The sequence below is a fragment of the Phoenix dactylifera genome, chromosome 7 (assembly GCF_051530095.1).
Source record: "Phoenix dactylifera cultivar Ajwa chromosome 7, Ajwa_hap1_PhDact_Kaust_v1.1, whole genome shotgun sequence".
In the NCBI taxonomy this organism is placed as follows: domain Eukaryota; kingdom Viridiplantae; phylum Streptophyta; class Magnoliopsida; order Arecales; family Arecaceae; genus Phoenix; species Phoenix dactylifera.
The window spans coordinates 9,033,804-9,095,411 of NC_143196.1; the positions used below are offsets into that span (position 1 = coordinate 9,033,804).

Below are 61,608 nucleotides of genomic sequence, written 5' to 3' on the forward strand. Positions count from 1 at the left end.
TGGGTAATGTAAAAACATTAAATAAATGGGTACCTTGTACCGTATGCGTCCTTGCGCCGAGGCGACTGAAGACGCTTCTCTGCTCGGACTCCGTTCTTCGAGGACGTCGGCAGAGAAATCCAATAATGGGTAATGTAAAAAGCGTCGGCAGAGAGGCGTTGGAAGCCCCTTTGCTTCTTAGCTTCATGGTAGCGAACTCGGTCCCTTCCTCTAGCGCCAACTGTTGCTGGAAATTGGACCCGGGGGCCGCCGCGAAGCCGGAGAAGGAGGAGCTCCGCTGCTGCAGGGGGCGGACGGCGGTGCGCCGGCCGGCTGCGTCCTCCACCGCGGGGGGTGTGCGAGCGCCCGAAGAGGGGTGGTGCGTCCAGTCCTGTCCTGTCCTGCAAAAAAGCCGGTGGCCGGGCTCCCCGGCGCCGGCCCTCCGATGCCTAAGTCAGAGGGGGCAAGTATGTGGAGAGAGCAGGGAGGAGAGTATGTGGAGAAGACAGAGAGAGCTTCGGGTTTTTCCTCCCGTTTTTGGTCCCCCCTCCCTTTTCCCTCCAGGTTTCCTTTTATAGGAGGATTTTTGTTACCTGGGAGGTGACAGGAGGTTTGTCCTGTTTTGTAATAATTGGGCACCATGTGGCCCATTAATGGCGTAATGGAGAACGGGACTAGATCAGACCGGAATCAGGGAGTTGTCACGGTCGATCGGACCTGTTGGAGTGGTTGAACCGCCGGCTGCGGTGGGCCTGGGGTCCGTAGATGGTAAGTGCATTTATTACCGAATGAACCGGCGGTCAGGGAGAGCCATACGTTCTGATGGTTCAGTGATCCAGAGATCGTCTTGGGCCGTGTTCATTAAATGCCTGAGTGCATCGGAGACTTGAGGGAGTCTCATGCATTAATGGCAGGTCGTGCCGAACGCCTGAGGAGATCTTATGCCTTGATGGCTTGGAGATAGTGACAGGTCGCAAGCCGTAGGAGTTGTCAAGTCCCTTGGACTTTAGGCGGAGGTTGAACATTTGGTTAAGGCATCGGCTCGGCAAGGGTGCCGAGCCGAGCTGATCGCCCAATGGGGCGCCCTGCGGCGGGGCTGCTTTGAGTACTCCTGGTCGGCGCCCTTTAGGCGAGCACCTTCTAGCAGAGCGCCTCGGCGCTGTCTTTGGTCGGCACTTTCTAACCGAGCAGCTTATTTTGGTTGGGCACCTCTTGGCGCGCACTCTGGTCGGCGCCTTCTAGTCGAGCGCCTTCCTGGTCGGCATCCTTTGGCCGAGCAGCTTTCTGGTCGGCGATCTTTGGCCGAGCAGCTCTCCGTTCGGCACTCTTTGGCCGAGCAACTTTCCGGCTGGCGCTCTTCGGCCGAGCGCCTCCGTGAATATACGGCTTGGGGTTCTTCCCCTAACAATATGTATGACAAGCAGTGATGATAGCTTTTTTTTTAAAAAAATCATTTAAGTAGATGACTATCATACACAATTGTCTTTTTCATTTCTTCAAGAATTCTATTAATCCTATTTTACTTAAGGTGTCCTTGGTGCTGAAAATATTATTTTTCTGTGCACAACTTAACACAAAATTGGTTTTCAATCACTATGCCATGATACTTCTTTTGCTTTCATAGTTTGCAAACCTTTTTCATTTGATCCCTTTCACAAGATTTAGCAAATGTAGAAAATACTTTAATTTTACTTGCCAAAAACAAATCCAATGTAAGCTTGTGAAAACTTAGTGATGGAAACAACATCTCTAGATTTAGAAATTATTTTTGTTTGTTTCCTTAGTTAGCATGCATAGTAAAACTTTGACCTTTAAGAGGATAATCTAAGTAAACCTATGGCAAGGTCTTTTGAGATTAAGTACATACTAGCATGAGCTGATTTCATATGCCAAATGTGGTTTCTTTAATCTTGGTATTCATAGTGCATATATTCAAAAGCATACCAAGTACACATTATCATATCTATGATTAATAAACAATAATGCCATAGATAAAAACTCTCAATCAAGCATATAGAGAATTCATAGAGTTATTCTTAATAAGTTGATTAATTATTTAGCACCTTATCCACTAGTGAGTAAAATGAAATGATTTGATTATATTTCCAAAAGTATTTTCTATATCACAAAATTGATCACTACTAGCAAATCATATCAAATACTAAAGCACAAATAATGATGAGATGCAAGAATTACTGATTTCATTATTATTTTTTTTTTGTTAATAACTTTTTAAGTTTCTTTATGTTCCATGGGTACCTTGGTACACCTATGTGTACATCCTAATTTTCTCATTTTGGGTACCCAAGCTTGCTTGAGTCCTTGAGAGTTAGGACATATGGTTCCTTTTGGAACCCATATCTGTTTAATAGTAATAACTTTACCATTTGATTTAATTATACTAGAACGATAGGTAAAGTTGTTATTTCCATCCTTTTCATTTTTGAAATAAGTTATCTTATTTAATGGTTTGCTTGGTAAATTGATAACCTTTTTCTCTAGAGATTTATGGCTAAGTGAAGGAGTCAAGCTAAATTTTGATTTATCAAAATCAGCATGTTGGCTTTCAAACATCATTTTTAATCTTTCTGAGCTTACGGTGAATTTGTTAATGCAAGATTTTAATTGATTAATTTCTTCGCTTAAGTTTTGATTTTCTTTAATTAAGCTATGATTTTTCTGAATCAATTCTTCTGAAAATGACCTTAAGCATTCATTTTCAGAATTTAGTTTCTCTTGTATTTCATCATTAGAATTTTTTTCTTTTGAAATTTTCAGATTTAGTTTCTTAAGATTTTTATTCTTTACAGCTAATTTTCTACATTCACCATACAAATCATGAAAAGCATTTAATAATTCATCATAAGAAAATTCTTCTTGAAAATTATTTGATGTAAGAGTAGATTCAGTTTTTACCTTGTCTTCTTGTGCCATAAAGCACAAGTCAGTTACCTCTTGTAGTTTCTTGGAGCTAATATCATCATTGTTGCTCCTAACCTTTATTTTTTGGCTTGACTCTTTCTTGGTCAAGGCTTTCTTCCTTTTTATCTCTTTCTTCCTTTCTTCTTGCTTCCTCTTTTTCCTTGTCTTTAGGAAGCTGATTTGCCTCGGAGTCGACTCGGACCTTATTGGAGTCGACTCGGCTAGCTTGGGAGTCGACTCGGAACTACTTGGAGTCGACTCGTTCACAGGGTCTTCAAGACTGTGTCTCTGCCTTTCAGACTGTTCTTCTCTAGGAGTCGACTCGAACAAACTGGGAGTCGACTCGGCTACTGTGGAGGATTCTGCAATCTCATTGTTAGTACGCAATTGAAGCACATGTGAGCTAATCTGAGATTTATCATAAATAGTTTCTAAAGTATCCCAGATCTCCTTAGCAGATAAGCATGCAGAAATTTCATTAAACTTCGTTTCATGAATAGCACAATATAATATGTTCATAGCATTAGCATTCAATTGTGCTAAGTCATTTTCATTAATAGTTTTAGAGAGTGTATGAAGGTCATTTATCATGATTTTCCATAGATAATAGTTTTGTGATTGAATAAAAATGCGCATGCGTGCTTTCCAATATGTGTAGTCTATGCCATTAAACAGTGGAGGCCTATTAATTAACTGTCCCTCTCCTAGAAAACTATCTATTTGAGTTGTCATGATCTTTGGCTCTTGATCGTGAGATCAATAATTAATCTTGAGCACCTGCTCTGATACCACTTGTTGCCCAAGGTGACAACCCAAGAGGGGGGTGAATTGGGTTTTCTAAAAATTATGTTCCCTAATTTTTACTTTGAATAGACTGCAGCAGAATAATAGGATGTTATTTACTTAAGCTCTAGGCGATTACAAGTAAAGCAGTGGAAGATTAAGCTAGAGCAATTATACTATGGCTTTAGGGTGCAATTGATCTAAAATTAACTTATAGTTGTATGATCAATCTTAATCTATGTGTATGGTAAGAATGGAGTGGAAGCTAAGCAAATCACTTATAACTCTATAGAAAACAAAGCTAGAGATATTACACAATCAAGCATGAATGGAAGGCATGAAATACAAGAGATAAGACATCACAAACACAAAGATGTATAGTGGTTCGGTGCACCCCAGCACCTACATCCACTCCCCAAGACCTCTTGGGAATTTCACTATAATCCCTTAGATTACAGTCGGTTGTTTTACAAGCTCACAACCCAACTTGTTGTTTTGCGAGATCACAACGAACTCGGTCGGTTTTCACAGGCTCACCGACTAGAACCAACCGATTGTTTTCACGGGCTCACAATCCAACCCAGTTGGTTTTCCCAAAGGCTCACCAACCACAACCTTACAATGATTGTTTTCCGGGTTCACAATCAACCCAGTTGGTTTTTCCCAAAGGCTCACCAACCACAACCTTACAACGTTGGTTTTTCCCTTTGGCTCACCAACAAACCTTATCCCCTTGATTCAATCCCTTGATTGAATCAAGTTACAAGATATTAGAACAAGAGTTTAAATCAAATACAAGCTTCTCAAATAAGCAAATATAGCAAATGTAAATAAGTAAAGAAAAGAGAAGAAGCCCTCAAACTAATTTGTAGATGGAGGAACTCGGCTTCTTCTTCACTTGCCCCTCTTCTGATTTTGCACGAAGTAGAGGATCTCCGAGGCAGCACACGGATGGAGAGGAAGCTTTGGGATTCACTTGGATGCTCTTCTTCTCTCTATTTTACTTTGAATGGCCCTTTTGTGCTTATGGGAGATTTTCCTTGTAATCTCTTTCAAATCTCTTCCCTAAATGTTTTCTCCCACTTCCATCAGTTCTCCCCTAGCTCTCTTCTTGTTTTTATAGCTTTAGATGGTGTGGAAACAAGAATATAGCCGTTAGAGACAAAAATAGAGCCGTTGGACACAGTCTGCACTTCCTGACAATATTACCGTTGGGATCGGAGTCGACTCGCGCGATCAGGAGTCGACTCGCCTGTTGCAGGAGTCGGCTCGTGCTTTACTGGAGACGACTCGGCCACTGTTCCAAATTTGAATTAAAGTGCATGCCTTGACTGGGAGTCGACTCGACTTAACCCGGAGTCGACTCGCCAACATCTGGAGCTGACTTGGCATCTTCGGAGTCGGCTCATCCACTGAAGTCCGTGGATCCAATTTTGAATTTTGTCCTCTCGAGTCGACTCGACTGTCCTGGGAGTCGACTCGAATCTCAGAGCCCGAACTCCCGATCCTCTGTTCTTTTGGCTCGTCCAGTCTTGGAGTCGACTCGAACTTCCTTGGAGTCGACTCGGCTCTCAGTTTGTGAAACTTGGTCTTCTGCCTTTTTGATGTAAAGCTGTCTTGGAGTCGACTCGAGCTGTCTGGGAGTCGACTCGAATCTCAGAGGCAGTAACTTGGTTTTCTGTCTGTTGATGGTCGCGGAGTCTCGGAGTCGACTCGTGCAATGCGGGAGTCGACTCGAATCTCAGAGTCCCAAAAATGCTCTCTGACTTTTTCCTTGTGTTCCGCTGAGAGTCGACTCATGCTTTCTTTGGAGTCGACCTGCCAACCATCGGAGTCGACTCGCGTTCCACTGGAGTCGACTCGAATCTCAGACCCGAAAACTGCTCTCTGACTTTTCTGCCTGTAACTCCTAGGAGTCGACTCATACTTCTCCGGAGTCGACTCATACTTCTCCGGAGTCGACTCGAATTCCACTGGAGTCGACTCGAAGACTGTTCTTTTGAATTTTTCTTTAGATTTTACTCCTCCAATTTGAATCCTTTGAACTTTAAACTTTGGGCCAATAAATTGTAGCTTTCTTCCAACTTGAGAGCTTTGGAGGCCTTCTTGTGTTCTTCCAACTTGCTATGTTCCTTGCAAAATAAATATCTTTCTCCTTGCAACATAAACATTAGTATCTATACTTCAAGGTTTTGTGATCATCAAAATCAATCTATGAATCAATCTTTGGGTCATCAGTTCTGCCTCGGAGTCGACTCGGGTTTTGTTGGAGTCGACTCGGCTAACTTGGGGGTCGACTCTAAAACACTTAGAGTCGACTCGTTCGTAGGATTTCCAAAACTGAATCTCTACCTTTCAGACTGCTTTCCTCTGGAAGTCGACTCGGACAAACTGGGAGTCGACTCGGCTGATGTGGGAGACGACTCGAAGTCTTCGCGAGTCGGCTCACCAACAGGGTCTCAAAAACTGTCTTTTTGTCAGCTTTGCCATAGAGTCGACTCGGGATCATCTGGAGTCGACTCGCCAAGCATCGGAGTCGACTCACAATCTTTTGGAGTCGACTCGTTAACAAGGTCTAAAATTCATCATTCTGTCTTTCTGTCTGTTCTCAGTCGGAGTCAATTCGAAAAGTTCTGGAGTCGACTCAAAGAGTTCTGAAGTCTACTCAAGCTTGTGCCAGAAACTCCAAGTGTGCAGGAGTCGACTCGCAAGGTTCAGGAGTCGACTCGTGATGCAGACTTTGGTTCAAATAGAGTTCAATACTTAACCAAAATACTCTAAACCAAAGCTCAAGGCACTTAGACAGAATTTAATAAAGATTTTTCTGAAATACTAGATTGAATTCATTAGAACAATATAAGATATGCTCAAATGCTTTGAGCTCATCAAAATCAATTAAGGATTTACTCAATCACTCCACAATCTCTCCCTTTTTTATGATGACAAAACATTGAGTATTTATAAAGTGAATTACTCATTAAAGAAATGATTCAAGGTAAAGTTTTGAAATGAATTCAAATGTCTAGTTATTTAGTGTATCCAAAATTGAAAGGTATGAGTCAGTAAACTCTAAAAATTAAAGCTCCTCATTTCATTTGGAATTATATAAGCCTTCAAATCATACAGTCAATTGTTTGGCTTATATGTTTTTAATAAATTTGCTTTCTTAGAATTTCAGATTCTCCCCCTCAGCATGTGCATTCAATTTTGTTAGAACTTTGTTCAAGTTTTCTTAATTTTCTTTTAATATTGTAAACTTGAACTTAAGTTCTTAGAAGGAAAAATCTGACGATTTTTTCTTGAATATGATTCAACTAATCTCCGAATATTTTTTGAATAGATTCTGGAGATTACTCCTTGAGGAGCCCCAACGGAGAAATAATGAACCTCGAGGTATCGAATCCACTAAGAACAAATCACATTTTGCTTAAAAGTTTTCTCGTTTAGTGATTTTCTTTATTTACAATATATCATATGTTCTCCCCCTTTTTGTCATCGTAGCAAAAAGGTGAAGTATCAAAGAGTCAAAACATACAAGATGAGACAAAGAGATATGTTTTTCATTCACTGTAAGCTTGAATACATAAAAGATGTTCAGAAAGTACATAGTACTTAAAACATAAAAAGCATACAAACAACATCAAATACACAAGTTCTTAGATAAAGCCAAGACTTTTCAGTTCATTGTAAGTATTACAAAATTGAATACAATGATTGAAAGTCCAAAAAAACTTCATGTGATTTTCAAGAAAATATAAGTTTAGGGAGGTGGATGTCTAGAACAAGATGAAGCTCCCAAATTTCATCGCTGACACTCCATAAGCAAACGAACTCCCTTAAAGATATTTTTCAGTTGCTGGATAATTTCTGAAGTAGTCCTATTGTGGGTTTGGGTCTGCTGGTTTACACTGTCAATGTTTGCATCAAGCTTATCGATAACAGTGTTTGCTACTCTTTCAGCTCCTTCATTTAGCTTTAACAGCTCTGATTTGATGGAGTCTTGCATCTTCTTTGTAGCTTCCTGAATATCTGAGAATCTCATGTATTGACCCTGAATAAGACATCTCATAGTAGATAACTCCTCCTTCACTTTAGCAATCATCATTGAAATAGCTACAGTGGAGGGGGTCAGATCAGTAGAGGGTGTACTTGTGGTACTTCTTAGTTCTCTCAAAATATCATCCCTCAGTGCTCTGAGCTGCTCACCATTAAGCCTAACCTCAAGGGGCTGCTGAGATGGTGGCACAGTGGATGAAGGGTCAGCAGTGGATGAGGGGCCAATAGTGGATGGAAAGATGGAAAGATCTGCGGAGGTATCCGGATCATGGTCAGAAGTGGAAGAGTAAGGAGCAGTGGGGTCAGATGGTATAGCAGAAGAAGTTTTCCTAACCCAGGTATCTTCCACCTTATGGAATTTCATTCGGTGGAGAGTCCCCTCGCCCATATGGTCAGTGTAGCGAAGTGAACGAGAGGGTTCCCCCTCAGGAATAGGGACCTCTAATTTTCTAAAGATCAGGGTGAAGAGCATACTATATGGAAGACTCAATATTGGTTTTTCTAGGGGATCACAAATATGACTGTAAATGAGTCTAGAAAAGTTAAGAGGGACATCATGTAGGATGTTGAACATGATAGCTAGGTCTCTCTCAGAAATAAAGTCAAACCTACTCGTTTTAGGAAGGAGGGTGCGAGATATAATACTCAGTAGGAGGCGCATCTCAGCAGAGAGCTGATTTGCGAAGACCTCCTCAATGGGGGACTGGGGTACTCTCCCTAGAATGGCCGTAAGGGCCTCAGATCTATCAGAGGGTGAGTGGGAGCTATACCCTCACGAGAGAGATGGAGGACTCGAGCAATGAGGTCCTCCGAGATACAGATAGGGACATAGGCTACCCTCCCTTGAAGACCGCCGCCACCCCGTGTGACGGTGCTATAGAATTCCCGGACTAACCCTGGGTATGTGGGAAGATCAAGGGAACAAAAGAAGTCTAGATCTTGAGCCCTAAGATGATGCCCTAAGGTAAACCCTTCTCAGGAGAGGAAATCAAAATCGACTTTCCTCCCGGTAGAGACAACTCTTCCGGCGCACGAGCACGAAGGAACCGACCGAGGCGGAGAGGAAATTGGAGGAGGTGGTCTCACGGGTTCATTCCTCGCCTTGGATTGTCTCTCGGCGCCGCTCGCAATAAGAGGCCTCTTCCGGCGAGATACAATGGCTTTCCTAGGCATCCCGACCTACTAAAGGAAGGAGAGACATGAAATGGGAGAGAAATCGGAGAAAAAAATGAAGGGAGAAGGCGGAAACGACCGTGGGAGACTCGAGGATTTTGGAACAGTGATGGCCAAAAAGAAAGATTTGGAAAAAGTCGGTTCGTTTAGGGTTAAAAGATGGATTCTCGACCTCGAGTCGACTCATGAAAATTCACGAGTCGACTCGCGCATGAGTCGACTCTCAGAATCATCCGAGTTGACTCGAACTCTGGCACATAACCAAAATCTCAGTTAGTATCGTGCCAAGAGAGAGATATGGTAATCTTTAGAGCTTAAGAAACGATTTGATGATTATAGACGTGGAATACTATATCAAACGTAAATTAATGATCAAAATCAATGAATGAGAGAAAAAAATTAAAGATATGGATCAATCACTAACCCTCTTCTAAGAGTACAACATCGATCTTCACTCAAGAATTTTGTGAAGATATCAGCAAGTTTATCATCAGTACAAACAAATTCAAACATCACATCATCATTTAACATATGATCTCTTATGAAGTGATGTCTTATCTCAATGTGTTTAGTTCTTGAGTGCTGAATTGGATTTTTAGTTAGATTTATGGCACTTGGTTTATGGGAATCTTATCTTGCTTAATGTCATAATCTTCAAGTTGTTGCTTGATCCACAAAATTGAGCATAACAACTCCTGGCAGCAACATATTCGGCCTCCGCTGTAAATAGTGCAACCGAGTTTTGTTTCTTGCTAAACCATGAGATTAAGTTCTCTCCTAAGAATTGACATGACCTGCTGATACTTTTTCTATTAAGTTTACAACCAGCAAAGTCAGAATCAGTGTACCCTATTAAGTCTATACTTGATTCTTTAAAGTACCATAACCCTATATCTTTTGTTCCTATTAGATACTTAAAAATTCTTTTAACTGCAATTAGGTGTGATTCCTTAGGATTAGATTGATATCTAGCACACATGCATACACTAAACATGATATCAGGTCTACTTGCTGTAAGATATAATAATGATCCGATCATACCTCTATACAGCTTTTGATCTACTGACTTATCTGATTCATCTTTGTCTAGTTTGCATGATGAGCTCATGGGGGGTGCCAATTGACTTGTTTCCATCCATATCAAATTTTTTTAGCATTTTCTTGATGTACTTAGCTTGATTGATGAAAATCCCTTTCTTAGATTGTTTGATTTGAAGTCCGAGAAAGTAGTTCAACTCTTCCATCATGCTCATCTCAAACTCACTCTGCATTAATTCAGCAAACTCTTCGCAAAGATGATTGTTAGTAGCACCGAAAATAATATCATCTACATAAATATGCACTATTAACATATCTTTATTTTTTTTTCAAAAATAAGGTTGTATCAACATTCCCTCTAGAAAATTCATGATCTAATAGAAATTTTGGTTTTTAGTTAGCGACGCTTTAAAGCGTCGTTATAAATATTTTTTTAAAAAAATATTTAAAAAATTATTTTGAATGAAAGCTGCATTTTTTTTTCTTTTTCTTTTTGGCTGACAAAGGCCTATGTAGCATTGAGAGTGTCAAAAAGAGCACAGCACTACCATCAACAAAAAGGCTTGAGGATGATGAAGGCACCATTTGAAATATGGCAAAAAAAACAAAAATCTACTTCCATTTATTTCCAGATAATACACGGTTTCGTTATTGATCCAGCAAAAAATAAACTACATCCTAGATATTTGGAAGGGTATCATTTCGGACATTTCCTCCCTTAATACAATCTGGAAGCGATCTGAGATACCATATTGCAATAATAGATGCCTTCGGCAGTCTTCGGCAGCCAAGATACCTGATGTATAAGCTCCATGAACAGACCCAGAATGATCAACACTTGCTGCTTCCCCAGCAAAATATAAATTATCCACAGGAGTGCGAATCTCTCATACAAATCAGCTGGCTTCTCAACCAGATCACAAGAATAGGACCCAAGGGAATCTGGATCTGTACCTCACCGAGAAACCACATACTGAACCTGAAAAAAAATAACAGTTAAAAAAAATTAGTCCGAAGCTAAAATCACCATTGGAGTGCAACACAAACACAAATGAATATAGGTGGTAGAATCTTACTGGCTCTGTGGCATCTGGTAGCATTTTCTTAAGTTGTAGCATCACAAAGTTAACAGCTTCTTCTTCAGATAGTTTCTCAATGTCATGAGCAAACCTTCCAGCAGCCATGTACACAAGAACGGGATGTCCTGTTGCTTTGTGGAGATTGAGAAAATAGCCACAGGCATAAGATGTTGGAGCAACCATTTCTAAAATTTCTACATTAGGCCAAAAGGCAGTACTAAAGTGAAGAGCTATCTTGTTCTCATTACCAGTATAGCCACCCAACATGCAATAATGCTCTGAAAAGTAAATAACAAAACCTCAATTAGATGTCACTATCCCAAGATTAGCTATTGCAAGGGGGTTCTGTAAATTTCAATGTACATCAAAGATTTTGTATGTACTATGTCTCTCTTTAGCATTCCATCGAATGGATGTCGTGCTTGGCTGCCTGCCACTCTTCTCACTGTCAGAAGGTTGAGAATATTGCATTCGTGGCAAGCAAGGAGGATAGCGGTGAGGGAGGTGGAGTTCGCCGGAGATCCAGCACGGCCAAATCCGCATACTCGCAGTATAGTTGGTCAGCAAGCTGCATAAAGATTTACAGTTCGAGAAGAGAGAAGAAAAATCAAATGAAAACTACCCATATTTCTCAACATACCTTCTTGAGGGCCAACTCCTCGATCAAGCGGGCCTTGGTGTGCCGGATCTCGGCATTCATCGCTTCCGCCACCACCCTATTTTTCTTCCGGCCGCCATCTCCGATTTCTACACAACATGGACAAAAAAAAATGCGCCACTAAGGAAACATTAGGAAAAAGAAACCTTGGAAGGGAGAAAGAGGAGGAGGACCTGGAGGGCGTCGTCGATGTCAGACTCGACGGCGGCGAAGAGGCGGGCGAAAACATCATCGCCGGAGACGTTCTCTGCGCGCTGCTTCTCGATGCCACAAAGAGAAGCGGGGAAAAGAGGAGGGGAGTCGAGGTTGAGCCGAGGATGAGGCTGCCGCCTGCGGTGATGGAGAGGGAGGAAGAGTAGTAGAGGCAGAGGTCGGAAATGCGGAGGGAAAAAGGGGATTTGAGGAAGAGAGCACTTGGTCGGGGAAGGAGATGGCTTCTGTAGGGGTTAGGGATCACCTTTTGAAAGCGCGCGACGGAGAGAGAGGAGAAGGGGGTTAGGGATTAGGACGAAATAGGCTCCAACGACGCTTTTTAGCGTCATCTTAGGCCGGTGACTACACCCGTGCTTCGCCGGCAAATTTTGATGTTAGACTGAAAATTGCCGATGCTTTTTAAAAGCATCGGTAAAACCGACTTTTCCTGTAGTGAGTTAAGCTAGCTAGATGATATGGAGTATTCTGCTTACATTCTCCTAATACCATTAATTTCAAACTTTGGGATAATTTGCCCCTAGCCTTCACACTTAACCAATTCCTTAATCCATATTCCCTCTATCATTGTTCTTTTTAATAGCCAACTTCTAAACAAGAAAGAGATGAAGTGAGGGAGAAGAGGCTGAGTCCAAGTCTTACTTGGTGTTAAATCAATTGCATTTTTTCATCCTTCTGCAATTCTGATTACCCCTAACCAAGATTCAATTGAAGGACTTTTATATAAAGATGAAAAAGTCATGGATTAATATACAAATGTGAATGATTTTAGATATCTAATTTAAAAAATTAAAATTTTAGAGAGCTCTATAATAGGAAAGCCGGGATTCTTTGGATCAAGCTCCGATTTGTTTGAATCCGAATCCATTGAAAGGATATCCAATGAACCACCAAAGGGTTACTGTTAGATGTGGATTCTTTAAGAAACTAGCTTGGGATGTAATCTTTATTATTATTTCATTTTTTTACTGTTGCTTAGAGTTAGGCTATGTCGACACAGATTTTGAGCAAGCATTCTATTTTATTCAAAATTGACTCAAACATTGGATAGAGTCGACCGTTTGATTCTTTGATGAGGTTGATAAATAGTGTGTGCGTCCTTAGCAGGTTTGTGCAAATGCTTGGACGTGCCTCCAATTGCAATAAGCAGAAAGAAGGTGGGGCAAAGGTTTGGTAGAGCGAATTTTGATGTCTTTACCTTCAAAAACTTTTACTACCATGATTGGCTTCCTTGAAAAGAGGCAGGTAGGTTGTATTAAGGCTAAGATTCTACTCTAATATGTAAGAATAAATTGAGATAACTAAAGCAGCTAAATTAAAGATAAATATGGAAAAAAAAGAGTAAAGATAAAGATAAAGATAACAACGAATGTTTGATTAGCCAAAGAGTTCTCTATTCAGGTTACATCCCACTATTTATATATATGATGTTATAACCAACTAGATAACCGTCCACCTCTAGTGCTGACACATATCCACATCCAATTCTTCACTTTTCTAAAAGTTTCGGTATCTGATGCTAGCTATCCTCCACTCTCCATATTCTAATAACCGTCGAGTTTGTATTGTATCACGATCCTTCTACAAGAGTGGGAACCCCATGTATCACCGCACCTACTTGGCCTTAAATTCCACAAAGCCAGACCTTATTCCATCTACCTTTGATGGTTATCCAACTTGTCCCAACTGATGCTCCCCTTTTTTGTCCTATGAAGCATTCTAGGTTCCATGTTGAATTATTTCCAAGCTTACCCAGTCTGTTCTCCTAAATGGAGTCAAGTGGACCAGGACTTCGGCTTCCTGGGAGGGTACTTGGCTTGAGACCTCTCCATCATTATCCAGTCTTGACCTTACTGCATGGTTGAACATGCATAGAACTTTTGGATAACATATTAGCTAGAATATGGTGTAAACAGATGGAAAGCCCTCTCTAGAGGGATTTCTATTGCACCTTTGGCTAATTTTAGTACAAAGTAATCTACCTGGGATAGATAGATTATATGTCACATACACTTCCTAGTCAACATGACATGTCAAGAGCTGTGTTTGCAAATTCTACATTATATAAAGATAGCATCCCTCAACTACCTCTATCAGCTATTAAAGTGGCTTGTAATTTGATATAAAATGACATTGTAAATATGTTGAACTTATATTCTATTATTAATCACTACTATATATTCTATCTTGAAATGGTGATAATGTTAACAGTCATGGCCCCATCCAGTAAGTTCCATTCTCCAAAAAGGTAGTGAATAATTAATCAGCGGAACAAGAGAGAAAGAATACAACATGTAAAAAATGCCCCCTCTGGCTTTACCTTATCTTTATGCACCACTAATGCAAGCTGCTGCTGCTTCTTCTTCTTCTTCCTCTTTTGATAAAAGCGGCATTTCATATAGTTCTAATATGAGTACATCCTGAAGGAAAGTAAAGAAAATAAGGGAGGAGAAATGTCCTCCGAGGATGTCCATACGATCTCTCTGGAATGTCGGACAACAAATGAGGCGATCCAGTTTGCGGCACTGTTCGCCTCTCGGAACACATGTAGTGCCTAAAAAGAGCTACTATATATTCTATCTTGAAATGGTGATAATGTTAACAGTCATGGCCCCATCCAGTAAGTTCCATTCTCCAAAAAGGTAGTGAATAATTAATCAGCGGAACAAGAGAGAGAATACAACATGTAAAAAATGCCCCCTCTGGCTTTACCTTATCTTTATGCACCACTAATGCAAGCTGCTGCTGCTTCTTCTTCTTCTTCCTCTTTTGATAAAAGCGGCATTTCATATAGTTCTAATATGAGTACATCCTGCCAAATCAAAGGAAAGTAAAGAAAATAAGGGAGGAGAAATGTCCTCCGAGGATGTCCATACGATCTCTCTGGAATGTCGGACAACAAATGAGGCGATCCAGTTTGCGGCACTGTTCGCCTCTCGGAACACATGTAGTGCCTAAAAAGAGCTCAACTCCTGGACCAGTCTGTGAGTATCACAGATAAGAGGGTGACCATCACCATATCTATCCACTTTCCGCACCCAGTCAATCACCACTGAAGAATCCCCCTCGAGACATACGCACTCAGCACCAAGTATCCGTCTCGCAAAGGAGATACCCTTCCAGATTGCCCGTAGCTCCGCCCCAACTGCAGTAAAATCAGGCGTACACCGCCCACCCCCCCCCCCCCCCCCCCCCCCCCCCCCCCCCCCCCAATCATTATAGCTACAGGACCCGTTCATGAATATAAAATAGCAATGCAGGATATAGTCAACGTGGTGGGTGGAAGTTGGTGTACCCTTGCACTACACATGGGCTCCACATAATGACCCATTCCCAATTTTTCCATCTCCCTTTCAGACTCGTTGAGCCGTGCTCTGCTTCTCCCGCGCAAGGGACATATGAGAGTTTCTACTTCCATAGCCTTGCTTTGTTTCCAAGGCTTTCCCCCCTTCCCCTCACCACTCTCCCCTTTCTGACACTGAGATGTGGACACCCAAATTGCAAAAGCATTGGCCCTCCACCTTTATGTTTGTGCACATGCATTCATACATTTAGCCATGCACTCTAATGCTTCCACTGCTCTTGAAGCACTGCAACCGACATTTAACCGCGACTACTCAATTAATTGATTGATCCCATCCATTCATCGATTGCATTAAATCTCAATCAACCAATAAACCCTAATGATGAGGATTCCTGTTCGGTTGTTGTTCGAACTAGGGGGGTCTAGCTCAAATCATGTCATTCGGTCGTTGTTTGAACTAGAGAGGCCTAGCTTAAATCATATGTCATCCGTGTATCGTGCAATGGTGGGTGATCGGACAGAATCAAGGTATAAGACCTTATTTGGCAGAACTGTTGGTAGTAGAGCCTTTTGAAGTAGAGCTTTTATAAAAACTATTTGTTGTTTAGTAACTATATTTCTAAAGTGTTGTGGAACTTTAATATCTATTTGGCAAACAAACTGAGAAAGTACTTTTAGTATGACAAAATAACCATACAGAACATTGCATAGTATTATAAAACAGAGCATAATAAAATATAATATATATTAATACATAAATATATGATATAATATAATATTATTCTAATATAGTTAACATAATATTGGCTCTAAACAGGTTCAGACTGTAAATCTTCTTCCGCAACGTCAACCATTGGATCGCAAACCATACAAATCTCAAAGCACTCTGAACTCTATCCATCTATCCGCACAAATCTTGAGATGGTCATTGCGCGATCCAATGATCAATTTGTCTGAAGGATGGCGAAGGAATGGTCGGTGATTTGAAAGGATCGGGACATGCAAGTCCGTCTCTATCCACGGATGGTGGGTGATCAAAAGAATTTATACCGTATGAGTTGCTGCATATTTGGGCTTCATTTATTCGACACCCTAGCAGTGTCCCCTCAAAGATCCACAATGGCAATTGCAGACCACAATAGGCTCCTGGCAACATTGATCCATGGGAGGAGAATAGCAAGCAGAGAAGTGGACCAAGAACTGAAAACTACCCCATGGGTGGTGGCTCCACCACCACCGGCACTTCTCATTGTATTGCATGATGGCCACCTACGGCTAAATTGGACCTCCTGGTCATTAAGGTGGTGCCAAGACAATGATGTGGACGCCAAGGGATCTTTCCTCCGGTGCCGTCCACTTGGCATGTACGAAGTCCTTGGATCGATATCATATGGTTGGGTGACAATATTAGTTTTTTTTGTGTGTGTGAGTTTCTAGCTTTTTCCATTGCAATTCTAGCCATGGATAGTGTTTAAAAGAAAAAAAAATGTTCAAGCGAAAGGGATGGATTGATTGAATAATGCCATGCCATGCGTCTCCTTGGGATCACTCTTCCTACCCTTTTAACATCATGGGACAAAGTTGCGGCCTTTGTTAAGGATTAGGCTTCGAGACTTCATCCCCATGTTTGTATGTCTTCCACTGTGATGCTTCAGAAAGCGACTTAAAGGTATTATTAATGCATTGAGGTGTTATCTGGTCCCTTGCATTTGGGTTAGGCCATAACAAAAGGCAGTTTGAGTCTGAAAGGGGTGATGAGCTAACTTCTCTGAAAAATGAACACATGCATCATAGACAAGGAGAGGGTTGTGATATTGATGATATTAAATTAGAACCGAAACTCGTACACGAGGACTGTTATTTGTTGATGACTACGATGGCATGCGGCAAAAGGAATACAGAACAATGTTTACTTAGGATGGGACTCGCCTAATGTACTAAGACTTAGATATCATGTATTGCTTTCAATGCAAGTAGACAAGGGCTACTCAATCTAAGAATAAAATAGGTGTTTCATACTTTGTAAGGGACCTTATGTTCCTATTGCTAATTGCGCCTTTCAAGAGCTAAACAAAGGATGCAATCAGATGTGTTATGTCCAGCTTTCCTTACACTTTGATGCAAAAGATGTTTTAGTTTTAAGTCTAGGCGAGGGCTGAAGTGGCAGCTTGATCAAGTGCATGGAATTTAATTCTAAAAACCATGGTTCAGGAGCTATCCGGAGAGTAAATTCAGCTTCCTACTCAAAACATGAGGCATAAAGACGAGCTGATTGCCTAAATGCCAACATTCAGGCATTTCCATCTAAGCCATTACATGTAATTTTACATACACAAAATATTTGGACAAAATCGAAACATATATGACTGACACAAATTTTAACCAATAGGAATCGAAAAATTCACACAAACTCATGCTAGAATTGGTTGATTCAGACCTGTTTATTGGCTTACATTTGGTCTAAGTAGCAGAATGAACACAGCACAAAGATTAGCAATGTCTAGATGGTATTTGGATGGTTACTTCATTTGCTACTTTGAGATGAACTCATGGCATCTTTTACATAAAGGAGTTGGCCCTGATATGCTGCATGTGTTGGGTGGTTCCTTATATAGGAGGTAATTGCCAAACTGCTAAGTTGTATTCCCTTTTTCCCTTTTGGTACATAATGCTAATTAATATTCTGACATTAGTTTCATGAACCATTACATGTACATTTTATATACACATCAGATTTAGATTAAAATTAAGAAAACATAAATCAATCAATTCAGATTTGAACAGGGAGGAACTGAACAATTTGCACAAATTTATGCTTGAATTGGCTGATTCAAGTCAATTCATCGACTCATATGGTAGAATTGGATCACGCACAGCAGACCACCATGAATCGGTGTGGCAGAGTCTCAGACCACTTTAGCTGTGGGCAGAAATGCACTTATTCTTGATGTCTATCATATGCTACCCACAAGCCAAAAGAAACTGAAATTTTTAGGTAGTCTCAGATAAATACCCCTCCATTCATGGATGGCTAAAATCTAAATAAGATGGATGAGAAATTAAACTATTATCGACAAAGACAGTTTTACCTATAAACTTAATAAATTCGTATAGTTATTGTTGATTCTCCACAAGTGGTATATCAGTATCATAAAGATTTTGGATAGAGTAAGGAGATCATTAAGTATTAGATCTTGATTCAGCTCAAACCTAATATCGCAACTAGACATTCTTGGTTAAAAATCTATGGGCCTGAATAATTAAACTAGGGGCAGGATATCTCCTTTTCGCAGAAAAGATATATAAAGAAGAAATGATTCAAAACGAAATCCGAGACACAACATATAGTGACTCTTATCTTGGCAAGTAATCCTCAAACCTAGAACCAACTTCCGACCCTTGTTCCTCTCTTTTCTTCTCCTTTTCAACTGCTCCACTTGTAACCGCATAGCTTCTAGCCACAGCTATCTTCCTTGAAGGGCTGGAACAGAAGTCTGTTGAGGAACGCAAAAGCATAACCATGACAAACCATGATGATACAGTAGACTCCACATTAACTGATACTTTCTAAATTAATATCTAATATCATTTTTTTTGAGCAAGCTAATTGGTTACATGGATGATAATTAACAATTTCCCATCTAGAACAACCAATACCTCTAACATTATCAATGTTTGTTCATACTTCTTACAAACATGAAGAGAGACACCATTTAAGTACATTAAAATATCTAGTTCTAGTCGTATCTAAGTAGGTTCTCCCATTGGACATAATTAATAAAACTAAATAAATGAAATTTGAGGTAAACTTAATTTTCATTGCAAAGTTTGAGTACCTGAGCAGACATTGGTTTACTTGGCCAACATGCAGTTCTAGGAAAACAAAGACCATCACTGTTAATCAGGTGGCATGCCAATATAAAGAAATTAGAAATGTAAGTTATTGTCTGCTAATAATAGGTGAATCTAATATCTAATCATCTTAATCTTTTTTTCTAAAAAAATCTAAATAATCTTATAAACCAACATTTTTGCTTTTCTCAGAACATTTTTGTTATCAATCTACTAGCATAAAATAAAGCAAAAATTATACTGCAAAAATAATAGAGGGCCTACTTTACGAACTATGAAAGCTTGTTAAATATTAAAATTACAAAAACATAGCCTGTTGCAGGGAAAATCCATTGAATTTTCTTGCAAGTTGGCAATGCTCATGCCAAAGATAATCCTGAAATATATTTCACAATTAACGCAGGAAATTGATCAAATCATAACACATGCTTGGGGAAAAATATATAGATTCAATTCAAAAGTAAATCAAAATTTTCTCTCCCCATCTTAACAAAGATATCTGTAATTGCAGGTGGAAAAGTCTGGTTCTTTCGCAGTCAATTCTTATTACTCCTTAACACCTCCAGAATCAATGATGCCCAATCCACCCCATTTCAGGGGCCTGTGGCACTCGTGAAAGCTAAGATCTTCTCTTGGCTTGCTATTAAAAATAAAATGTTGACCAAATACATTCTGCGCAGAACAAACTCTATTGATGGTTGTGCACTCTAAACGAAGACCACAGAAACTTCAAAATCATCTCCTTGTCCACTGTCCACCATCCAAGCAACTCTAGGCACACTTCAAATCAAAAATCAGCATCAGTAACATCCAGGGTCCCACCTCTCCCTCTAGACAACCTGGAGAAGCAAGCATATCAAGAAAATCTACTAGAACATCTGGCTTGAGAGAATCAACAGGGTGTTCCTGAACAAATCCTATCCCATTAATGATCCGGCGAACACGATCACTGCCAACTTCTCCATATGGGATTTTACTACATTAAGGAGATAGGCTTCTTCCTTCTCTCCTCCCTCTCTCCTGTTTTGAATCCTGCTTGATCTTGCTTTCTGTTATTTCTGCTGTTTTAACCTTTATCCCTATTATTTTGCTTTACTTTGTTGTACTACCTTTCATTATCTCAATAAATTTGGATGGATTCTATCCAACCTTTCATTTGGAAGAAAAAGGAAAAAAAATATCAAAAGCAATCTTTACTGGTGCCTTCGAATTTTTCACCAAATCATTTCGATTTTGTATTTCAGTGCACTCATATCTCGTAAGAGAACCAGGTAATAGAAAATTTCAAATGAAGTACAACTTGCTGAGCATATTCATTGAATAATGGAAGCTGATGGTTCAAACCTATACTTACAATTCATTCAAAATAGCCAAAAAGCAACATGTATATGATTATTGAAATTCTAAGTAAAACATTTCTTTTGGAGAGAAACTCAACCAGATAAACCAGAAAACTACTTTTCAGATGATATTTGGATTAACAAAGAAAGAAAGAAACAGTTATCAAAGTGAAAAACGTATACCACAAATTGGCAACAATAAGAACTTTGTCTAGTTCTCATTGACTATGCCTCTAGAGATGCAGTTTTAATAAAGTTACGTAAAATTAAGCAGCAGATTGAGAGGAACAGTCAAAGCAGGAACAAACAAGACATTATGATCTATCTCATGTTAGAAATGCAAAATGAAAAAATTGATACCCAATTCAAAGTGTTGCTTATAATGGGTTTTGACCATGTCATTTACCAAACCGACTAGTCATGTGGACATTCAAATGAACTATATCTTGTCCCTCAAATAAATTTCATATTAAAGGAAGAACATGAAAGTTTATAGTCTTTTTTTTATTATTTTGTAGTGTATTAAGTGAAATATAAACAGATATAGAGAAGAAAGCTTTCTTTATAAGGCTTAATCATGTTCATAAAGTTCTGAAATCATGAAGTCATGACTTGATTTGCATGTTCCACATGGATCTGAAGTTGGACTTGCATTTTTTTTCTTTATTTCTTTTTTTAGCCATAAGGGGATATTAAATGCTATCCTAGTCTGGAGAGCTAAGAAGGGATCAGAAGCAAAATGGCAATAATATGCAGTGGTTCACTCTTACAAGGAACTTCTCAGTGACACAAACTTATAGCATAAAGTTTCAGAAAGCCAAACTGGAACAACGTAAAAATCTTAGTAGACAGACGACAATGAAACCTCATCCAGGAAAAATCTGTAGCATTTTTTTGTAGCCTTGAATGTGTTATCAGGATGAGTTGAAAGACAGACATCCACATGTAATAATGCTGGAAAAGTGTTGATTAAAAAGGAGATATTCTCATGATGTGTGATCATTGCTGCCTTTATGACGAAGGGAAATCCAGTAGGGATTTATGAAGGCTAACAGTTATGCATGAGTTATGAGGATAGGATGGGTATTGAACCATGCACAAAGATGCGTATTGAGAAAAGAGACATATATCGAGGAAATCTATGAAGGATATTGTTATAACTAAACAAAATGGAGGGATCAGTGTATTGCACATGAAGGATATGAAATAGTGAGAACTGACCAGCACGTGAATTGAAAATTGAGGATACAGTAAAAATAACAGTTCAATTTCGTGTCAAAGGTTGACCTGAAATATTTGCACTTGAAGTAATAGAAATCTGGACACTGGAACAAGACTTAACAAAAATCAAATGGATGGCAAAGAAACATTCACAAAGTTAGGCCTACACAATCAAGAGAATGCATGTTTCCTATGGTCAATGAGTAATAATACAGCACTTAATCTAGCATTTTTATTGTCCAAATCTGAACAAATATAGTATTAAAGAAAAATGGATCTGCAACCAATTAGGTAGGGTTTCCTCGCTATCAAATTATATTATACATTTATGGATTGTTCATCTATTGCCCATATTTACCTTAGCCAGGAAAAGGGCACCAATTTCCAGGGTCTAAGTCAGGAATGGAGTATTTTAAACAAGTCTAACACCTTGATGTATCAAAACTTAGTGTAGAAGGTCAAATGCGTACAAATGGGACAAGGCTTGTTATTCAAAAAAGGTTCCAAAGTCCATGTTCATGAAAATCTTGCAGCGTCTGGAATCATCCATGTATAGATACATATTTGAAGCCAATATGGCAACAATGAAGAATATCAATTCAACCTAGTATCTTCTGTCAATTGAACATCCTGCCGAGACTTTGGAATGTGCTCAATGAACTTTAGATGATATTTGTTGCAATACTGCTGGCTTCAACAAAACAAAAAAACATATAATCACTTTTTTTCTATTGCACTCTACCCTATATACATCTTCAATCAAGTCAGCTTCACGATGAGAGTGCTTGCCTATTTATGTTTCAGAAAGTGGTTTTAAGTAGTTTCTCTCATTTCTTTCCCCCATTACATCCCACTCCCCTTCCTATACGATATCACCGAAGCTTCTAGGGGCTTGCTTTTCAATAATTATTTGGAGTGACACTTTAGTTAGATTTATGAAGTCAACACCCAGAAGCTGTGCATTTTAAACAAGAATTGCACTATTTTTATTGCAAACGAATGTATATCTCCAATGGAACAGCAAGTAACGAGAAAAGCTGATCACTTCATTTCGACATCTGTTTGCAAATGAAAATGGAAAAGGATAACAAATCACTAGTCATTTCTGTTGGCCTAAATATTTTAAGATTCAGAAGCATCTAAAAGCTTTCAGCAATCTTCTTCCCATTAGCAGGATGAATCATTCTATTCTAATTCTAATAAGCTACAAATAAATATCAGAGATTGACATCTTAAGCAGAGTGAACAAATAAAAAAGCAATGTTTTGTGAACTTGCACATTGGGTGAACCTAATAATTTCTGTCATGAATGTATGGTGAGAGAGAAAGATATGGAAGAACAAAGTCAAGACTTGGGTGGCACATACTATCATAGAGACTGGGTGGTGGTTAAGGAAAGATGATCAACTTGAATATTAGAGGCACTGAAGATTTGAGGGGGCAATGAAATAGCTGCAATTAGTAGCATTAGATTTCATTGTTCTAGGTCAACTTAAGTTTGAGGTGAATTTCATGCCTTTATATCTCGAGCCTTGTAAAGTGACATCAAGTGAAGTGACTTGTTGAGTATCAAAAGGAAAGGCAAATATATGGATATATCAATAGCATAAAAGCAATATGAAGGCATAGTGGAAAAGTTAAAAGTAATTTTGATAACACTTGTCATTTCTAGCAGCCAAACTTGGTGTTTGCATTTGTGCCTTAATTTCTTTGCGCTTAGTGGTAAAGGAATAACTTTAGCAGGGAAACTAAGAAGATAGACTTGAGAAGAATTGCATAAGGAATTCTGTTTTGCAGTGTAATGAGTTAGATACACTAAACCACCACCCTTCTTTCAGTCCAACATTTTCCTACAACAGTCCTATATGCAGACCTGTTGTATACGCCACTGAAAACCTGAATTTTGTACCTAGCCAAGTTACAAATTAACAATTCTAAAACATTTATTTTTACGTTCATGTTAGTTTTGGTAAGGCACTCGAAAAACATTTTAAGTTTATGGGAGATGGAAAAAGTATTTTAAGTGACAAAAAAGGAACACCTCACTTAGAGAAGTTCATGAGAGGATATACTTTATACATCATCAAAGCCAGCAAATGACAGGTAATATCCCTGTAATCCCCTTCTCTTCATTCACACATGCTATCATGAAGACCTCCAAGTATTCTGTGCCTGTATTCCATCTTAGATGGCAAATTCACCCTTCCATAACGGTAGTCACTGTTAATAAATAGCATATATTCCTTTACATCCTAAAATTCCTTAAATTTGAGTCCTAACAATCACCTTTTGAACCCATGCCAACCTTTCTTTTGTGCTTTAGCAATTATTTTTGTCTTGTAGGCAATTCTGGCCAGTGTTTGAGCTCTTCCATAAATTTTAATTTTGAGATCTTCAATTAGGACCACAATTATATTAATCATGGCTCGTATCTTGGTACCTTGCTATTTCCCTCTTTATGATTTCAATTTGCATAATTTTGATCCCTTTTTTTGGGAGTTTTCTTTGGTTTGCAAATTAGGACTTGCATGTGGGCTCCGCTACCTTGCAAATTTATGGGTTATACTAGTGTCACATCATTTGGGAGTACTAGCATGTGAATTGCTTCCTTTGCTAGCCACTTGTGGCTTTTTTTTGATGGCGAAATAAGTAGGGGATATCCCCCCAAATGAGGCGAATCAAGGTCGGTGGAACCGGTACCGGGCACCGTACTGGTTTTCCAGTGGCACGAGTTGATACGGGCCCGCATCGTGCTGTACTGGGCTTGTACCGACAAAGAAGAGGGCACGCAGACCGTAGGAGAGAGGAAAAGAGAGAGAGAAAGGGGAAGAGGGTGAGAGAGGAAGGGAGGCTAGCGGAGAAGTTGGCAAGCGATTTGCCGATTTCACTTTAAAATCGCAAAAATTTTAAGGCCGCGGCCGAACCCCTGTTTCGTTCGAAATAGAAGAACCAGTCACAGCCTCGCCTCGCACGGCCTCCGCCGGCCCTTCGCCAGTATCCCTCCCTCTCCCTCTTCCTCCCTCGCTTGTTCGCTCTTTTCTTCTCCTTCTCTGGCTCCGGCAATGATTTTCATTTCCGTTGTCAGAACTGTACCAGTGAGCCTCTAGTACGGCTCGGAATGGCCGGAACTATCCGGTTCGGGACGATTCCACTGACCCTGAAGGGAATATCCTTACCAAACTAAAAAATACTGCAGCATAGGGGCTTATACTGTGTCGAGTATGAGCGAGCCCATATAGTATAATTCTATTCAACCATTTTGGTTGAGTGGAATTATACTATGGAATAGGCTTGACCCTATCCTCTCCAATAACCATTTTGCCCTTATCGATTATATAAACGCGTAAAAAAGTGGGAGGGTAATTGTCTTTGTGATAAAATCCAAACATCTCAAATTCCAATGCGCATTGAATGCATCTTGTTCGCTTCACTTATTTCCTGCACTTATTCCTCCAACCAAATGCCAAAACAATCCTATTCTGCAGAATAGGTTGTATCACTCTAACAATATAAGGGATATCCTTTCCAAAATTTATTTCGCAATCAAATGTTACCGTAGTCCTCCAATCTCATAATCCACCTGCTTAATTTCCAATTGACCTGTTCCCTCTAAAGAATGGATACTTCTAAGGAGTAATCATTACCTTAGCTAATAGGCATCAGTTAACAATATATCCCTATAAATGTTGCATACATCTCACCAAATCCAAATTCCACAAGGGTTCTAGATATGGTCAGTATATGGTCCATAAAATTCACTATCCATTGCATTACGATTTGTGGATTCATTTTATCCAATTTCTTCTATCATTTAAAGATCAAATATTTTCTAATGCTCTTAATGGTAGGTTCTTTTAACAAATAAGTGATGCTTGCATAGTCACAACACAAATTGCAACTATAAAATTTTAGAAAACCAAACATATAGCAATGTGTGGGATACGTGCGTCTCAAACCACAGCACCTAGGGCGTCCCCTATACTGCAAGAAGGCGTTGGACCTTGATTGAATGGTGGAGGACAAGAGCCAAGCGGAATTTGGCTCTTCTTCAACAATGGCTGCGTGCCCTAACTTTCCTTAGGGATGATGGCGTGAGAGGGAGAGAGAAACGAGATTAGGGTTTCAGGGAGAAAGAGTTTCCAATGATTTCATTCCTCACATACACAAATTACAAGAGTATATATATATATGTGGTCAAACATGACCCAAACCCAAAAACTCTCCTAGGCTAAACCACATGAGAAAGCACTCAACCCAAGCCCATGTACACCCATGACTTGCATGCTCTCTCTCCCTTGAGCCTAAAGCTAGCCCAAATAATGTTTAGCCACCTTAAGACTCAAAATACCTAAGCCTTAAGCAAGTAAGAGACCAATTCCCGTCCCTACTTAAATCTGTCGCAGGCCTGGAGTCGGCTCTAGCACAGCTCGAGTCGACTCCCGCTCTCTCTGTATCACCGGCTCCGACCTGGGGTCGACACCTGCAATCCATGAGTCGACCCCTTAACAGCACGAGTCGACCCCTGCTCACCTAGAGTCGACTCTCTTAGGTTTCCAAAGAGCTATTTTTCTGTCTGATTTTAGGGGTCGACCGCAGCTCTTCAGGGGTCGACCTCAGATCAGCATGAGTCGACCCCTCTGCTGTTTTCACTGCAGTTTCTTGCATTTTCTTGCTTTGGATGCGCCACACTTGTGCCAACAATCTCCACCTTGGTGCTCCAAAGCCTCTGCAAGCTCCACCTGATCCGATAGTCCCATCAGTTCCACACAAGAGAGAAAACTATCCCGTGGAAGAGTCTTCGTTAGTTGCATCCGACTGATTCTTCTTTGTATGAACTTTCACCAGCATCACTTCACCATCCTCCACTAACTCTCTGATCATGTGGTACCTCACGTCTATATGCTTTGTGCGAGCATGATAGACTGGATTCTGAACCAATTGCAGAGCACTCTGACTGTCGCTGTGCAGCACCACTATACTCTGCTTCACCTCCATCTTCTGAATGAGTCTCTTTAACCAAAGAGCCTCCTTGGCAGCCTCTGTAATCTCTATGTACTCGGCCTCTATGGTGGACAAGGTCGTGATAGGTTGAAGGGTCCATCTCCATAAAACCGGTCCACTAAACATGCTGAACGCATAATCTGTAATAGATCTCCTCGTATCCAGATCATTTGCAAAATTTAAATCCACATACCCTTCTAATAGACCTGAGAACTCCTTTGAGGCATTGGAGTTCCTCCCATGTCCATCTTGCTGCTCAAAAGTCAGACCAAGCCTCCGAGTTTCTTGTAGGTACCGAAATATCCACTTCAGTGCCTGCCAGTGCTCCTTCCCTGGGTTTGCCATGTACCTACTCATCTGGCTCACTGCATGTGCTATGTCTGGCCTACAACACATCATAGCATACATCACGCTGCCCACAGCACTAGCATATGGAACTCTATCCATGTACTCTTTCTCTTCATCTGTCTGGGGGCACTGCAACTTCGAAAGAGACATGTGGCTTGCAAGCGGTATTCCAACCGGTTTGGCTTTATCTATCCCAAACCTAATCAAGACCTTCTGAATGTATCCTCCCAATGACAGGTGGAGGACACCCTTGCTTCTATCTCTGCAAATCTTCATTCCAAGAATTTTCTTGGAAGGACCCAAATCTTTCATCTCAAATTTAGTAAACAATGCTGATTTTAGCTCATTCACTGCATTGATACTCCTGCTGGCAATGAGCATATCATCCATATATGGAAGCAAATATAGAGCATTCTCCTCATCCACGTCTGTTACATATACACAATTATTATGCTCACATCTGAAAAATCCAAGGCTAAGAACAAAGATATCAAACCTCTTGTACAACTGTCGGGGTGACTGCTTCAAACCATAGAGAGGTCTCTTCAGTAGACATACCTTTTCTTCCAACCTCGGCTGCCTAAAACCAGTTGGTTGCTGCATGTATATCCTCTCCTCTAGGCTCCCATGTAAGAACGCCGTCTTCACATCCATCTACTCCAATTCTATATCATATTGTGCTACCAAAGACAGCAACACCCGAATTGAAGCATGCCGCACTACCGGAAAGAATACCTCTGTATAGTCCACTCCCTCTCTCTGTGAGTACCCCTTTGCAATAAGCCTTGCCGTATACCTAACTCCATCTTGCTCTGAAGGCACCTCTTTCTTTGTGAAGACCCATTTAGAACCAATGGCCCGAGCACCTCCCAGTAGATCCACAAGCTGACATGTCTTGTTCTTCTCAAGAGACTGCATCTCTTCCATCATGGCTTGAATCCATGATTCCCTTTCTGAGCTCTCCATGGCCTCTTCAAATGTCTCTGGATCTCCATTAGCAATGATGCGAGCATAGGATATAGTCTCATCAATGCCATTCCGAATAGGTTTGTAGATGACGCGCTTCGGCTTGTGCGGTGCAATTCCCTCGACAAGGTCCCTCAAACCGGAACTCTGTGGCTCTACTTGCACCTCTTCCTGGACTGATGGCTCTCCTAGCTGGTCCTTCACACATGTAGGAACATGCCTACCAAATTCCATCTCAAAAGAAATACGTTTCGAGGTAGAATTTGAAGGAATATCACCTGCTAGTGAGTGCTGTCCACTGCTGCCCTGTCCAGCCTTTTCAGCCTCATCTACAAATCCTGACTTCTTCAAAATGCTCTCCTCATCAAAGATCACATTTCTACTGATGGTAGACTTTTGTGAATGAGGATCCCACAGCAAATAACCCCTTACCCCTTGTGGATATCCGATGAAGACCATCTTCTGCGATTTTGGATCAAGTTTGCTTCTTTCGGTTGCCTCCACTAATGTATAGGTCGGGCAACCGAATACCTTTAGGTGGCCAAGCTCCACCTCCTTCCCACTCCAGATCTCCTCTGAAATGCCTCCATCAAGCTTTCTATTGGGGGACCTGTTAACAAGAAAATAAGAGAAAATTATCGCATCACCCCAAAAAGTTTTGGAAAGTGATGTCTGCAGCCTCAAACTCCTGGCCTTCTTTGTCAATGTACAGTTCATCTTCTCGGCCACACCATTCTGTTGCAGAGTTATCCTCATTGTGAAATGGTGTTTGATCCCATTCTCCTTACAGTACCTTTTGAACTCAGAGCTTGTGTACTCCGACCTCAAGCACCTCACTGGCTGCCTTATTTTCTTTTCAACTTCAGCCCTCCAGGATTTAAACCAGGCAAATACCTCTAATTTTTTCTTAATCAGATAGACCCATACCTTCCTGGAGAAGTCATCAATAAAGGTCAAAAAATACCTTGCTCCACCTCTAGCTGAAACAGGCGCCGGTCCCCAAACATCCGAGTGAACTAGCTGCAGAATGCCTTCACTCCGCTTGAAATTGTTGGCAAACTTTACCCCCTATGTTGTTTGCTATAAATGTAAGGCTCACATATGTCATTCCCCTCTTTTTCAACTACTGTAATCAGACCTCTCTTACCGAGTTCCGTGAGCCCCCTGTCGCTCATGTGACCCATCCAATAGTGCCACAGTTTGTAGACCAACTGCTTCTCCTGTGCTGCCGCCAACATCTCTGCACTATCTGTCACCACTGAGCCTTCCATCTCATAGAGATTATTGGCCATCCTTCTGCCCTTCATCACCACTAAGGCCTCCTTAGTGATCCTCAAACAGCTGCTATCCGGTTGGGTACCAAAAGCACATCCGTGCTTCTCTAAGTAGCCTAATGAAATCAAGTTTTTCTTCAGCTCCGGGACATATTTCATATTAGTCAATGTTCTGATGACCCCATCATACATCCTCAACTTAATGGTGCCTACCCCAGCAATCTTGCAAGGATAATCATCACCTAAACTCACACTCCATCAATTTTCTCATAGGTATCGAACCACTCCCGATGTGAAGTGTAGTGATGCGAACATGCTGAATCCAACGTCCACCGACTGTTTTCTTTCATGTGACCATCTAAAACAATCAGAATATCATCTCCATTGTCTTCAGATGTAAGAGCACCACCATGACTGGCCGAACCACCATTGGAAGAATTCTTTTCCTTCTTAGATTTCAGCAAAGGACAATTCCTCCTTATGTGTCCAATCTGATGATACTTGTAGCACTTCCAAGCCTTCTGCCTGCCCCGAGACTTAGATCTGCCCTTGGACTCTCTCTAGCTCTTTCCCGAGGCCTCCCTTGCCTCTCATTAACAGCAAGAACCTCTGAGTTAGAACTCCCCTTGCAAATCTTCTCTTTGCTCATTAGACTGAAGAACACTAATCATCTCTTCATAATTCAAGGTTCCTTCCCATACACTAGAGTCGTGATCAGCCCATTATATGATCCTGAGAGAGAACACAACAGTAGAAGGGTCCTATCTTCTTCCTGAATCTTCACATCAAGGCTCATGACCTCCGAGCAAACTTGATTGAACTTCTGAATATAAGAAATCAGATCTCCTCTCTCCGGCATCCGCAGACTATACAACTGTTTCTTCAACCACGTTTATTTGTCATGCTCTTGCCCATGTAACTGTTTTCTAACCTCTCCCATAGCCCTTTGGCCGTGGTCTCCGAGCAAATCTCAGGTAGTACCTGATCAGCCAGGCACATTCTAATGGTGCTAAACGCTATCTTCTCTAACTCCTCCCAATCTTCCAAACTAATCCTTTCCGGTCTTTCTCTAATCAAGACCTTATAGATCCTTTGTTGTACCAGCAAATCCTTCACCCTTTGCTGCCATAGGGTGAAGTTTCCCTTGCCATCGACCTTCTCAAAATCTGCTTTGAGATTTTCCGAAGCCATAACACCAAACAAAAATTTAATGAACACAGAAAATTTTGTTTTGAAGGCTTACCACAGATTTTGATTTTTCTCCACCGAATTAGCAACCAATAGCTCTGATACCAATTATAGGATACGTGCGCCTCAAACCACAGCACCTAGGGCATCTCCTATACTGCAAGAGGCGTTGGACCTTGATTGAATGGTGAAGGAGGACAAGAGCCAAGCAGAATTTGGCTCTTCTTCAACAATGGCTGCGTGCCCTAACTTTTCTTAGGGATGATGGCGTGAGAGGGAGAGAGAAACGAGATTAGGATTTCAGGGAGAAAGAGTTTCCAATGATTTTATTCCTCACATACACAAATTACAAGAGTTTATATATATGTGGTCAAACATGACCCAAACCCAAAAACTCTTCTAGGCTAAACCACATGAGAAAGCACTCAACCCAAGCCCATGTACACCCATGACTTGCATGCTCTTTCTTCCTTGAGCCTAAACCTAGCCCAAATAATGTTTAGCCACCTTAAGACTCAAAAATACCTAAGCCTTAAGCAAGTAGGAGATCAATTCCCGTCCCTACTTAAATCTGTCACAGGCCTGGAGTCGACTCTGGCACAGCTCGAGTCGACTCCCACTCTCTCTGTATCACCGGCCCCGACCTGGGGTCAACTCCTGCAATCCATGAGTCGACCCCTTAACAGCATGAATCGACCCCCGCTCACCTGGAGTCGACTCTCTCAAGCTTTTCAGAGAGCTGTTTTTCTGCCTGATTTCAAGGGTCGACCCCAGCTTTTCAGGGGTCGACCCCAGCTCTTCAGGGGTCGACCTCAGATCAGCATAAGTCGACCCCTCTGCTGTTTTCACTGCAGTTTCTTGCATTTTCTTGCTTTGGATGCGCCACACTTATGCCAACACAATGCTTGTCATATATAGTATAAGTATATATGTGAAAAATTATAGTTATTGTTGTACTCCAACTATACCCATACCTTTTTTTCTGGTGGTGGTATATATAAAATATAGAAAATTCTGCTTTGAAAAACATGTTCGAAAAAAGATTCTAATAAAAAATCATTTGGAAACTATATGATGTAGGTAAATATAAAAAGAGAGTGAAAGCAGTAGACATGCTTGGGTCTAAGGTATGCAAGGCACTGCAAGAACTATATCCGCCCTTCTAGGAAGGTTGGTGGCAAGTATGGTTTCAATGTACAATTGACTCCTAGCTTGGTCCCAAAAGCCTACAAGCACAATATGAGCACATGATTAAATGTTCACAAATTTGACTTGCCTTGCTCCCAAGGACTTAGAATTACTAAATGGGTAAAGCATTAAACTATAAGTGAACAATAAACAACACATAATGGTATTTATATTTAAATTAAACATATCTTTATTACAAATCTTGATTACAATTAACTACTAAAGAATCTTACTTTAATCAAAATACAACAAATAAAATCAAATAGATTAGTTTGTTAGAGTTTGCCGATGCCTCTTCTCATTCCCTCCGGATGTCTTTGATGCAACATTGGGTGCATCTAGTAGGTACTATAACCAGCTGGACCATGCCAAGCTTCACAGGAGCCAATGGATTTGCGAACAAAGACTTCAACAAGCAAATATTTGATGTATTTGCATATCGTGAACAAGCGTGCAAGTGAATGGGATAAGGGTTTCACAGGATTTCCTATAACTTTTCTACTATGGACAATATCGAAGTTTAATCAAGTTTCTATTTTTGTAGTAGAATAATTCTAGCATGTGTCCTTATTGTTGAGTCCTATTTCAAGTATGATTTCTGAGGATGATAGTGTTATTTTGATGATTAACAAGCAATTATCTAGAGTATATTATAAGTTAAATTGATACTTCATTTATAAGTTCATTACTCTCAGTATATTTGTATGAATTGATAATAGATACATGGCTTTGTTCATTTGAATGAATCTAACCTTGAGATGCAGCAAAGTGTAGATTGAGTCGATCCAAAGGATGATTGGGTCGACCCCGGCACATCAAGAAGTCATTTGGCACACTTCTGCAAAATTGGCACAGATGAACAGTGAGTTGGGTCGACCCAAGGTAAGCATGAGTCGACCCAAACTTCAAGAACCTCAAAACATGAAAGAAATATGTTCTCTGGATTTACTGAGAGGGTCGACCCAAACAGTGGTTGAGTCGACCCAAGCTTGAGTCGACCCAAACTCTGAGAGGGTCGACCCAAAGGCAAGACAGAAAGGCAGACAGAAAATGGTTCTCTGGAATTACTAAGAGGGTCGACCCAAGAAGAAGTTGAGTCGACCCAAGTGAACTTTAAGTCAACCCAAAGAAAGGATGGGTCGACCCAAGTGAAGGAAGGCTGAAATTCAAGTTTCTGTGTTTTCTGAGAGGGTCGACCCAAGGAATGTTTGAGTCGACCCAAGTGAAAGTTGGGTCGACCCAAGGAAAGTTTGAGCTGACCCAAGGTTTGGGTCGACCCAAGAAAAGTTTGGGTCGACCCAAGCACGGGCAGAAGCATAACGGCTAGTTGTGCAGAAGTGCTTTTTGGACTCCCAACGGCTATAAACGGCTAGTTTCTTCAATCCAACGGTCAGGAAGGACTATTTGGAGGTTGGAGAAGTATTTAAGAGGGAGTATTCATCAGAGGAAGTAAGCTTTTGGAAAATACATCAAGTGCATTCAAGAGAGAACCCTAGCAAGACAAGCTTCATCCAAGTGCTTCATTCAAGAATCAAAAGAAAGTGGTTGAGCAGATTCAAAGAGTCATCAAGAGCTCCATCCACCCTTGAAGAGTGAAGCATCCTTGACAAAGAAGAGAGAAGTCACATCAAGCGATAAATATTCTCTAAACTCTTCTTTATAGATTATATTGTTATATTTGCTCATCTAGAAGTTTAAATCTTCTTCCTTTGTTTATTAAACTACTTGTAAAGGTTGGTTGGTTAGCCCGCAAAACCAACGGAATAGGTTGATTGGTGAACCCGGAAAACCAATTGTAAAGGTTCGTTGGTGAGCCCGTAAAACCAACATAGGTTGTTGGTAAGCCCGTAAAACCAACGTAGGTTGTTGGTGAACCCGTAAAACCAATTGTATAGGTTCGTTGGTGAGCCCGTAAAACCAACATAGGTTTTTGGTGAACCCGGAAAACCAAAGTGTAAAGATTTTTGGATTGTGAGCCCGGAAAACAATCCAACTGTAATCCGCGGGATTATAGTGAATTCCCAAGGGGTCGCTTGGGGAGTGGACGTAGGTGCTAAGGAGAGCATCGAACCACTATACTTCTTGTTGTTTGCATTGTGATTTGTTTAATTTCACTAACTCATCATTTAACACAAGTAAGATAGTTAAAATTAAAAGAAACCAATTCAACCCCCCCTCTTGGCTTGTCACCTTGGGCAACAAGTGGTATCAGAGCAAGGTGCTCCAATAGTAATTATTGATCTCACAATCAAGAGTTAAAGATCATGGCAACCTAAGTGGGATGTTCTATGAGTGAGGGACAATTAATTGATAGACCTCCACTATTTAATGGTATAAACTACACACATTGGAAAGCACGCAAGCGCATTTTCATTCAAGCACATGACTACGATTTATGGAGTATCATAGTCAATGGGCTACATACAAATGCTAATCATGATAAAAAAATGGCTCAGCAAAATGCAAAAGCCATGAATATTCTATATTGTGCATTAGATGATAGTGAACTTAATAACATATCTTTTTGCATGACTGCTAAGGAAATATGGAGTATGCTTGAAGTTAAATATGAATGCACTAACATTTCTAGTGAATTTGAAACTAGCTCAGAAGAAGAAGAGCAGCAAACTGAAATTGAAGATCTATGCTTTGTGGCACATGAAGATGAGGTATGTACTCGAATACAAAGTGATTTCTCATTCAAAAATCAAGTACATACTGAAGCTCAATCTGATTTTACATTTGATGAACTTCATGATGCATTTTCTGATTTATACTTAGAATACAACAAGCTTAATTTAAAGAATAAGAAGCTTAGTTTAAAGAATAAAAAGCTAAATCAGAAAAATCTATCTCTTGCTGAAAGCTATGATATAACTCAGAAAAATAATAAATTACTTTCAGAAGACAATGAAAGGCTAACTAAAGAAGTTAACAAATTTAAGCCTATAGTTGAAAAATGTACTATCAGCTATGAAAAACTGAACTTAATGATAAATAATCAAAGTGCTGAATTTAAAAAGGCTGGATTAGGATATCAATCTTGGTACACACAAAAATTCCTTAATGACATATGTGTTAAATCCTCCACTATCTATCATAAAACGGATTCTAATTTATCTGATGAACCTAATGAACAAAAACAAAAAATTAAAAATCCATCATCTACTTATATTAAATCGATGTTTGTTAAATTTAATAAGAGTATGCAGAAATACATTCCTTATAATCCTAAAATCTGCAAGCCTATGGACAAAACAGCTATTAAGAAAATATGGGTTCCAAAAGGAACAATAATAGCTAACCTACAAGGACCCAAAAGAGCTTGGGTTCCTAAGTTGAAAATCTGAATATTTTCTATAGGTGTGTCTAGCACTCAAGGCTCCAACAAAAGATGTTAATTTAGACATTGGGTGCTCTAGACATATATTAGAGAATGAAACTTAAAATATACTTAAGAAGAGTAATTGAAATGAAAAGAATAATGAAATTAGTAATCCTTGCATCCTCTCATATTGAAATTGTAGCTAGTATTAATCATTTCTGTGATATAAGTGATACTTTTGGTATGAAAAGAAAATATATCCAAATCGCTCCATCTTCCTATATTATGCTTCAGTTATTGATGGATAATTTACTTAATCAATACTCTTGGAATAACTCTTTGAATTCTCTATATACTTGATTGAGAGTTCTTGTCCTCGGCATTATCTTCTATTGATCATAAACACAAGAATGTCTACTTGGTATGCCTTTGAATATATGCACTATGAATACCAAGATTAAAGAAACCTTTATTTTGGCATTAACTCATGCTAGTATGTACTTAGTCTCAAAAGACCTTGTCATTGACTTACTTAGATTAATTTCTGCAAGGTCAAAGTTTGCTACGCATGTTAACTAAGGAAGCAAACAAAAAAAAAAACAATTTCTAAATCTAAAGATGTTGTTTACATCATTGAGTTTTTCAAAAGCTTACATTGGCTTTGTTCTTGGCACTTAAATTGAAATATTTTCTGCATTGGCACAAACTCACAAAAAGGGTTCAAATGAAAAAGGTTTGCAAACTATGAAAATAAAATTGTATCATGGCATAGTTTTGAAAACCAATTTCTTATTAAGTTGTGCACAGAAAATAATATTGAATATAATTGTTTCTACACCAAGAACACCATAATTAAAATAGGGTTGATAGAATCCTTGAAGAAATGAAAAAAGACAATGTTGTATGATAGTCATCTACTTAAATGATTTCTGTTAAAAGCTATCATCATTGCTTGTCATACATATGGTTTCTATTAGAAAACTCCTTTTGATCTTCTGAAAAATAGAAAATGATATATTGTATATCTTTTATATTTTTCAATCATACATGTCATGCTTGATATGTTCTTATGAAAATAATGTCAAATCTGATAAAACAAATATTTCTTTGGATATTACTCTTCAAGCAATGCATATTGAAAATTCAATGAAAAGATACTAGTTGTAGAAATATCAATTCATACTATTCTTATTAAAACTAGATCCTTTATTGAGAATATAGTTTATCATTTTAATTCTATGTAACAATCTGAATTTTGATAGAAATAATTGTTTAAGATAATTTGATTAAAACTTAGCTAGCACGTCTTATTGATAGTTATCTTAAGCAAATAGAATCTAAACTAAATTGATTCTGAAAACAAGAAATTGATTTGACCTTGATGAATCTTTCTATTGCCTCACATGCTTGTTCTTGAACCATCTTGGTTAATGAAACTATCTCTTTAGCTCAAGTGACATGTGCTTGCTTATATTTGGACAATCTCTTGAGTAAAGTGACTCAATATTCAATTATTGTCATATCTTATGTTGAGTCATCTAGTTAAGAAATATGTTGTATGAATGTTGTGTATCTTGAAGCAACTAATGACTTTCTTTCAAGAAAGAAAAGAAGTTTGTTAATAATGCAGGATCCTTGAGCAAGAAAATGAGAGATTTCAACTTGAAGGACACCTCCACATAAGATACAATAAACATTCACATGCAAAAAGAGAGAGGACCTTCTTCAGCCAAACGTTCACATATAAGAAATCTAGTTTGACTTGAAGAATATAGAATGAATCGGTAATTTTAGATACCTCTCTCATAAATTAGCTGAGCAAAGTCTATAACTTAAATCTTATTGTGGCATGGTTAAAATCTTTAATTATTAATTTCTTGATATCATGTCTATATATGTATTAATTGACTTATGCTTTTAGAAATTGATTCATGGTTTGCTCAAACTAAAATGTTTCTTTGCCTATATCATAACCATCAAATACACAAGTATATGCTTAAAATGCTGATTTGAATTGACTTGTGAGAAGCTATGAATTCTTGAGCATAATGAAAATATTGTTTGCATGATATACATCTATATGATACATAAGATTATTTCTTTATTCTGCTCTTTCATGTAAATTACTTGATAATAACAAAAAGAGAGAGAGATAAAGAAAAGAAAATGGATCTTATTCAAGAGAAGTAAAATCTAAGTAAAGGCAAAAACTTCAATCTTAAGGAAAAGAAAAACAAGCATAATACATTCGGCATATTTGTGAGACTTGTGAAAGGGATAAAATCCGTAATTAATTACACTTAAACAGGGAGAGTTTGGAGTGAACATTTTTAAAGAGAAAAGTTTAACCTTTCTACATTGCTCATCATAGGGATGGTGCCAATGGGGAGGCTAGTGGTAGTACCCGGCACTATTTGATCCAACTATTCGGTGTAGGGTATATTAGGGACGGCACAAGAGGGAGGCTAGTGGTAGTACCACGTGCCCCTTCCAACTCCACCGGATAGGGAGCAAATAGAGTATAGAGCATAGAAAAGTAAAACCAAAATAAATGAAGATTAGAATATTCACTGAGTGGTTAAAGGAAGAAATTCAAAAATGAGGAAATGAATGACAAGATAAATGAAAGTATATAAAAAGCTTGTGAAAAGCCAAATGAAGTTTTGATCACTTGAAAGCACACCTTAAGGATAAAAGCTTAAACTTAATTTAAAAATGCTTCTATCGTTGCATTTTTTTGTAACTTTCATTATATACTTCAATGATTGCATCATTTTGGAGAATAACTCAATATGATTTCTAGATGAAAACTACGGTTTAAGAAAAATAGAATTACTTTGGATACCTTGGTTGTTTGCTCCGATACGCATCTGAAACATATCATTTTTTATCTTATAAGTGTACTGAAATTGGTCTAAATGATGTGTTTTTCAATGATCTTGATTGCAAATAAATGGTTCTAAACATATGATATTATTTTGATATTAAAAAGATTTATGGTGCTTTATATATACATTGCTGAAAAAAAAACTATGACTAAGAAATTAATATTTTGAATATACACTCCTACATAATTAAATGCTTCTATCATTAAAAAGAAAAGCTATTTTTAAGAAGAGAGTTAATGATCTTAAAGCTTAGAATATTTCAACTCACTTCAATAATTCTTATAGGAAAAAAAATGTAATTACTTTTGAAAGAAATTTGAGCTTCAAAAGAATTATTTTCTGATTAATATCTCCATACATATTCAAAAAAAAAATAAGAGGAAATATAATTTATTCTTGAAAGATTAAAAAGAGTGATTGCTATAAATTTTGAAAAATTCTAGATCACTCTACATTCTTGATATTATAGAAGAACAAAAAAAAAAGGTTTGAAAGAAAATGCATCTTTTGAGGGAGAGCTTTAAATACTCAATCTCTTTATTGAAAATTATCTTCAAACTCTAAACTCTCAAATGGAATGATTAATTAAGGGAGAGAAAGAAAATTTCAGAGTGAGAGATCATATAGAACTTAATCGTATAAATTCGCATCTAAAGATGAGACAAAGAATACTAAATGTAAAGTGGTATTAAACTTTGTGCTTCATTGAATATCTTTTGAAAGTTGGATTTCCATCTGTATTCATCGGTAAATCATTTATTTCTGAAAATTTAATTGAAAAGGATTCCATCTGTCTTAGTTTCGAAAATTTATCTTGGAATCTACTAATGAGCTCTTATTGGCTTGCACTTTAGTGTTTCAATCCTGAGCCAATTCATTTTAATTGATTTTGATGCTAGGATCTTTAAAGGAGTAAAAGAAAGTCTTTAACAGAGCTTTAAAAGAACTTCCAAAGCCCTGAATTTTATGTATCCTACATTGCATAAATTCATATTTTGATATCTATGCTCCAATACTTTTATATCATGAAAGAACTTTGAAGTCATTAAGAATTAAGGATTCAACATAATCTTATGTTTTTCGAGTATATAAATTTTGATCTTTATCTGCTCTTATACTATACTCTAAAAATTAATTAGATTGCTCTCATGTTGCTATATACTTAATATATTAAAAAAAAAGGGTATTGAATTTTCATTCGTGCTTTCTTTGAATATTATTCTTGATACTCCTTGAAATAACTTGAAAAGGATTCCATCTACACTTGATTTCAAAACTATCTTTGGAATCTACATTTAGAGATCACTTCTGGCTTACATCCTAAATATCTCATTTCTAAAGCCAAACACATAGAAATAAGATATCATTTTATTAGGGATCATGTGCAAAATGGAAATATATGTATTGAGCATATATGCACTGAAAAACAATTAGCCGACATATTCACAAAACTCTTGAGTGAAGATAGATTCTGCACGCTAAGGAGGGAATTAGGCATATGTGATCCTTTTTATTGAAGAGATATAAAAGGGAGCAAGCAGTCTCATGATACATTCCTCCCATTTCTAAAAACCCATGAAACATGAGTCAAACTTGTAATCTATAGATTCCTTACTCATGTATCATTGTCCCAGAAAGAATTTGTAAGGATTGGAAGCAAGGAAAATTTTTTTTTTAGAAACGAAAAGGAAGAGAAAGGAAAAATTTCTGAACTTGGGTCGACCCAACCCAGAATAGGGTCGACCCAACGTTGAGTCGACCCAAGAAAATTTTTGAGTCGACCCAACGTCGGGACCCCACTGTTAAAAGGGGGACCCGTGAGCTATCTAGGGCACTGTTTACCCTTTGTCCTCTTCCGAAAACCCTATTTCCCACTCTCAAATCTTCTCCAATCATCTCCAAACAGTAGATTACTTCAATATCTTGGAGAAATGGGACCCAAGAGAGTCGTAGCCAAGCGATCCGGGAGAGTCTCACGATCTTGTTTAGAGCCTAGGATATGTATCTAGTTCTCATATGTATTTTGTGTTGATCATGTATTTTGAACCTTGATTGAGGAACATTGTATTTGCTTTTGGTTTTGGCATGATTGTACTAAAATGTTCCTATTTTGATCAATGAAGTTTGAATGTTTGTTATTTATTGTGTCTTTTCCCATGTACCTATTTGATGATAACAAAAAGGGGGAGAAGTAAAGAAAGAGTAATAGGGGAGAAGTAAAGATAGAGTAAATAGAGTAACAAAAAGGGGGAGAAGTAAAGAAAGAGTAATAGGGGAGAAGTAAAGATAGAGTAATAAGAGGAGAAGTAAAGAAAGAAGGAGAAATAACGAAATAACTTGTAAAACAACTTGAAAATCATATAGGAAAGCATATGCATCCAAGGGGGAGCAATTTGCAACAATGAAAATGATCAAGTCAAAAATATCTATCAAATTTCAGAATTTGGCACATAGAATTTCAGAATTTGGCACGCACCTTTCACACCTCGATACATAACCTGAAACTCATATTTTATCTCAAATTTTTGGAGTTTCATCTTTAATGAATTATAAATGAAAGGGGGAGCATTCAAAAAGTCAAATTGGCAACATTTGAATGATATAGGGGGAGACTTCACTCTTATATATGAAAAGCTGAAATTCAGCAAGTTAAGCCCTTACAAAAACTGATTTTAAAATAAGTATCAATAGGCTCATACTCTTTATTTTGTAATCATCAAAAAGGGGGAGATTGAGGATGATAGTGTTATTTTGATGATTAACAAGCAATTATCTAGAGTATATTATAAGTTAAATTGATACTTCATTTATAAGTTCATTACTCTCAGTATATTTGTATGAATTGATAATAGATACATGGCTTTGTTCATTTGAATGAATCTAACCTTGAGATGCAGCAAAGTGTAGATTGAGTCGACCCAAAGGATGATTGGGTCGACCCCGGCACATCAAGAAGTCATTTGGCACACTTCTGCAAAATTGGCACAGATGAACAGTGAGTTGGGTCGACCCAAGGTAAGCATGAGTCGACCCAAACTTCAAGAACCTCAAAACATGAAAGAAATATGTTCTCTGGATTTACTGAGAGGGTCGACCCAAACAGTAGTTGAGTCGACCCAAGCTTAAGTCGACCCAAACTCTGAGAGGGTCGACCCAAAGACAAGACAGAAAGGCAGACAGAAAATGGTTCTCTGGAATTACTGAGAGGGTCGACCCAAGAAGAAGTTGAGTCGACCCAAGTGAACTTTGAGTCGACCCAAAGAAAGGATGGGTCGACCCAAGTGAAGGAAGGCTGAAATTCAAGTTTCTGTGTTTTCTGAGAGAGTCGACCCAAGGAATGTTTGAGTCGACTCAAGTGAAAGTTGGGTCGACCCAAGGAAAGTTTGAGCTGACCCAAGGTTTGGGTCGACCCAAGAAAAGTTTGGGTCGACCCAAGCACGGGCAGAAGCATAACGGCTAGTTGTGCAGAAGTGCTTTTTGGACTCCCAACGGCTATAAACGGCTAGTTTCTTCAATCCAACGGTCAGGAAGGACTATTTGGAGGTTGGAGAAGTATTTAAGAGGGAGTATTCATCAGAGGAAGTAAGCTTTTGGAAAATACATCAAGTGCATTCAAGAGAGAACCCTAGCAAGACAAGCTTCATCCAAGTGCTTCATTCAAGAATCAAAAGAAAGTGGTTGAGCAGATTCAAAGAGTCATCAAGAGCTCCATCCACCCTTGAAGAGTGAAGCATCCTTGACAAAGAAGAGAGAAGTCACATCAAGCGATAAATATTCTCTAAACTCTTCTTTATAGATTATATTGTTATATTTGCTCATCTAGAAGTTTAAATCTTCTTCCTTTGTTTATTAAACTACTTGTAAAGGTTGGTTGGTTAGCCCGCAAAACCAACGGAATAGGTTGATTGGTGTACCCGGAAAACCAATTGTAAAGGTTCGTTGGTGAGCCCGTAAAACCAACATAGGTTGTTGGTAAGCCCGTAAAACCAACGTAGGTTGTTGGTGAACCCGTAAAACCAATTGTATAGGTTCGTTGGTGAGCCCGTAAAACCAACATAGGTTTTTGGTGAACCCGGAAAACCAAAGTGTAAAGATTTTTGGATTGTGAGCCCGGAAAACAATCCAACTGTAATCCGCGGGATTATAGTGAATTCCCAAGGGGTCGCTTGGGGAGTGGACGTAGGTGCTAAGGAGAGCATCGAACCACTATACTTCTTGTTGTTTGCATTGTGATTTGTTTAATTTCACTAACTCATCATTTAACACAAGTAAGATAGTTAAAATTAAAAGAAACCAATTCAACCCCCCCTCTTGGCTTGTCACCTTGGGCAACAATTTCCATATCAAGTTTAAAGCCCGACTTAAGGTTAGGGGATCATGTCCTATATGTGTATAATACATTACATGAGGCAATCTTTTGACATATTAAAAAATTTCTTTGAGAGAATTTTCTTTGCCAAAATGAAGGATTCTTCAATCCACTTTGCTTCTTTAATCTCCGAAGTGTAATTCTATCAATCAAAATGCCCCTTCTTCCTTTTCCACTGCATCAGTTTTTATAATTGACCTCCAACTATCACCCAATAACCAACTCATGTCATTCCCCTTAACCACAAAAATAACTCATTTAGTTATGAACTCGACATGTTATCCTTCAATTTGCTTATTCCCCAGCAGGTTGCAGTATAATTTTTGGCTTTACATGTCTTCTACACAACTAGGTGCTCAACAACTCCGAAGAGCAAGAACTTAAAGAAACTTCCAAATATAATCATAATAATCTAAATCTCAAATCTAGTTATACTAGCCAAAATCAATCAATCCTAATCGAACCTTGAATCCGCAACAAAAGCAAGACAAGGAGTGTTCTTCATTATGTTTGGAAGGATAAATCATTTGCTGAGGGACTGCTATCACAGGAAGACCAAACCATTAAAGAAGGTCAAGGTACACCATTAAAGAAAGTAGTGCCAATCCTTTCTCTAGGCTCATTACCTCTTATCTTCTTGTTAATCTTACTGTCTCCTCTAATAATTGGGGGCTTGATTCCAAAGCAAGCACTCACATTTGTTTTAATAACACTTGAGTCTTCATCTTTTAATATTCAAGCAAAAAGCGTATCGCACTAGAGTGATTTGTAGCTTAAGTTCTTAGGGCAGAACACATGTACCTATAGATGAGTCATCAGAAGAACGTCCGACCCTCAATATGTTGCACATGACCAGACTTTCAATAGAATCCCGCTAGTGGATCCTTGCTACTTGAAAGGGGCTACAACATTGTTTTAGACTCAAATACAATAGTAAATCTCTAGAAAGGATGGGTTTGTTGGAGAGGGTTTGTTAGCAAAAAAAACTTCAATCAATGTTCTCTCTTTAAATATCAATAAAATCCCTTTAAATTTTCATTTTTAAGTAACAAATCTCCTCTTTTGTTTATGATGCTGAATCTTTAATAGGGTTAAATGCATGATGACTAAACCTAACTTCTAGAATCAATTGAGATATAACAAAAGTAAGTGCAAGGTTTGTACTCAGGCTAAGAAGACATAATAACTTTTAATTTGATCCAGAGAAATACCAAACTCCTTGAGCTTGTGCATAGATATATGTATGACTCCAGTAAGGTTCCAATTAAGGAAAATTATTACTTTGTAATAGATGACTTCTCCCAATAGTCTCATACCTACCATTTGAAATCTAGGGATAAAATGTCAAGTTCAAGATCTATAAAGATAAAAATTGAGAATTAGACTAATAGTCCAAGCCCAAGTAGAATCCAGTGATTGGAGAAGTAATAAATGCAAGACCATTTGTAATCACATTTCAAATTTGCAACAAAAAAAAAGAAAAGAAAAGACACTCAAGCTTCCAGGATTCAACTTTTAAGCTTAGTTTAGTATATTTCTATGAATTGACTTAAATGGTTTTCTGGTATGCTTAGTCTGAGTGGAACACTTAGATTTTATATCAAAGTGCATAATAGGGACCAAGTTTGGGTCTGTCTAATTCTATACAGGTTCACATGTCCTAGACAACCATGCCAAACAACAGAAGCCTTAACATTACAAGAGAGATTTTAGTGATATTTGAAGAAAGAAAATTAAGTTAAACAAACCCTCACAAAGAAAATTTTCAACAAAACTTATTATTTCTAGATGTTGCAATCTTATTTGACTCTATGACAATTGTGAAGCCCGTCTAACCTAGCAGCGATCTACCAGTGAGATTCTAATGAACAAGGGGCATGTACAGTATGTGATGGATAGTTAGACAACTTTTTGAAACTATCTTCAAGTCCACTTGTTCTATCGCAAGCACATATGCCATAGTGTTGTTTATGAGTATTACACCTCTACCCAAATCTTGAAATGAAGAACTAGGAGCGATCAAAATAACCATGAACATTTGCTTAGAAACAAGGCATCAATTATAGGAGGAGATAATAAGATTGTTAAGAGGGTTAAAGCCATAGAGGTAACATACCTCACAAAGGTATTGACAAGAGGGTTAAAGGTAACATCCTGTGCTACATGATTCATCCTTCTACACATGTAGCAAAAAAACTTGTCCCTCTACTTTTGGTGCGACCTTTAGCCTTTGAGGTACGATCTAGGACTGGGTCATGAATTTGGAGATCCGCAATTGGGAATTCTTCTTGAAGTTCTTGCTTTTGCTTGATGTCAAGTTAGTGTTGCTCCTTCATCTTAAAGTAGATCACTTCCATTAGGGTGAGATCACCTTTCTTATGGCTCAAATCTTCAATGTAGTTTGTTCATGGTGGAAGAGATTCAATCAATTTTCAAACCTTATATCTCTTAGGGAAGACAAATTCAATCAATTTGGCTTTTTTCACTAGTTCTTCAAAGTCATGAATTTAATCATTAGAAATTATTTCCATCATAGTGTAATTTGGGAACATGGAAATGATAAACGGATCGATTGGCATCATCAAGAGTTCATCATCCTTCAGTGACACTAGTCCATAGATTGCTGATGATTGTGTTTAAATTACCTCTCCATATTGGTATTTTATGGTAGCTGATTTCTTCACTATTGGTCGACTTCATCAAATGTGCTTAAGCTTCTAGGCTATAGAATTTGCCTTTTACCTAAAGCATTTATTACAAGGTAAGCCGAACCACGCCGAACCAGCTGTTCAAAGATAAATCTTGTGAGTCTCTCTCTCCCCCCCTCTCCCTCTCTCCCCTCTCAGGATCGCCGGATTCGGAGCTCACGAAGCTCCCCATCAACAGAACTGGTGAGTCTCTTGGCCACCCTCTCTCCCTCCCTCCTCTCTCAAGGGTCCTCATTACTGGATCCATGCTTCCCCATCCCCGTTGCTGGTGCTAACTTGGTCTTTGGATAGGTGAGTTACTCTCTCTCTCCCCTCCCTCCCTCTCCTTGTTTCGGTATGCTCTAGCAGGGTACAATACGAACCTATACCACACCACACCAATCACCACCAGTACCGCTTCATCAACCTTGATTGAGAAAAACTTACAACGACCCTTTCAAGTTTGGGCGACAAACACTTCAACCGCAAATTTTTAAAATGTTTCAATCTGACCCTATAACTTTTTTGCCATTGCAATGTGGCCCAGCCATTTATCAGCGCCTTAACACCATTAACAATTGGTGTAAAATGGCTAAATTATTGAGTGACTTCAAATAGTTAAATAAGGAGTATGATGACCTCTTCGAAGAGTACATTGATCACTCAGTCATTAATACAGAAGTACAGCATCATTAAGGAAAAAGAACTATACAAAAAGAAGAGTTGGTGGGAAAGGAACCTGAGCTAGGTGATAGTGATGAGCTCAGATGTATGGATAGCTCATCAAAAGGGGAAGGTGATTGCTCGTGGTTTCCAGAATTCAAGGACACAGACTTCAGTAAACCTATAAAGTTGAAGCTTGGGATGCCATTTGCTTCTATTCATATACTCAAAAGGACATTGAGATAGTTCTCCATACAAGAAGGTTTTGATTATGTCTATAAGCATAATGAAAGGGCCAGAGTTATGACTGGATATAAGAAGAATTGTGGTTGAAGGATTCATGCCTCTCCCCTATAGAGGATAGACACCTATCAAATTAGAAAATTTCAGCCTACGCATAAAAATGAGAGACACTTTGAGAATCACAATATCAACTCCAGGTGGTTATCTCAGACCTACATAGAGGATATCGGGTCTGATACAAAATGGGGTGTTAAAAATTTCATAGCAAGGGTGAAAAGGGAGGTCAAAGTGCAGATATCCAAGGCTTAAGCTTATTAGGCAAAGAGGAAGGCACTTCTGACCACACATAGATCGCACAAAGAGTAGTATGGAAAGCTATGGAAGTATTGTGATGTCATCAAGATGACTAGCCTTGGCAATGCCATGCTAATGGGAACCTTGCTGAGGGAAGGGCAGCAGCTCCTCTTCTAGAAATTGTATGTTTGTCTTAATGCATGCATGAGGGGGTTTCTAAATGGATGTAAACCCATTATTTGCTTGGATTGGTGCCATCTGAATGAGGAAACAGCTACTGCTAACTGATGAGAGTACAAAAGTGCGATCTACACATTACTTAAATTAGTATTATTGCTAACAAATAATGATAAAAGTGCTGCATTAATATTATATTTTTGTGGGGTGCAGGTGATCGTAAATCAAAGCTAAAATGCGCATTGGGTCCAAAAAGATGCATCACCATAGGTGACCAGCCAACCGTATGGGTCAACCCCAGTTGCACACTAGAAGGAGGTCAAGTTCAGCCGTCCAGTTCACAGCAACCAATTTCCAGCAGCCCGTGCATCCATTTGAAGGAGCCCGCGTATGAATCTCCCGCATCCCAGCTCCATCTCCTCCTTCCGTTCGCGAGTGTTTCCGATCCATCCGCCTCTTCCGCGTTGGATCCGTCTGCGTGTGAATCTCCCACGTCCCAGCATCCTGCGTCCGTGCTTCCTTCTGATCCATCCGCCTATCCCGCGAGTGATCCACGGCGTCCGCGAGCCAGCGTCCATCCGAGTCCCAGCATCCCGCGAAGCTCGCTTCCAAGTCCACGCTCCTTCCTTCCGCATCAGTCTCTACCGCGTGCAACCCATCCTTCCACGCAGCTCCCACGCTTTCCAACTGATCCCAGCTTTCGCGATTGCGATCCATCCGAGCATCTCAGGTTCCACGTCTGCATCATCCCAAGCGCCAGCAGTCCAGCATCCTGCGATCGACTCCCTTCCGCGTCCGAGTCCGCAGCTTTTGGAGTTCGCAATCTCTCGAAGGTTTCCGCGTCCATCCATCGGTTCCTTCACAGCGCGTCCTAGCATCACAGGAGGCCGCACGTCCGCATCCCAACATCCCAGCCGTCCGCGCCTATTCCCCTGCGAGCTTCAGGGTTCTCACGAGCTATATGAGGCTCTCCCTCGGCTGAAAGGGGCTATCTCTCATTCTAGAAAAAAAAATAGAGAAGGGAAGAAAGAAGAGAAACAGGGGATGCCCTGTTTCGGAAGAGAAAAAAAGAAAAAAACAAGGGAGAGGCTGATGTCTGTAATGGGAGGCTAAATCTCTCGGTCAAGGGTGATGGACGAACCCTTGACAATTTACTTCCTTCAAGTAAATTCTGAACAATTATTCTCTTTGATTTACATCTATTATATGTTCTTGATTCTTGCATACTTATTTTAGATAGATCTTGTATGGTTTATATTTATTGATGCATGGATTGTTTCGATGTTTGATTTGTCGTAGACGTAACCGGCACGATAAATACTTGGACATTGAATTCATGTTTTCAAATTATATATTCCATGATTAGAACTATTCTATCTGATTAATCCTTAATCAAGAATCGCAGAATTTAATTGTTGAAAATAACATTGTCATGGGGGAATCCAGATCCCTAGCCATCTACAATTAATTGCATCAAATCCATTAATTAATTTCTCTAAGCCTCTTTGAATAATCTAAAATTTCTTTAATTACATCTGAAACTACGCTAATAATACATATATCGTTCCCTGAGGAATCGACCTCAGACTTCCGAGTTTTACTACTTGTGCGATTCTCCTGCACTTGGGAGAGTAGTTTTGCGAACTCATCACTAACTTTTGGAAAGGATGGGATTGATGATATCTTTTCCATTGCATGTGCTGTGGTGGAGGTCGAAAACAAGGAGTTGGGAGTTTTTGGAGTTGGTTTATCACTAACCTATTGGGAGACATAGGGACTGTCGAAGAAAGAAGATGGACCTTCATATCAAACAAGCAGAAGGTGAGGCTTAGCTATTCAGATTTTATCATATTAGTCTCTCTAATATTCCACTATGCTAAACATGATTCACCGTATCAGCCCAAACCAAATGGTACAAAACGTACCATACCGTACCAATATGGTACCGATATCCGATATGGGTGGCGTACCGACACTCAGAACGCCGAAAAAACTCCGTACCATACCATACCAATACAATGCTAGTGTGGTACCAATACGAGGTCCAGTACCGAGACAACGAACCTTGATGCTAATGTTTGTCTTTATAGTTCATTATCTAATCTTTTTCCAGGAGTTAGTAGAGACTTTTAACAACATCATGCCAAATGCTAATCACAAATTTTGTGAGGCATTCGCATGCAAAAAATTGTTCAAGGATAAAAACTTCAAGGATACCTTGTGTCCAACAATAAGGGCTTATACTAAAGCTGAATTTTGTATGACGATGAAGGCACTAGCTGATTTAGATCCAAACAAAGCAGTGGCTGCATAGATAAGAATTGTCTTTAAAGTGTAGGCTTGCTTTTAGTCCCAGGCCAAAGGTCTGACATGATTCTCCACATCTGTAAATCATTTAATCGATATATTATGGAAGCCAGGGACAAGCCAGTTATCATCTATTTACAGACAATAAGAAAGCTTATTATGCATAGTTTCTAGGTCGAAAGGTAGACTAGTATGAAGTATGGAGGACTAATATATCCTAAAATCCAAAAGAAGGTGCAGTTAGCAAAGCTGCATGCCATGCATTACCACATAACATGGGGTGATGGTAGCAGTTTTGAGGTAGCTTACCATGATAAATCCTCGACCTCTTTTTTAGAGAACATAATTGCTGCAGTTGCACGGCAGCATGTTGTACCAGTGAGGTCAAACTTCCTATACCCACATGTTCTCTTTAGGTCAATCAGGTGTAATCATGGTAATCTACCCCAAAATTGCTACCACCACCCCATGTTATGTTGCATCGCATGGCATGTAGCTTTGCTAATTCCACCTTTTGGAATTTAGGACATCAGTCCTCCATACTTCATACTAGCTTGTATTTTGCCTAGAACGCTCTACATAAGAAATTTTCATATGGTCTTCAAGTAGGTGATAATTGGCTTATCCCTGGCTTCCATAATATAGCTATCAAATGATTCACAAATGTTGTTGAGAATCATGTCACACCTTGGCCTGGGACTAAAAGCATACCCACACCATAAAGATAATTCTTGTCTAAGCAACCACTCTGCTGTTTTTGGATCTAAATCAGCAAGTGCCTTCATCTTCATACGAAATTCAGCTTCAGTACAAGTTCTTGCAGCAACATACAGGGCATCCTTAAAGTTCTTTCCCTTGAACAACTTCCTCAATTTGCATGCAAATGACTCACATAAGATCTGTTATCAGCATTTGGCATGATGCTATTAAAAGTTTCCACTAACCCCTGGAAAAAGAGTAGACAATGAACCATAAAGATAAATGTTAGCACAGTTCAACATAAAAGAGGCTAATATGATAAATTGAATGGCTAAGCTTCACCAGTTCACCTTCTATCTGTCTAATAAGAAGGTCCACCCCTCCTTTGACTATCCCTATGTCTCTCAAAACTCCAACTTTCCATTTTTCGGCCTACATCATAGCCCATGCAATGGGAAAGATATCAATCCCATCCCTTCCAACAGCTTATAGTAGTTGTCCGCCGTGGTTCCTTTTAGATGGCACCCATCCAAGCCAATAATGGGTCCGCATCCATTTAAAAACCTCCTCTTGCATGCATCAAGATAAACATACAATCTTTGGAAGAAGGGCCGCTGTCCTTTCCTAGGCAATGTTCCCATGAGCATGGTACTATCTAGGTTAGTCTTCTTGATTACATCATAATATTTCTAGAGCTTCCTATACTACTTCTTATGCGACCCTGTATGACTAGAAATACCTCTCTTTGCCCAGTAGGCCCAAGCCTTGGATATCTGCACTTTAATCTGCCTCTTCCCCATGCCACAAAATCTTTAACACCCCATTTCATATCAAACCTGATATCCTCTATATAGATTTGAGATAACCATTTAGAGTTGACATTGTGATTCAAAATATCTCCCACATTTATGCGTAGGCTGAAATTTTCTAATTCGATAGATGTCTACTATCTGCAGGGGAAAGGAATAAATCCTTCAACCACAATTCTTCTTACATATAGCCGTGGCTCTAGCACTTTCATTGTGCTTATAGATATAATCAAAGCCTTATTGTATGGAGAACTGCCTTAATTCCTTCATACGTACAAAAACAGAAGTAAATAGCATTCCAAGCTTCAACACTGTAGGCTTATTGAACTCTGTGTCCTCATTGAGTTTAGGAAACCATAAGCTATCACCTTACCCTTATGATAAACCAAGGTATGCTGAATCGGTACCAGTAGGCATACCGGTTGCCTACCGGACCGATTCGAGACCAGTTTATACCGGAACCGGTCTAACACGAACTGGTCTTTTGTTTATTTTTTTTTGGTTCACGGACGCACGCGGAAAAAGAAATTTTTTTTTTGGTTCACGTCCGCATGCGGACGCAACAGAAAAATAAATTTCTTTTTAGTTCACGTCCACGTGCGGACGTGCCAGGGCTTAATGCCACTTTGTGGCATTTATGACCCGTGCGGGGCAGTTCCCAGCGCGGGAAATCGCGCCCGTGCACGGTGGAACCGCGCGGGGCAGGGAACCACGGCGTGGCTTTCGGGCCACGTGCTCTGACACCACAGCGTGCGCGCTGTGGTTTAAAATCCACAGTGTGCGCGCTGTGAATTATAAAAAATCGGTACCGGTACGGGCTGGTACGAGACCAGTACACAACAGTACGCATGCATACCGGTCGGTACTGGCCTGAAAACAGCTGGAACCGATTTTCACGCTGTCCGGGTACCGGTTCTAGACCAGACCGGTCCGTACCAGGCTGAACCGGCTGGTACGGTCCGGTTCGGTAGACCATATGATAAACTATCTATGCTTCTGAGCTCATCAGTATCACCTAGCTTAGGCTTCTTGCCCACCAACTCTTCTTCTACAGTTCCTTCTTGAGGACACTGTAATTCTGCATCAAAGACTGAGTGATCAATGTATTCCTCAAAGAGGTCGTCATCATCCTTATCCTTGAAGTCACTCAATGACAGTGAGAATCACTGTCATTGGAACTGATTGCCTCATCCTTTTCCGCTTCTTCCATAAGCCTCTTACCAAGCCTTCTTCCGTCTTCATGACCTTGCTCATACCCTTGGAAGTTAACATCCACTAACCCCTCCCCTTTCTCATACCCTTCTTCATGTCCTTCTGAAATCTTGTCCATCTCTACATCCAACTATGATTTATCTTTATTGAGATCAGCAACTACATCATCATTGTCTTGTTGGGTGGAAGAAAGTACGAAGAGTGCCTCCACTAGGTCCAACTCTATCTCGTCTATGCAACGCTTTATATAAACTGCTACTTTGCTCTCCCTCCTAGTGATAGCCATCATATCAAGTACATCTCGATCATTACGCAGTAGGCTTAGTCCCTCTTCCAAAGTCTACCCTAAGACTAAGTAGTACAATTGTTCTATCTTTACTTGACCCAACTCCTTGGTCAAGTTTTCTAACTCTATATAGCTCATTTTTTCTCAGTAGCAGTTGTCATAGTAGCTGACATTGCCACCGACATACTGCATGGTGGGGGAGAAATGAAGACAGATCATGTAGGATCTCTAGAGTAAACAGGTCATCCATGCTGCATACACAGTACACAGCAAAAATCATTGTTAATGGCACTTATGTTTGTGTGACATATAGAAACACACCAACTACATAAAAAAAGTAGGATGAAAAGATGGACCACTTTCATATGAACAACTACAATCCATGTCATACAAGGGTCCCTACTAAGATAAGGGCCACTTTCACATAAACAACTACAATCTATGTCATACAAGGATCCCTATTAAGATAGGAACAACTTTTACATGAACATCATCCAACACAACTACAAACTAGGCACTTCTATCACATCCAAAGTATTATGACGTGGCAAATTATAATGTCTGTAGAATGTGACAAATTATTACAAAATAAAGCACTTATTCTTGTGTGGTAGATTATAGTAGATTATAACATTCAAAGTATAAAGTATTATAACACATGATCCAGCAATAACTACAATCTAGCACAGCTACAGTCCAGGTACTTCCGTCCAGAATATGCAATCCAGGAACTTCAATCTTTATCTAATGTCTGTAAAACAGTCTACAAATTGTATTAAACAGTGATATCTAAGACTTAAGCCCCTATAGAGTGTGGCCCCTATCTAACTCATATTAATCCCAGCAAACAGATTTTAAGGTGACCCCTGTAGTGCGTGGCCCCTATTCTAACAATGATTCTTAGAATAACCATAACAAAGGTGACCCGCAAATAAAGGCTGCAATGGGTTATTTGCCCTTATTTTATACCTTCCAATCCACATGGAAGGTGGCCCATAGATGAAAAATAAGCTTCTTTTGAGCAACTAACCATAAATAACTTGAATATTTTATCACATTTCTAAACTTCTACTACAATTCCTAAATCTATAACAAATATGGAACTACACCACCACATTGGGAACACTGAATCATACAATATCCAGCATTATCAAATAAAAAGAAAGTTAAAAGAAGAAATGCGAAAACCCTACCTAGTCGACGTCCAGCAAGTATTTTAGCATGGTTGCATTAGCTGGTGATGAGTTTGGCTTCGTAGATTCCTTCTATGCTTGCAAAGATAGAATCCCAAGTCAATTAGGGCTTCGATTGCCTTGGGATGGAGGAGATCGAAGGTTGGAGAGGGACTAGTCAGGAGCTTGGGAGACTTGGCAATTTTTTTCCCAAAATAGCTTTCTTCTAATAGGTAACCCTCCAACAAACGGAGAGTAATTTAGATATTTTACACAAACCGTTAACAGTGTTAAGATGCTGATAGACGCCTGGGCCATATTGCAATAGAAAATAAGTTATTGGGTCAAAGGGGAACTTCTTAAAAATTTAGGGTTGAAGTGTTTCTCACCCAAATTTGAAGGAGTGTCTCTATAATTTTTCCTTTAATTTATAAATCATGTAGCAATGTTGCTTTCTTGCCACTAATATCATGTTATCCTACATTCAAAGATTGCCATCCTAGCTTGCTCATAAACTTAGTTGATCCATATTTCATTGCTTCTTTAACTCATGACTATAACAAGCTAGTAAAGATTCTTGGTGGTTGTACAAAAAACCAGGGTTCAAATCCCACCTTTATCAAGGTTTGGATAAAGACTCTAATACTTAGAATAGCTTCTGTAGCTATATAACTACTATGCACGGCATGCCATATCGTACCATACCGGACAGTATCAGACATACCGTACCATACTGGTTCGGTACCGGCTCTCGATACGCCAAAAAAATTCCATACCGACATTATGCTGGTGTGGCACCGGTACGGGGTCTGGTACCGGTACGGCGCATCTTGCTACTATGCTACTTTATTGGCATCCTACCTTCCTCATTAATGGACAATTAGTTATTAAATAGCGATTTTATCACATTTCCTTACAAGTTCAAGGTGAAGATCAACATTGAATATCAAATAGAGCATAAAAGACTGATGTGGTAGCCATATCATGTACAAACATTGTAGCATATGTTTGTTCATTTATACATCCACTGGATGCATATGTACATATGTGTACACAAAGTCAGTGTCCATGCATCGCACTATCTTATGACATTGGCCTCACCTAATACAAACATTGTTGGATATATATATATATATATACACATGCATTTATTCTAGTAGATGCTCCTTCAGTTTTTATCTCCAAGAGATCCCTAGATGGGCCAAAATGTCCAAACAAATATACTTGTATCAAGATTTGCCGAACCAATATCGGGGTGCACACCAGCCAACGATTAGTTGTATACTATACTGGTCCATACCATGTTATTCCGGGGCAATGCTGAAAGAGGAAGGTGGAAGGGAGGACACAGAGAGAGGGAAGGAGGGAGGAAGAGAGAGGGGAGAGGCTTACCAACAAGGGCTTCGCATCGAAGAGGAAGGATCATCCAGTGGGGGGAGAGAGAGCAAAGGTAAGAGCCTCAAAGAGGGTTACTAGCGAGGATTTTGCATCGAAAAGGGTTACCTCGAGGGCTTCGCATCACCCAGCGGATAGAGGGGGGGGGGAGGCTTACCGGCAAGGGTTTCGCATCGAAGAGGGAGGATCGTCCGGTGGAGAAAGAGAGAAAGAGCAAGCCTCAAAGGCTCTCGAATTGTCAAACTACAGGGGAGGGGTTATTAAGCGAGCTAAGTGAGAGTGTTGAACTGTTCTGACTTGGCGTCAATTCAATTCGGTATGAGTCGAACCGTCCAATTTGGGTTCATTCAGCAATCACTGCTTGTATATATTATTAGGTATAGCTACTAATATTAGTAAAACGCATATGTCAAATGTATATTCCAAGGATAATTTTGATATCTTAATTAAGGTTTAAAAAAAAGTATTCTGTAGCAAAAGACCTGACCCATGAACCTGGCCCAACTTGGGCTAGGCCCAGACCCCTAACCAAACACAAAACCCACCCACCCCCCTCTTACTTTCTTGCATAAGAACCTCACCAAACACGATCCTCCTCTCTCCCGATCCTCTCCCTCTTCTTCTCTTCTCCCGAGCGCCCCCTCTACCTTTGCTCTAACACAGGCCACCAATACAACAGATAGATCCACACTGCAAATCACTGTATGTGCTTGTTTAATGTGATCATAATTAGAATTTACTATTCTTATTGTATTATAAACAAAGCAAGTAGATATTACATGTAGGTATGCTGAAACAAAAAGAGGAGGAAAACAAGCATATAGCTTGTAAGTAAATATACATGAAAGAACACACAAGGAATTGATAGGCATATAAATACATAACCACGCATGCACCAATGCACGTGCATGCAACTTATATACTTGTAAAACTATTATGTATGATGTAGGTATATGCATATGCTTACACAAGAATGTAGTATGTATTCATGCATGAGGCTCTTGAACAAGAAGAAGGTAGAAAGAGATACTTACAACTGAAATTATTGGGTGTTTTTGAAACACGAAATCAAGCTATGACCAACACCTGGCTTTGGCATTTGGATAACTTGAATGCACCAATACTTCAAAATCTTCCCAGCCAAGATGCTGAAATGCAGTTCCCAGAATCCAGAAGTTATTCAATTTACTTTGACAAGACTAGGTCATCCACAAAGCCAAAAGGTTAACAAAGTAATGTCAGTAGTCATCATACTGATGGAAATGGTTTGAATCCCTCAAAATAATTTACCTGCAAAGAAAATCAGAAGCAAACTTGCTGAACAAGTGGCACTCTCCACGTACAATGGGACATATGGTAATTACCATTGGCATTCCAGGCTTGTTTTCAGCAGATAAAAGCAACTGTTAGTTTCTAACTCTGGCTGAAAGATTTCAACCTTCTTTCCTCATCCTCCACATCATGCAAGACCAAACTTGATTCAGGAAAATATCATCTTTGTTTAGCCCATCTAACAGCCATTTCAGTCTTGTGTAGCTAATACTGAGCTGAGGGTGTAATTTGTCCCCTGCAGTAAAAGAGTTAACTTGGTTTCTAGTAGCTGTCCAACTGTTTCCTGGAGTCTTTCTGAAACCCTTCTCCTTGATCAGTGCTCTCAATGCTTTGACATCTTCCCAATTCCCAGCTGCAGCATAAATATTGGAAAGAAGAATGTAGTTTGCAATGTTCCAGGGTTCTAGTTCAAATAGTTTTCCAGCAATTATTTTTGCCAGTTCAATGTTAGAAAACACTTGGCAAGCACTCAGAAGAGCTCTCCATACACTAGGATCTGGCTCCATAGGCATTGAGTGAATCAGATCGCTAGCTTTATCCAGGCTGCCTGCACGGCCAAGTAGATCTACCATGCATGAGTAATGAACAACCTTGGGTGTTATATTGAAGTCCCTGGTCATGGAATGAAAAACTTCCCATCCTTTCTCAACCAGACCGGAGTGGCTGCAAGCAGATAAAACAGAAATAAATGTCACACTCGTTGGTCTCTCACCAGCATCTCGCATTTGGTAAAATGTATGAACTGCATCTTCACCACAGCCATGAATTCCATATGCAGCAATCATAGCATTCCAAGATACAATATCTCTTCCTGGTAGGTTTTTGAATACCTTCTCAGCATTGCTTATACTCCCGCATCTTGCATACATAGTTAGAAGAGCATTTCCCAAAGGACTGTCTAAAGCCAAACCAAGTTCCCTTCTGACAATGTATGCATGCAAGCATCTACCTTGTGGTAGATTTGCCATATGTGTACATGATGGAAGAACATTGATCAGTGTGGCTGAGTTGGGTTTCACCTCCGAGTGCATAAGGTAGAAGAGTAAAAGAGCTTCATTTGGTTTTCCATTCCGGATGTAGCAGGCAATCATAGCATTCCAAGAGACTACATCTCTATCAGAGGAACTCCAAAATATATGGAGTGCAGCTGATTCATATCCACAGTCCATATACACATTGGTCAGTGCAGTGCACAATGATGAATTGCCACCAAGGCCATGTCGTGTTACATAACCATGGATTGATCTGCCAATATTCAAAGATAATTTGTCTTTGCATCCTGCAAGAAGAGAGACCATAGTAAATGAGTTGGGTTTAGTTCCTATTTGCTGCATCTGTCTGAAGAGACTCCAAGCCTGGCTCGTCAATTGGTTACGAATCAATCCTGCAAACAATATGTTCCAAAAAACCACATCTAACTTGTCCATCCCATGAAAAATCTGAAGAGAAGATACCATACAATCTAACTCTGCATACATGCTTAATAATGCACTTTCAATGGTGATGTCACCCTTCTTTCCAGTTTTCAGGGCATAGGCATGCAGTTGTTTACCTTTCTCTAACTCACCAGACTGGGCACATATAGATAGCATTGTAGCAATGGTGATTGAATTTTCTTCTATGTCCTCCAATTGCAATTTTTTAAACAAATTGAATGCTTTGTCATGTAGCACGCAATTTTTATATGCAGAGATCATAGCATTCCATGCCGCCAGATCTTTTATGAGCATCTTTTCAAAAACCAAAGTTGATAATTCTGAATTTGCACTTTTACCATACATATCAATCAATGCATTTGCTACAAATTTATTGGATAAAAATCCATACTTGACAACAAACTGGTGAATTTGCTTTCCCAGCTCTAAACATCCAAATTCAGCGCAACATTGCAAAGCAGCCAGAAATGTCACAGAGTCTGGAGACACATTGTCTACTAGCATCTGGACAAAAAATTCCAAAGCTTCATCAACACCTCCCACCTGAAAATACCCATATATGATTGCATTCCAACTCACTGTATTCCTTAACACCATCGTATCAAACACAGAGCGTGACCACCTTATGTCAAACCCTGAATAGAATCCAATCAATGAAGTCCCTATATGCGGATCTGATTCGAGAAACCCTCTTCTCAAACAATAGCTGTGTATCTCTTTCCCAAGTCTTAAGTCGGACAACTTGGAACAAGCAGAAAGGAGACTAACCAGAGTCACCGAATTGGGATCAAAACCAGCTCTTCTCATTCTAGAAAACAGCAAAATAGAATCTTTATACTGAAAATTTTTAACAGTCCCAGAAATCATGGCATTCCAAGATGCCAAGTCTCCTTGGGTCATTTCTTCAAACAGTTCAAACGCATCATCCACTAGTCCACATTTGCAGTAAAAATCAATGAGTGCTGTCCTGATCCGGACATCGTCGATCAAGTTGGTGCCACTGATATCAGAATAAATCCTCTGGCCAAGTTTGACGTCCTGTAGCCTGGCGCACGCTTTAAGAACAAACGGCAGTGTGAGTCGATCGGGTGCAACGCCCGAAGCTACCATTTCAGCGAATGTTGCGAGGATTCCTCGGTCATTCTTGAGCTTGAGATGGTACTTGAGGATGGAATTCCAAGCCTTCTGGTGTTTGGTCTGAGCTTTTTGGGAGGGGAGTGGAAGGCTCTGGGAGTTGGTTAAGATGGAAGACATCATTTTTGAAGCATAGATTAGATATGTACGTGGCGGTGGAAGAGTATACAAGTAGTGGTGCTGCAGGGTAGGGCCGGATCGGGTTAAAATTGTTATTTTTAAGATCAATTTTATAGAATTTTATGAAACGAGTTCTTTGGGAACGAAGATTTTTTTGATGGTTTTAGCAAATATGAGCATCAGGGAAAACAAGAAAATTAGATTTATAAAAAGACTTGAAAGATCAGTCCAGTATTTAGAACGAAATTCGGAAAATGAACATAATAAAAAAAAGGGTGAGGCTTGAGTCTACTTTCGATTAAAGTTTCGGGAGTTCAGCATTTTGCTAAAAACAGGCTCTCCCAAGTCCTACTAACCAGCATCCAGATGGATGCTCCAAATCTTTTCGAATCTCATCCAACAACAATGATACCCACACGATTCGCGACGAGATAATAAAAATCAAAGTATAATTTGATGATAATAAAAAGGATAATAATAACTTAAAAAATTAAAATAAGAAAAATATATTATAAATGAACCATATATTTACTAATTATTGATAATTTTACTGTCAATATCTTCAATTATCATTGATAAAAAGATTGGTAACAAGATAAGCAATTGAAAGTTACCTGCTTTACTGTCAATATCACTAACAAAATGATTAGTGTTGTTGGAAATTGGACCCGGAGGCGGTCGTCAGCGGAGAAGGTGGAGCTCCGGCGAGAGTCGGCGGGTGGTGTTCCGTCGGCGGGCGGTGTCCTCCGTGGGGCCTACAAAAAAGCCGGTGGTTGGAGCTTCCGATGCCGGCCCTCCGATGCCTAAGTCAGAGGGGGCAAATGTATAAGGGGAAATATATGTCCAGAGATTCAGTGTCCAGCCCCCTCTAAGATGGGAGGGTTCCCCTTTTATAGAGGGGTACTGGATTACTTGTGATATGATGGGGTGAAGTTACCGTATGATTGAGCACGTCGTATGAATTAATGCACGATCTTGTGAATTAATGCCTTGTCGTAGGAGATCATGCCGGAGCCTAGGAGTTGTCACGGCTGATCGGACGCAGTCGAGCAGATTTGCCATGGAGGGCTTGAGATCCGTAGATAGTAGGAGTCATGCACATTGATTGTTGAGTAAGCCGGAGGTCTGCAGAGACCATGCGCATTAATTGTTGAGTAAGCCGGAGGTCTGCAGAGACCATACGCATTAATTGTTGAGTAAGCCGGAGGTCTGCAGAGATCATGCGCATTGATTGTTGAGTAAGCCGGAGGTCTGCAGAGACCATACGCATTAATTGTTGGGTAAGCTGGAAGTCTACAGAGACCATGTGCATTAATTGTTAGCGGTGGTGGCGGGGCGTGGCCTCTGGTCGAGCTGCAGAAGGATGTGACCGCGGCGGGCGGATGGTGAGGTCGGGCTTCCGAGGTCGAGAGCTCCGAGGTCGGGCGCCTGGTCGGGCGTCCGAGGTTGGGTGCTTGGTCGGGCGTCCGAGGTAGGGTGCTTCCGAGGTCGGGCGCTTCTGATCACGTGCCGGCGATGTGCTCACGTGTTTTGGGGCGATTTACATTCCCCCAACACTACTCCCCGACTTCCGAGTTCGAGCCGTTTTGCGAGCTCGGGCTCGGAAAGTAGTTGTCTTTACTGCGTTAGTGGGGGGGTCAGTGAGCCTTAAATTATTCCGCCGTTTCGCGCGTTTCGGGGCATCTTTAATGAGAGGAGATGGGGCCACGCTTTTTCGTCCTTCGAGGTCGCCTCGTGTAGTGGGCTCATGATGGGGCTCCAAGATTCGATGGGACACTGCCTTGATTCTGTATTCGAAACGTCGATTCAGATTAAATATGTCGCTTCGGTTTTTGGGGCCGACACAAGGCACAATCTGGACAGAAGGCGAGATCCAGTTCCGCCGATCTGGTCCGTCGGGAGGGTCTATATAAACCCCTTACCTTAGCTCTAGAAAGGTCTTGTTTGGTCGCCTGTTGTTGCTGCTCCCTTTTTTCCTCCGCTTCTATTCTTCTTCCTCACTGTAACTGAGTCTTTCCGACGGTGCCCCAGGGCGATTTCCGGCGATCCCCCTCGTAGGTCATCTCCCCGCGTTAGCTAGGGGGTTCCTTTTCTTCTTCTCTTTTGCTCTTCTTCGTCTTTTTCCTCTTGCCCTCCTTTCCAAAATGGGTTCTGGTCCGAATGAGGTCGGGTCCAGTCTGTCGGAGGAGGAGCTAGAGCTAGTCCGTTTCCGGTTCTTTTTCCGATCCGGGTTTCATCTCGAACCTGCGGGGCTGGAAGACCGGGTGACGTGACCACCTCCAGGCCGGGTCGGAGTGCATGTTGAGACGCTCTGGGTCGGCCTGCGGTTCCCTTTCCATGGGTTCGTGAATGACTTGCTGGTGGAGTACCAACTCGTCCCAGCACAGCTCGCTCCGAACTCGTGGAGGACCATTGTCGGGTTTTTGTCCCTTTGCCCTGCGCACGGGATCCCGACTTTGGTGAGCGTCTTCCGTCGGTGTTTCTTGTTAAAGACGAACCCGGCGGACGGAGAGTGGCTATACTTCGTCTTTCGGGGCGGTATGTCACTTTTCCGAGGTGCTCCTTCCTCTATCTACGAGTGGAAGGCGAAGTTTTTCTTCCTTGCGTCCGAGGCATCGTGGGGATTTGACCCGAGGTGGGGGCATCCCCGGCTGAAGGCCCTCAATAGGCTCTCCGAGCTTACAGCAGACGAGCAGAGGGTTCTCGACGCTCTACGCGGTCTCGGGAGGGACATCAGTTTGACCGACCTCCTGAGCGAGGAGGCCTTGGTGAACGTCGGCTTGAGCTCGGCGCGTCCTGAGGGTAAGAGCGGTCGCGTTGTTCTGCCTTTTGCCTTAATCGTTTCTTTCTTTTTTCTTTTACTTAGAATTTTTCTTCTTTTCTTTATTTTAGATATTCCCCATATGCCGACCGGCAACACATCTCTCTTCTTCCGGCTGAAGAGGAGGGCAGCCGAGGCCGGCGGGGCTTTTTTCGAGCCCCGAAAGAGGGCCAGGCCGGCTGCTATTTCCGCCCCTGCCGAGGCGAGGGGCTCTGGGGCCGGAGCGTCGGGGTCTGCCTGAGAGAGGGCCCCAGCCACCGAACATACAAGCTCGGGTTCTGGGGGAGCGTTGGACTCGGCGCCTTCAACATGTCCCGCCCCCATCTCTCAATGAGCAGGCCAGTCAGTTGTCCGTTTGCGGCGCTCGGGGTCCGAGCCGAGCAGGGGCCCCGGGGTCCCGAGCGCGCCCCGCCCCGTCATCACGAGCTCGGGCGGGTCGAGTTCTTCAGGGGCCGGAGGATGCTATGGGAGGGAGTCGGCCGACCCAGAGTCTCCGATCCGTGAGGGCAGCTCGGCCTTTCGGGACGGCGATGTCGCGTGTAGTATTCCACCGCGCAATGCTCTCAGCTGACCGGACCGAGTTCAGAGCCCTTGGGCTCGAGGAAGTTGTCGACCAGACATACTGCAACACTGTTCGAGTAAACTGCCCTCTCATTTTG

At 40.1% G+C, this 61,608-nt stretch overlaps 2 protein-coding genes across 10 annotated transcripts; both read right to left on the reverse strand.

The window, feature by feature from the left end:
* Positions 1-10,542: 10,542 nt before the first annotated feature.
* LOC103717768 (putative polyamine oxidase 4) lies at positions 10,543-12,163 on the reverse strand. 4 transcript variants are annotated; one of them, XM_089924277.1, is made up of 6 exons: positions 11,862-12,163; positions 11,671-11,777; positions 11,414-11,598; positions 11,279-11,308; positions 11,028-11,155; positions 10,543-10,930 (listed from the first exon to the last, which is right to left on the reverse strand). In XM_089924277.1, exons 3-6 carry the CDS (start codon positions 11,571-11,573, stop codon positions 10,907-10,909), a joined length of 342 nt encoding a protein of 113 aa, XP_089780403.1. In that variant the 5' UTR covers positions 11,574-11,598; positions 11,671-11,777; positions 11,862-12,163; the 3' UTR covers positions 10,543-10,906. The 4 variants fall into 4 exon arrangements, with proteins under 4 accessions (XP_089780403.1, XP_089780402.1, XP_089780401.1 ...); XM_089924276.1 differs by having other exon boundaries at positions 11,671-12,120; XM_089924275.1 differs by having other exon boundaries at positions 11,028-11,161; positions 11,671-11,931.
* Positions 12,164-18,285: 6,122 nt separating this feature from the next.
* LOC103718767 (pentatricopeptide repeat-containing protein At3g16610-like) lies at positions 18,286-58,438 on the reverse strand. 6 transcript variants are annotated; one of them, XM_088701194.2, is made up of 4 exons: positions 56,991-58,247; positions 55,397-56,822; positions 55,141-55,254; positions 18,286-18,696 (listed from the first exon to the last, which is right to left on the reverse strand). In XM_088701194.2, the coding sequence occupies exons 1-2, from the start codon at positions 58,129-58,131 to the stop codon at positions 55,540-55,542; spliced, it is 2,424 nt and encodes an 807-aa protein (XP_088557320.2). In that variant the 5' UTR covers positions 58,132-58,247; the 3' UTR covers positions 18,286-18,696; positions 55,141-55,254; positions 55,397-55,539. The 6 variants fall into 6 exon arrangements, with proteins under 6 accessions (XP_088557320.2, XP_017700644.4, XP_017700641.4 ...); XM_017845155.5 differs by having other exon boundaries at positions 55,397-58,438; XM_017845152.5 differs by having other exon boundaries at positions 55,141-55,305; positions 55,397-58,438.
* Between the last annotated feature and the right edge of the window lie 3,170 nt (positions 58,439-61,608).

Bases quoted from the DNA above. Each gene is read 5' to 3' on its own strand.
- LOC103718767 (XM_017845155.5), bottom strand. From the start codon at position 58,131: ATGATGTCTTCCATCTTAACCAACTCCCAGAGCCTTCCACTCCCCTCC.
- LOC103717768 (XM_089924274.1), bottom strand. From the start codon at position 11,573: ATGCGGATTTGGCCGTGCTGGATCTCCGGCGAACTCCACCTCCCTCAC. The intron at 11,309-11,413 runs GTACATACAAAA...TTTACTTTTCAG, and splicing joins GAATGCTAAAGAGAGACATA to AGCATTATTGCATGTTGGGT. The intron at 10,931-11,027 runs GTAAGATTCTAC...ATTTTTTTTCAG, and splicing joins TACCAGATGCCACAGAGCCA to GTTCAGTATGTGGTTTCTCG.